Raw genomic sequence first — 72,089 nt, 5'->3', positions numbered from 1 at the left:
AAGCCTTACAAAATACCACTTCAACACTTTAGGTGCTACATGTTATTATTCACTCCAATAATAATAATAATAATAATAATAATAATAATAATGTACAGTATTTTATTTACATAGTGCTCTTCCCATGCTCAAAGTGCTTAACAAAATTTTCAGATGGGTATAAAAGTTATAATAGCACCAAAAAATATGAAATTAATAACACTGGAAACTAATATTAGACATTAACACCTTCTTCTTCTTGCAGTAAGTGTTTTCTTAAAAACATGTCTTCACTTGTGCTGTCATAATATACATTACTGCTTTACGTTAATACATAGTCCCTTTATTGTTTTGTCTGTGTTCCACAACAGTTTCCATGCTTTCTTAAAGATGATCAAACAAAAGGAAACACTGGAAAATGGAAGACTTCAGTATAAGCCTGGGGGTAATTTATCACTGATTGTCTTAGTACTCTAAGTCAGTGATTCCCAGCCTTTTTTCTGTGGCGGCACACTTTTTATAACCAAAAAAATCCCAAGGCACACCACTTTTCTACGAAACCACAGAAAAATGAAATCCCATACATGGGCTCAACTTTTTTTCAATGAGAAAATCCAAAAGATACATCAGCACCTTGGTCCAGATCCTTTCTGTATTTCTGCTGAACTACACTCACCTATTCACTCTTTCTCTTCTTTCCAGCTTCCCACTTCCTGTGAAATCTCAGATCTCATCTGCAAATCCAAGTCATCTACTTGTCAGCTGGACCCCCTGCCTACAGTTTTGGTTAAAGCCTGCCTCCCCTCTCTAGTCCCTCTTATTTCTGCCATCATTCACTCTTCTCTTACTACTGGTATTATTCCCTCATCTTTCAAAACTGCTGCTATAACCCCAATATTAAAAAAACCTGGTTGTGATCCTACTAATTTCAATAATTTTCCCCATTTCTAACTTGCCCTTTATCTTCAAAATTCTTGAAAAAATAGTAGCTATCCAACTTCACACCCACTTGTCTCACAATAATCTATATGAGAAGTTCCAGTCTGGTTTTCGCCCCCTTCATAGTACAGAAACAGCACTTGTTAAAATTACTAATGACCTCCTTATGGCTGCTGATTCTGGTCTAATCACTATTCTCATCCTTCTTGATCTGAGTGCGGCCTTTGATACTATTTGTCATACCACTCTCCTTAATAGATTATCTTTGATTGGCATTACTCACACTCCACTTGATTGGTTTAGATCTTACCTTTCAGGCCGCACTCAGTTCATACAGCTTAAAACTTTCACATCCCAACCCACCGCTGTTACTTCTGGTGTGCCCCAAGGCTCTGTCCTGGGGCCTCTTCTTTATTATTTACCTTCTTCCCTTGGCAATATTTTTCGCAAATATAACATTAATTTTCACTGTTATGCTGATGACACCCAGCTCTACCTTGCTGGTAAACCCACCTCCTCTTTTCCACCACCCTCACTTATTGATTGCATTTCTGAAATTAAATCCTGGTTCTCTTCAAATTTTCTTAAATTAAACAGTGACAAAACTGAGGTTCTCCTCATTGGTTCAAAATCATCATTATCCAAAACCAATAATTTTCTTTTATTATTGATAACTCTGTTGTTTCCCCATCATCTCAGGTCAAGAGTCTGGGTGTCATCCTCGACAGTACTCTATCTTTCCAATGTCACATTAATAACATCACACGGTCTGCTTACTTCCACTTACGTAATATTAATCGCATTCGTCCCTCCCTCACTCCTCATACTACTGCCATTCTTGTTCATAGTCTTGTCACTTCTCGGCTGGACTACTGCAATTCACTCCTCTTTGGTCTCCCTAATAAATCTCTTCACAAGCTTCAGTTAGTCCAGAATTCTGCAGCACGTATCATCACTGGAATCCCATCTTTTCACCATATTACTCCGGTCTTGCAGCAGCTTCATTGGCTCCCGATCAAGTTTCGTATTGATTTTAAGATTCTGCTACTAACTTTTAAGGCCATCCATAACCTCGCACCTCCATATCTGTCTGAACTTCTACATGTTGCCATTCCATCCCGTAACCTTAGATCCTCTTCCTCCACCCATCTGACCGTTCCTCCCTTCCATCTAACCACCATGGGGAGCAGAGCTTTCAGCCGTTCTGCTCCCAAGCACTGGAACTCATTACCTGCGGATCTCCGAAATATCAAATCATATTCATCTTTCAAATGTAAACTTAAAACACATTTGTTTAAAATGGCTTTTCTTCTTCCTCCTAATTATAGTGGTTTTGTTTGGTTTTAATTTTTAGATTTTCTGATGTTTTAAGTTGTTTATAATTGTGTTTTGTATTTATTTATTTATTTGTTTGTTCGGTGTCCTTGAGTTCTCTGAAAGGCGCCTTGTATAAATAAAAGGTATTATTATTATTATTAACTTTCCGAAGGGGCAGGGCTACTGGAGAATCCAGAAAAAAGCAGCTCCAAGATCAGTATTCGCAGACACAACTCTTAGTGAGCACTTGGTTGACACAGGGATAGATCAATGATCCATTTAGAGGACACTAAATGCCAGGTCCAGGAGGTTTGTGATCAGACTTCATGTGGACACATCTACCAGCTATTTCGTCCTTTTGCCTGCTCCTCTCTGCCTCACTCCACCGGCCAGGTGTCAAAGGCAGCTTTTAGGCCCATTATTCCCAATCTCTGTGAAACCATACTGCCAGGCAGAGGGACTCTAGCAGCCAGAAAAAGTGTCTGAGGTGCTCTCTAAGTGCTGTGTATACAAAACGGTAATAACAGAGCTGCTTTTATGCCAGCTTCTCCAGGAAGTCATGTCCTCCTTGACCAGGTTTTCACCACTTGAGAAGCATCTCCCTGTCATGTCCAAACACGATAATTTCTAAGGCACACCTGGGCAGCTCTCACAGTGCACCATTGTGCCACGGCACACCAGTTGAAAAACACTGCTCTACGTCTGCACTGGAAAGCTGATTCCAGAAGAAGTGTCTCTCTAAGTGCTGTGTATGCAAAATGGTAATAAAAGAGCTGCTTTCATGCCAGCTTCTATGCCAGTGCTTAAATATCCTGAAATACAGAAGTTGGGATGGTTACCATATAACTGAAAGAATCCACAAGTGAAGGCAGGCACCACTCCACAGAAAAAAACAAGCGGATGGTCCTGGTTGAAATGCAGCATATCAGTAAAAAATACATAACATATATTCCCGAAAATTAGATCTTTTTTTAAAAAAGTCTAATTACTCATAAATATGATATCAAACAATCGAAATGATTTCATTCTGCAAAGCAGATTCAAACCAATTGCCCCAGAAGTTACAATTTTAATTGAACTACAAATCAAAACAGAAACTCAGATCCATGATGAACAGAGCAATAAACAGTAGTCTATAAGTAAAAAATAAAGCATACAGCTATGAAAGAAAGAAAAAGTGCATAAAGTGAACATGGGCAGAGAGGAGCGGCAACAAGCGTGTACTAACATAACCTATCTGATTGTTTTTTGTTTGTGTTACAATGTAAGATATGACCAATAGATGCACTGTCTAAAGTATTACTGAATTATTTATGTCATATGCACTTATTTACAAAAAGGATACAAAGCACCTCCATAACCTTGGGCACAAACCCCAGCCCAAGTGCCTGGGTGGGTCTTGCTACTTGTTTTCTCCATGCCTGCCTGGATTTCCCTCTTTCTACATGCCTGAGGTTAAAAGTCGACTAATCTGAACTCATGTAGCGTGTGCGAGTGAATGTACCTGCGTCCCTGAATTGGATAAGTGACTAACAATAGTGAATAGAAGGACAGGCATAAAAAAAGCTCTGTAAAAAAGTCTTAAAATATTTTCAAATATAAATATTTAGTTAAGCAGATCGGTTTCTATTAGTAGAATATTACGGAACAGCAACATTTTCAGCTAGTAAAGGAAATTACATAGTTTCAAGATAATTGTTTACCTAAATAATCACTAGAATATAACTAAATAAATATTTCTCCATATGCTGTTAATGATATTAAATGTCCATGAGCATCACTCTTACAATCCCTTCTACATTAACAAACATCCGTCTATCCCCTCTCTCTGTCTACGTTTTCCATTGTAACCCTCAGCTACCAGGCACTTATTCTGGCAACATCAGAAGCAAGTAATAATAATAAGAAAAAGAAGAATTCTTTACACTTATATAGCACTTTCCTTACTAATCAAAGTGCTCTCCACGGATCCGGGACGTAAACCCATGATCTCCTTACTGAGCAGCATTAAGTCAGGAACCTGCTCTGCGCAGGGCAGTGTTCCACTATTTGATGTGCTCACACTCACACATAATTCAAGTGCTCACTGGCATGGAATTGGTGTCCCAGATTCAAAATTTATATTTGTTCAGTAGTTAATAACAACAAAACATACTATCATTGTTAAACCTTTTCTCTACATAGTCTATTGCTGGTACATCAGGTAAGTGGCCAGTTTACCTAATATAATCTGAAGGCCAATACATAACCCACTGTTTTATCATGAACATTGTCCACAAAAGGCACTGGCCTTCTACGTTCTTTTTTAATTGCTGAACAAGAAGAAATGCTCTTGTACTGCACCTTAACTTATTAACATTGTTTTACATGTACACCCCGCAACACTCACCCCAGAAGCTTCAGCAATGACAGGCTACATGCTGCTGGGATCACAGCTCACATTCTGCTCCCACTTTTCTAACACTCAAAGCACTTAACAAGGATGTCTCCACATTTCCTGGCAGGACATGAGCATTCGTGTTAGACAGGAGCGTCCCCTAACCCATTCGGCAATTGCAAGCGTCAGTAAACAACAAGGTCATTTCAATGAGTTAATAACAAACTTTTTTTAACTTAAACCTGCATATATTTATTTGGAAAGAAATCAGACATAACAAACAGTAAGAGTTAAAATGGGTGAAAAGATGGACCCTGAACGATCAGGCTTCATATTAGGTAGTTCCCCTTGAACATTTACAGAGTTTAGCGAGTGCTGCAAATGGCAAGAGACAGAAGAACAGATGAGCCTTTGCAGGTGGCAAGCTACAGAAGAAGAGCCAAGATTATTCCCAGGAGAATCGCTTCATGTCAGAAGAACGAAAAACAGAGCGATCCTAAAGAACTTAAAATACTTTCAAACTCTCTTTTATGCAGTGCCCTGGAGGCTGGTCATGTAAGATGTGCAGAAACAATGCAATAGTTACATTATGCTAAACCTTTAAGAGGTGATAACTTATGAATGATCAGGTTATTTGTATTAACATCACTGTGTAGCAAATATAATGATATACCGGAAAGGTTTCAGTTCCTTATCTAATATTTTCTATAAGCCTATACAGTACCCACTATGTTACCTTAAGCTTAAAACTCTTGCAAGCTGTTAATGCTGGCACTATATAAATGGATGCTTGAGGATGTTTTTGGTACTTGGATTAATTTCATCAGCCTATTTGTCATTCTTTATACATATATATCTCATCAGCTCTCAAACTACTTTCTCCCTGGAAAACACTCACCCCACCCATGCTAAATTCTTTTGCTTTTTCTTATAACATCTACACTAAAAGCTGCATCTTATTAAATAATCCTATATTCCTATACGAACACATCACACAGATTAAATATTATGAGTCTTATTTAACAAACAGTTATTCACCCTCTGATGAGACCAGAAAGATCGATTCAACAGTGAGGCCATGCTATTCATTGTCAAAAATACATTTTGCAACAAAGGTTTAATGTGAATATCTCTTTATGTATTATGGGACATTCTAATTTTCAAAAATGCACAAATCTGACTTTCAAATTGTATACTTTGACTAGGGGGTTCACTTCGTGTCTCTGTCGCTTGCGTTGTGAAGAGGGGGGCTGAGCACACCCCAAGGAGACGCGGTCACTCCTCTGAAACCCCCTCTTAAACGGTGATACAATGGGAAATAAATAGTTTTTTTTTTTACCTCCTCTTTGCTCGATCAGCTGCTGGCTTGCTGCAGCTGCCGTGCCTCATGATCTACATCTCGTGCGATGCTTCGAACATTTAAAAGCCTGTACAGCAGCTGTTCTACTCTTTGTCTTTTATTTCCGGCCCTGAGCGTGGTTTAATCTCTTGGCACAAAGTCTTGTCTCGTGGGACTTGAGTTCTTGATATTTTTTAGTTTATAATTTAAAAACGGAATAAGAATCTGAAAATCTAACATCACATTAAAGTCTGATAAATTCTGAAAAGAATGATACCAAAGATATATATGTAGGTTTTAAAATAAGCCTAATTTAATACATGACAAAAAACGTGACATAAAAAGTCACATAAAATCGTTGCACAAAATTGTTGCACTTTTAGGTTTAGGATTTTATATATAGAGAGTAGATTGATACACAATTAAGTAGGTACTTCAGCATATGTAAACTGTGAGCTAGTGTGAGTGTATGTATTAATGTGCTCTATATTACTGGGTGGCCTGTCCAGGAGTGGTTTCCATCTTGCCCCCAATATTAACAGGATAGACACTGGCACACCATGGCCCTGGAGTAGATAAGTGGGTTAGTAAATGAATGGTGAATATTCAGGAGTATAAAAATGGAAATTTTCTTTGTATAAATTAACCATTTGAACCTGGTCTCTATCATGTTCATTGGGACACATTCACTTTTTTTATATCCACTTGTCATGGCAAGAGTTGCAGCCGGCTGAAGCCTGTTTTGACAGCAATGCAGAGTTCTGTTCCAGAAAGAGAGATTAGTTAATCCTGTATCTCAAAATAAATTTGTGTAATTCTGCAACAGTGGATTAGCCAGTTCCAGAACACTGGATTTCAATTGGCTCAGGCGATCCTGGGTATGTTGATCTGGATTAACGTAGATTCACTGCAAAATTTACAAGCACTTGAGCAGTTGATTAACCAAGGACTACAAGTCTGTGAAACAGAGGGGACAACTTCATGCCAGCAGAGCAAGATGTGCATTACAATAATCAGCACATCTGATAAAAAAGAGCAACACAGCAGTAGCTGTCAAGGAATTTCACTGACAGAATGAATGTATAAAACAGTTAAACAGTGAAATCTGTGTAAACTTTGAATGATAAAGTGTTGCATAGTGGAAAATGCATACATGATGATATTATAGTACTTGAAACATTATATGCCCTCAAGAAAGCATTGTATTCAATTTTTGCAACATTAATGTTATCAAGAAAGTCTAAGACCCGAGGGAATAAGTGTTCAGCATTTATGGAATTGTCATTACTGTGAGAGGTGTGGCTTCATCGAACCCTGTACTGTCCAGGGATTACATCGAAAAGAAAGCAAAGGTTAATTACTGTTGTGTACAAATCTGGACTCACAGGTCCCACTCTTTGAATGGTGGCTTGCCATGTTCAATCATGAGATCCCAGATATTTCGCTTCAACATTGTTAATTATGTGCATATCATCTCATAATATCTTAAAAATGGATGAGAGCGCACATTGATATCTGTACTGAGTATTTGATATGCAGACGTGCACTTCATTCACAAAAGTCATCAGCCAAATGAACTACAATCTAATGCTGAAGTCATATTTTTGCCTTATTTTATTACAAAGCCATGAATTGAAACTTCATTAATAAGTGTATCAGGTATAGGTACTCGCTGAAGAGAGGAGTCTTCAGAAATGTTTCATTAAAGGGCTAAGGACTCTGCAGAGGGCATGAAGGTGGGCAGCTTGTTCCTCCAGCGAGTCTATTATCAGTTAAAATTGACCAGAAGTGCCACATTTGGCACCCGGCCGGGATGCCCCAACAATGGAAGGACCGGGGGAGAGAGCTTTTACAGGACATTTTCTCCCCTAGACCAATAGAGGGCAGCCCCCTTGGCTTATAGCAGGCCACAGGTTTGGAGCATGGAAGCTCAACCCTGCTGGGGCCCGTGGCCACCACCAGGGGGCACCTAGACATTTACTGGGCCTTGTTTGACAGCACTTCTGCCACACCAGGAAGTGCTGCCAGAAGAAGGTCGCTGGACACCTGGAGTTCTTCCAGGGTCCTATAAAAGGGACCAGTTGCCTCTACTCAATGGCCAGAGTCGGGAGGAAGAAGGACAAAGCATGTAAGGAGAACTAGATGCTAAAGCACTGTGCTTTGCTTGTTTGTACTTTATTTACTGTGATGTGGGGAATGGAGAAAGAGCGCCTCCTCACTTAAATTAAAAGTGTGCTTTGTGGTGAAACTTGTGTCTTGCCTGACTGTGTCGGGTTAGGGCGGCTGTATGAACCCTGGGCTTCACACACACGTGTTTAAATTCTATTGCTCTACCTGCAACTCTGTGGAATTCCTCTTTAATGATGGTTATTTCTGTCTGTTTTGGGAACACGGCCCATAAAGCTGCACTGTGACCATTTCACTGTGACCACTGTGACTCCAAGAAATATAAAACTGCTGAATTTTATTGTATCGTCTTCTGATGTCCATGGGATTGTAGTCTGTTTCCTGTATCTGAAGTTTGTGACAGGTGCCTTGGTTTTTGCTGACATTAAGGGAGATTATTGTTCTGCCACATTCGTGTCCGAATGCCTATATCCTCTCTGTAAGTCAAGCTATCATTCGAGTGATTAGGTCTATGATGGTGGTGTTATTAGCAAATTCAATGTCAGAATTTAAACTGTGTTTGGACATATAATCATAGGCAATCAAGTTGTACCCTGGGGGCTCGGCAAGCTACCCACTAGAGTGCCAATGTTGAGGAACAGCATAGATTGGATGCTGCCAAGCCACACAGCCTGTTAGGAAGATTGAACTGCAGGTTTAGAGGACACTAAATGCCAGGTCCAGGAGGTCTGTGATCAGACTTCATGGTACAAATGTGTTAAATCCTGAGCTGTGTCCTGGCATACAAGTTGTTATTATCCAGAGGAGGTTGTGTGACATAAAATATATCCTCTGTGCACCACGATTTGCAAACTGCAGGTGGTCCACACTGTCTGGAATACAACATTTTGTGTGTCCCAATACCAGACTCTCAAAGCACTTCACCACAATGGGAGTGAGTGCCACTGATCTGTAGTCATGGAGACAGTCCACTTTGGATTTCTTTGGCATGGGAATAATTCTTGTCTTTTTGAAGCCAGTGGGAAACAGAGATTGTCTTTGTGAGTCATTAAATTCTCATGAAATAAAGCAGCTAATTGGTTCCTACAGATTTTTAAAAATATGCCCTTGAAATTCCATCTTCTTCGATGTTGACTCATTTAAAAATACCTTCTTATGTCATCCTTAGAAAAAAGAAGGATGAATCATAGGGTGCTGTGGTCACTTGCATCACAGGAACTTGGTTTTTTAAATCAACGTGGTTACAAAATATTCATATGGCAGAGTAAGCATGTATGAAATTGGATGATAATTTATAATTAGTAAGCATCTTTATACCTTCCCACAATTTACATGAATCATAAGTAATGTCGAATAGAGTTACTAAGCTAATCCAGGAATGACATTTAGCAACTCTAATTGCATTCCTGAGCTCTTCTTGTATTTCTTGTATGCTTCCATATCACTGTCCTGAACTACAAGTCTCCAGTAAATTATGAATGTTGGTGATGATGGCAGTTTCTTATTAGGAAATAAGTAGATTTTCCAGTCAACCACACTTTTTTTGATAAATCTCATCCAGATCTAATAGGAAATTATCTGGAATGACCTGTGATGCTACATCAAAATATTATGTATGGTTTTGGTTATGGTTTTTGTCTGAGTAAATAGATTGAATAGCACTGAGGCATATTGGTTTAAGTGCCTTTAGACTTGTGTTTGATGTCTAGCCCAGTAATTACTTGCATGGAGTTTCTATGTTCCCCCTGTTTGTCTGGAATTTCTCCAATGAATTTAGATTCCTTCCAAATTTGAAAAATGTACATTTACTGATTTGGTGAACGCCTTTATCCAAAGCAACATTTATGATATAATCTATATAAATAATTCACTAAGGGCACGAGACAGAGAGCCACGCCCGTCAACTCACAAAGCCCCGCCCGACAACTCTAAGACCATGGGATACGCTCGACAGAGCTCCGCCTGCCAGCTCTAACCCTCCTCCTGCGTCATGGGATACGCATGACAGAGCCCTGCCCGCCAACTGTAACCCTCCTCCTGTGTCCACCATCGCTCTCGAGGCATGTGCACTGCCTGCTCATGTGCCTGCACGCAACAAGTCACCAAACACAGCCTCAGTCGCTTTCATCTGTGCTACAGTCCACATGAGAGAGACACACACACAGCTGCGCGAGAGAGAGGCACACACACACAGGCGCACGAGAGAGAGACACAAACACTCACACACAGACATACACACACAGGCACGCGAGAGAGAGACACACACACACACAGGTGCGCAAGAGAGAGACACACACACAGGCGCGAGAGAGAGGCACACACACACAGGCATGCGAGAGAGACACACACACACAGGCGCGTGAGAGAGAGAGAGACACACACACAGGCACGCGAGAGAGACACACACACACAAAGGCGCACGCATGCATTGTTGCAATATTACTTTTCTTGGTTGTTTATTAAATTACAGATTTTTCAAATGTTCATTTTTTTCCCTGTACTTAAAACTCATTAAAAAAAGTGTTTTTAGCAAGCGGTTCGTAGAACTATAGCGCGAACTCTTGCAGTGTTAGTTTTCTCTGTTGTTCAAGGTTTTCTCAGTGTTATTCAAAGTTTTTACATTTAGTTTACTATTACGCTGTGCACTCTATGGTTTAATTAACTATATTTGTGCTTAACAACTTAAACAAATATATATTTACATACAGTTCGTATGGTCTGGAACGGATTAATTGTATTTACATACCATCCTATGGGGGGAAATTACTTCAGTTCACGACCAAATCGGTTTACGGCGAGAGTTTAGGAATGCATATGGTCGGGAACTGAGGTTCCACTGTATATATAATCGACCAAGTCGCCCGACCATGGGGTACGCACGACAGAGCCCTGACCGCCCACTCTCACACTCCTCCCGCGTCCAGCCTCGAGAGCCACGCCCACCAACTCCAAGACCATTGGATACAACGACAACTCACAGAGCCACGCCCACCAACTCGGACGCGACGACACAGAAAAACCGGTGTCATTTATATTCATCTGTCGTAGAGGTCACATGCAGCTCCGACCCACGATGACTGTTCATAGAGGCATGTTTCTTGCGGAAGTGAATCGCCATATGCAGCGTGTAAAACTGTTTGCGAAGGGTATCCCATGGGATCCTTAAAACATTCCTTTACAACTGTGGTTAAAACACAATTAAGTGAGCAGTCTTTAAAATAAGAGTTTTCGGTTACGACGCACGACCGCGTGCACCACAGCAAACTGTTTTACATGCTACATACAGCAATTAGCATCCGCGACAAACATGCGTCTTCTTAGATGCTCCTGCACTTTGTACACACCCCCCTCCCACCTCGCTACCACCGTGGTCAGGTGTCTTGGTGGATTATAAACTGCTCAAAAAAATTAAAGGAACACTTTGAAAACACATCAGATCTCAATGGGAAAAAGAAATCCTCCTGGATATCTATACTGATATAGACTGGGTAATGTGTTAGGAACGAAAGGATACCACATCGTTTGATGGAAATGAAAATGATCAACCTACAGAGCCCTGAATTCAAAGACGCCCCAAAAATCAGAGTGAAAAAATTATGTGGCAGGCTAGTCCATTTTGCCAAAATTGAATTGCAGCAACTCAAAATTGTATGCAGCACTTTGTATGGCCCCTGTGTTCTTGTATACATGCCTGACAACATCGGTGCATGCTTCTAATGAGATGACAGATGCTGTTGTGGGGGATCTCCTCCCAGATCTGGACCAGGGCATCACTGAGCTTCTGGACAGTCTGAGGTGCAACCTGGTGGCATTGGATGGACCAAAACATAATGTCCCAGAGGTGTTCTATTGGATTTAGGTCAGGAAAGTGTGGTGGCCAGTCAATGGTATCAATTCCTTCATCCTCCAGGAACTGCCTGCATACTCTCACCACATGAGGCCAGGAATTGTCGTGCACCAGGAGCCACTGTACTAGCATAGGGTCTAACAATGGGTCCAAGGATTTCATCCTGATACCTAATGGCAGCCAAGGTGCCTTTGTCAAGCCTGTAGCGGTCTGTGTGACCCTCCATGGATATGCCTCCCCAGACAATCATTAACCCACCACCAAACTGCTCATGCTGAATGATGTTACAGGCAGCATAATGTTCTCCATGGCTTCTCCAGACCCTTTCACTTCTGTCATGTGCTCAAGGTGAACCTGCTCTCATCTGTAAAAGCACAGGGCACCAGTGGTGCATCTGCCAATTCTGGTATTCTATGGCGAATGCCAATCGAGCTGCATGCTGCTGGGCAGTGAGCTCAGGGCCCATTAGAGGACATGGGGCCCTTGGGTCACCCTCATGAAGTCTTTCTGGTTGTTTGGTCAGAGACATTCACACCAGTGGCCTGCTGGAGGTCATTTTGTAAGGCTCTGGCAGTGCTCATCCTGTTCCTCCTTGCCCAAAGGAGCAGATACTGGTCCTGCTGATGGGTTATGGACCTTCTATGGCCCTCTCCAGCTCTTCTAGAGTAACTGCTTGTCTCCTAGAATCTCCTCCATGCCCTTGAGACTGTGCAGGGAGACACAGCAAACCTTCTGGCAATGACACGTATTGATGTGCCATCCTGGAGAAGTTGGACTACCTGTGCAACCTCTGTAGGGTCCAGGTATCGCCTCATGCTACCAGTAGTGACACTGACTGTAGCGAAATGCAAAACTAGTGAAGAAACAGTCAGAAAAGATGAGGAGGGAAAAATGTCAGTGGCCTCCACCTGTTAAACCATTCCTGTTTTGGGGTCATCTCATTGTTGCCCCTCTAGTGCATCTGTTGTTAATTTCATTAACACCACAGCAGCTGGAACTGATTAACAACCCCTCTGCTACTTAACTGACCAGATTAATATCCCATAAGTTTCATTGACTTTATGCTATACTCTGATTAAAAAGTGTTCCTTTAATTCTTTTGAGCAGTATATATAGAAAGGCAGCCAAAGCCGCACAGAGCAATGAAAAGTCTACGTGAGTCACAGGTGCATCTGTACTGTGCAAAGATGACAATGACTCGAGCGACGAGTTGGAGGTGGGCACATGAGCAGGCAGTGTATACTGAATGAGAAATCAGCAGACTAGCATGACGGAGGGAGTGGAGTGGACCTCCTTCTCCTCTCCTCCCGTTCCACCCTCCGTGCCACACGGACGATTGTGTGTTGGTTCGTTCCGTGCATTGGTTAAAACCCAATGAAGGGGGCAGTCTTTAAAAACCAATAAGCCCTGTGCCTCTGTTTCATTACCGTCTCACCTGCTTCACCAATGCAGGCCCTGCAACAGTCGAGACACTCTCTCGGAAGCTGACCTTCACTGTGCCTGACCGATTCACACAGAGGCACCACATGACCAGGCGGTGTGTTTGCTTTGAGAACGAGGGTGGACGCGACAGGACTATCTAAGAAGAGGCATGTTTGTCACAGATGTAAATCGCTGTATGCAGCGTGTAAAACAATTTGTCGCGAATGTGAATCGCTGTATGCAGCGTGTAAAACGCTGTATTGTATGTTGCCCTCTCCAGAGTTGCATCTTTTCATTCACCTACAGTCATATACACAATGAAGTGAGCAGTCTTGAAAAAACGAGTTTTCGGTTACAACGCACGACCGCGTGCACCATAGCAAACTGTTTTACACGCTACATACAGCAATTCGCATCCGCAACAAACATGCGTCTTCTTAGATGCTCCTGCACTTTGTACACACCCCCTCCCACCTCGCTGCTACCGTGGTTGGGTGTCTTGGTGGATTATATATAGAAAGGCAGCTAAAACCGCACAGAGCAATGAAAAATCTACATGAGTCACAGGTGCATCTGGACTGTACAAAGACGACAACGACTCGAGTGACGAGTTGGAGGTGGGCACATGAGCAGGCAGTACATACTGGACGAGAAATCAGCAGACTAGCATGACAGAGGGAGCGGAGTGGATGTCTTTCTCCTCTCCTCCCGTTCCACCCTCTGAGCCTGAGCGCCGCACGGACAATTGTGTGTTGGTTCGTTCTGTGCATTTTTACAATGTTGCTTTTCTTGCTGATTTATTACATTACCGATTTTTCAAATGTTAATTTTCTCCCTGTGCTTAAAAATTATTAAAAAACCGGCCTGATTATGCGGCGTATGGTATGCCGCGGGTTGGCTAGTTGGTTATATTTCTTTAGGTTTTCCAGTTGGAGCAGAGGCGGGTCAAATGACTTGTTCATGGTAACACAGTAGTCAGTAGTGGGATTTGAATGCACAACCTCAATGTTTGAAGTCCAAAGCCTTAACCAGTGACTATATTAAGTCAATCAGCATTTCAAGTTTGATATGGTATGAGTTAATGTATTCATCAAAGGACTGGTATCTCATGCAGAACTGATTTTACATTGCAAACATCTCTCCCAATGACATTGTATTGAAACAAGAAGGTTCTAAAACAGACCAATGGATAAATTAGACAGGTATCACCTGTTATTGTAACATTAATTGTTCACTATAAAACAGATAGAATCATGAATAAATATCTCACAAACATAATTTTACATGGGGAAATCTGGTTCTGAAATGTAGCTCAAAGTAACCTGACCAGGAATTATAACTTTTATCTTGATAGGTGATGCAGATTTGATATGTTAAGCAGGACCAAACTGCTGTCCTCAACTAAACCTTTCTTATGTTCATAATTTAGAGTCACCATGGAACTTAACAAATTTGTACCACTGTCATTTTCAGTAAACATGGAAAGCAATTTACAGTCTTGTTGCATTAAGTATATTTACTGGACCTGTTGAGCAAGCAAACAATGAAGACCTACCATGTTACAATGCCACCTCTCAGTGTCTGTATTCCTGTTTGCTTCCTTTATGCTGTGCCTGTGCTCCATGTGGTTTTTGCATGATTTTCCATGATGTGTGTGGGTTAAATCCCAAAATTCAAAGATGCATGAATAAGTTGGCAAAATTGTCCTGCTGGGCATAAGCTCAATTTATTTTGCTTTTGTATAGTGCTCATGACTGAGTACAGGGTTAGGGTCCTTGCACAAATGTATGATTGTAATGCTCTTCTTCTTCTTCTTCATCTTTCAGTTACTCCTGTTAAGGGTCACTAAAGTGGATCACCTTTTTCCATATCTTCCTGTCTTCTGCATCATGCTTTTTACACCCACCACTTTTATGTCCTCTCTCACCACATCCACAAACATTCGCTTAGGCCTTCCTCTTTTCATCTTATATGGCAGCTCCATCCTTAACATCCTTCTCCTAATATACCCAGTATCTCTCCTCTGCACACATTCAAACCAACATAATCTCGCCTCTCTGAATTTGTCTCCCAACCACCCAACCTAAGCTAACCCTCTAATGTACTAATTTCTAATGCTGTCCATCCTCATCACATCCAATGCAAATCTTAACATCTTTAACTCTGCCACCTCCAGCTCTGTCTCCTGTTTTTAGTCAGTGCCACCATCTACAATCCATATAACATAGCTGGTCTCACTACCGTCCTGTAGACCTTCCCTTTCACTCTTGCTGACACCCATCTGTCACAAATTACTCCTGACACTCTTCTCCACCCACTTCACCCTGCCTTTTTCACCTCTCTTCCACACTCTCCATTACTCTGTACTGTTGATCCCAAGTATTTAAACTCACCCACCCTCACCAATGCTACTCCCTGCATCCTCACCATTCCTCTGACCTCCCTCTTATTCACACACGTATTCTGTCTTGTTCCTACTGACCTTCATTTCTCTAATCTCTAGAGCATATATCTGCCTCTCCATGGTCTTCTCACCTAGTTCCCCACTCTTGTTACAGATCACAATGTCATCCTCAAACATCATAGTCCATGGGGACTCCTGTCTAATCTTGTCTGTCAACATATCCATCACATTTTGTAAATAAGAAAGAGCTCAGAGCTGATGCCTGATGTAATCCCACCTCTACTTTCATTGCATCTGTCACTACTACCACAGACCACACTACACACGTCCCTCATACATATTCTGTACCACTCCTACATACAGTATTTCTCTGCTACTCCCGGCTTACTGTAACTCCTCTCTAGGCACGACATCATATTCTTTCATCAGGTCCACAAAGACACAATGCAATTCCTTCTGGGGTTCTCAATACTTCGCCATCAACACCCTCAGAGCAAACATTGCATCTCTGGTGCTCTTTCCCGGCAAGAAACCATACTGGTACTCACTAATCATCACCTCTCTTCTTAGCCTATTTTCCATTACACATTCCAATAAATTCATGCTTTGACTGATCAATTTTATCCCTCTGTAGTTACTACAGTTCTGCACATCTCCTTTATTATTAAAAATCGGTACCAGTATACTTCTCCACTCCTCAGGCATACTCTTACTTTCTCAAGATTACATTAAACAATCTGGTTAAAAACTCCACTGCCATCTCTCCTAAACACCTCCATGTTTCCACAGGTTTGTCATCTGGACTAACGGCAGTACCATTCTTCATCCTCTTCATGGATGTCCTTACTTCCTCCTCGCTAATCTGATTCACTATTTCCACATCATCCAACCTTCTCTCTCTCTTATTCTCTTCATTAGCCTTTCAAAGTACTCTTCCCATCTACTCAGCACACCCTCCTCGTTTGTGTGTATGTTTCCATCTTTATCCTTTATCACCCTAAGCTCCTCGCTGAACTCAACCTTACTGTCTTCCTTTTTCACCTTCCACCATTTGACCCTTGGCTCTGTCCTCACTCTCTTCCTATTCTTGATATCCAGCGTCATCCTATAGACCACCATCCTATGATGCCTAACTACGCTTTCTCCTGCCACCACTTTGAAGTCTCCAATCTCCTTCAGACTGACCCTTCTGCATGGGATATAATCTACCTGTGTACATCTTCCTCCGCTCTTGTATGTCACCCTGTGTTCATCCCTCTTCTTAAAATACGCATTCACAGCAGCCATGTCCATTCTTTTTGCAAAATCCACTACCATCTGACCTTCTGCATTTCTCTCCTTGACACCATACCTGCCCATCATCACCTCATCTCCTCTATTCCCTTTACCAACATGTACACTCTCCACCATTTCTTTGAACTCATTCCAGAAATCTTCTTTCTCATTATTGGACAACCAACTTGCAGGGTATATGCACTATCAACACTCATCATCACACCTTCAATTTCCAGCTTCGTAATCATCACTCTGTCTGACACTCTTTTCACCTCCAAAACATTTGACATACTGTTCCTTCTGGATAACCCCATCCAATTTCTCTACCCATCCACACCATGGTAGAACAATTTGATCCTGCCTTCAATCTGGTCTCTTGCACGCACAATATACCAACCTTCCTTCTCTCCATCATATCAGCTCTCTCCCTTTACTAGCCATACTTCCAGCATTCAAAGCTCCTAACCACACTTCCACTCTCTTTACCCTTCTCCCCCTGCATCCGGACATGTCTTTCCCCTTTTCTTCTCCTTCTTCAGCCAACAGTAGCCCAATTTCCACCAGCACTCTGTTGACTAACAGTACGGGTGGCAGCCATTGTGAACCCGGGCCTTAACCGATACCGTATGGAAATCTGTATTGTTGTCCGCATATTGATCTGGTAAAATTTTACACCGGATGCCCTTTCCCATTTATTCCAGTTAATGTATTGTGCCTTTTGTTACTTTCCTCTTCTGAAAAACTGGGTGAAGAAAGTGAATGAAATTCATTTTTACATCATTTTAATGCCCTGGACTATATAACCTACTATGTAAAACCTCTCAGTCCAGCCAAGAATTGAATCACTTGGACTGCTGAGATTGCCTGGGAAGTCACAGTTATTGTGATGCCCTCTGGTGCATTCTGTCTGATTATGAAAATTTCCTTAGTAACAAAGAATCAGACTAATTTTAACCCCAGTGTAACAGGCTCAGTATTTTAGGAGGCTGAATAAAGTGAAAACAATTAATGCACGCACTGGATCAATAAGCATAAAATAAAATAATGGTATCATTCACTTGTGAAATAAAACCCAAATACAAGTTTTTTCAAGTAAGACATAAACGAGAGAACACGCAAAAATGTTCTGAATGCCGTTAGTACTCTTTCCTGTGTTTGTTTAAAATTAGCTGCAAACTGATGACAGCGCAATGTTTACCGCGGATCGTTTTTCAAAACGTTGCCTCCCTGCCGCCAACTCATTCACATTTTGTCTCAGCTCCGCCCACTGACGATGACTTTGTTATGACGTTTGGTGACGTTAGCATCGGAATTCTTTCCGGGTTGAGGGAGGGACCCGAAGGGTTCTGTTGGAGCTATTTACTTATTTAATTTTTTCATCGCCCCTCAGTCTTATCTAGTTTTTTAGAAGCTTATTTTTGATCTGTGAGAAGAAGCCACTTAGGCCAAGCGGTTAGCCAGGTAAGAACAAAATGGACAGACTGGCGGGTTGTAGACGAGAAACTGAGCTGAATGCTAAATGTGCAGTAAATACAGTTAGGTGGTTTCGCGGCTGCATAAACAACAACAGCAGCAGCAGCAGCAGCAGCCGCACTGATGACATCTTCGCGACACTCCTCGTGTAATCAGTTGCTGGAAGTTTGCAGATATTGGTTTGGCGGTTACATAGATTAATTTTTATTTCGTTAAAGTAAAATAGTTTTAAATGTTTTTGTTGCTTTTTTCTCCTTTTATGTGCAGTCAGGTATTATATATTACATGATGCTTTGCTAAAAACTAAAGACTTCTAACTGCTGTGAATTAGATGTCTAAAAAGTTGAAACCTCCCACACACTGAAATACAGATAAAGGTGAATTAACGTTAATCATTAATTGATTAATCATTCTTCCAATTAACGTTTGTTACGGTGGATTATGACATTGGGATTGTAGTTCGTTATTTTATTCCGTCTGATCTAATAAACAAAAAACGTGAAAGTTTTAAAATTGGATTTGGGCTGTCTGAAATCTGTTCTAAAGCTTTTAATGTATGCGCACATGAGAATACATATTATGAAAAAAATTCAAAATGGGAAAACCATAAGACAATTTAACCACCTTTTCAGCTATGAACTTTAACAAGCATAGGAAGAAATATTTGCAAACTTACCGCATTGTTAAAATTTAAAGGCACAGCAATCAAGCAGGCAGAACAAGAAGCAAGATATAGTGGACATAAGTAAAAGGGCTGTGGGGGGAAAAAAAAAACAAAACTTTTTTTACGATTATACGACTTTCTAAAAACAGAATTACGGATTGGTGTTAAATTCCATGTTTAAAGAACTATTCTAAAATGGAAATTATTATTTTTTCATTGTACTATACATCTCGAAAATAATAATTCAATTTCAATATAGATTAATTAAGTTATTCCTGTTTATTAAATGTAATTAGTTCAGTCTGTTCCTTCTATGTATGAAGTAAGAAATGAGGTTATCTGTGACAATATTTTATCAAATGAGTATCTTGGATTCTTGCTTGCTCTTCTTATTATATTATTCAGAGTATTTTCTAGGATAAGCCACCACATATATCAGGCCCAGGCCAAGTCATGGGGCAGTTTTATGGGGTGTGTATATGTTTAAAGGAATTGTGTTTGTGTGAGATTGCGTTGGTTTGGACATGTGCAGAGAAGAGATGCTGGGTATATTGGGAGAAGGATGCTAAGGATAGAGCTGCCAGGGAAGAGAAAAAGAGGAAGGCCTAAGGGAAGGTTTATGGATGTGATGAGAGAGGACATGCAGGTGATGGGTGTAGAAGAACAAGATGCAGAGGACAGAAAGATATGGAAGAAGATGATCTGCTTTGGCAACCCGTAATGGGAGTAGCTGAAAGAAGATGATGATTATTGTTATTTTTGAAATACTGTATACCTGTTGCACATATTAAATGTGTTTACAGAGCCCAGGGCAAAGAAGGTGAGTGCAGTGGCACTCTGGTTACTATTTCTAAATTCCCACTGCAGAGTTTAGGTTTTGATTCCCAGGTTGAATGTGTGAATTTTGCACATTATCCGTGTGTTTGGGTAGGTATTGCATGGCTGCTTTACTTTCCGCTCTTGTTTCAAAGGTCTGTCTATTTGGTTGATTGGTAACTTTATTTTTTTTACTGAATGGACAAGCTCCAAAAAAGGAAATATACAGTTAGACCTTAAAAAGCTTTTTTAAAGTATTTACTGCTCTTTGTTTCTATTGGACCATTTGGTTGAGCAGTGATTAGTTGTGCTGCCTCACATCTCCATAGTTCAGAGTTCAGATCCATGGCTGGGTGTGGAGTTTTCGTACTCTTTCTCTGCCTTTGGGGAATATTTTTTCTGGTTCCCTTTAACATAACAAAATTAGTCCATAATGTTGGGGTTGAGTCTTGTCCCCCCCATGACTGTGATTTGGGAAACCAGGTTACAAAATTGGTGGAAGTTTTTTCAGGCATAATCATTATTGCTCGTGCTTTGGATCTCATACTACTAATAGTTAAACATCACTAGACATATTCTCATTTGAATACAGATGGTTTTCCGTTTTAAGTTTGAAAAATGTATATTGGCACTAGGGGGCTTGCCCCCTGCTCGCCAACCCCCCTTGCCTGCACTTTGTGCCAGCCACTTTGCGTCTCTGTCGTTCGTGTTGTGAAGAGGGGGGCTGAATGCACCCCAAGGAGATGAGGTCGCGCCTCCGAAACCCCCTCTTAAATGGTGATACAATGGGAAACACATAGTTTTTTTTTTTTACCTCCTTTTTGCTCGATCAGCTGCTGATTTGCTGCTGCCACCGTGCCACATGATCTGCATGTCATGCAGCACTTCGAACATTTAAAAGCCTGTACAGCAGCTGTCTTTGCCATCTACTCTTTGTCTTTTATTTCCGGCCCCGCATGTGGTTAAATCTCTTGGCACAATATCTCATCTTGCGGGACGCAAGTTCTTGATATTTTTTTAGTTTATAATTTGAAAACAGAATAAGAATCTGAAAATCTAACAAAATCACACTAAAGTTCGATAAATTCTGAAAAGAATGATACCAGACATATATGTGTGGGTTTTAAAATAAGCCAGATTTAACAAAAAAATGTTACATAAAATCGTTGCACAAAATCATTGCAGTCTTAGGCTTAGGATTTTATATATATATATATATATATATATATATATATATATAGAGTAAATGTATAATCTTCTAAAAGTGTTTTAGTAAATAAAAAAATACCCTTTAGTTCATGTTCAATATCTAATGTTCACTCATTATAGAACTCTCTCATAAGTCAAAGCGAACTTTGTTGTCATCTCAACCATATGCAAGTATACATATAGACGAAATTGCGAAGCTCAGGGTCCACAGTGTAACAACATGAAGTGCAAATAAAAAATTTAAAATTAAAAATAGAATTAAAATTAAAACACAAACAAGACAGGGCATTGTGCAAAGACAAGATTGATGCAGTGTATGGTATTATAAATATAGTCGATAAATATGTAATAAATAAATGATAGAGTGGCACGGTGGCGTAGTGGTAGCGCTGCTGCCTCGCAGTTAGGAGACCTGGGTTCGCTTCCCTGGTCCTTCCTGCGTGGAGTTTGCATGTTCTCCCCGTGTCTGCGTGGGTTTCCTCCCACAGTCCAAAGACATGCAGGTTAGGTGAATTGGCCCGTGGGTGTGTTTGTGTGTGTCCAGCGGTGGGTTGGCACCCTGCCCAGGATTGGTTCCTGCCTTGTGCCCTGTGTTGGCTGGGATTGGCTCCAGCAGACCCCCGTGACCCTGTGTTCGGATTCAGCGGGTTGGAAAATGGATGGATGGATAAATGATATATATAGATAATACAGAAATTATCAGTGTATGATGATAGTTGTTTAAGACGTGTAAACAATGACGTGTTCAGAATGTTTCAAAGAATTTTTAACATTTCTAGTAAAATGCCCCACAAACCTTAATTGGAAAAAGAAACAAGTCTGAAAATGGATGTACAGTATATTTTTTGTGTTTGTAAGCTTCTAAGTTAGTATTAAAATAAACTATACATTGAAGAGTAAAAGTTCTCAGCTTGGACTTTAGTATTGTTTGGTATATAATTGAGATAGGTGTTCATTATCTCTTATGTTTAATATGTTTCATTTTGTCCTGGGTAATTACTGCAATAATATATACCGCACAAATTCTATTATTGGACTAGGAAGCAATGTTTGGCTAATTCAGTCATACGTTTGTTTGATAGATTGATAGAATAAGCATATCTCCTGGCTTGCTCATTGATATTTAACTTTAAGAAGAGGTGAGAATAAAAAAAGCCATCACTTGCTGAGACATGTGGTTTCTATTGTTCCCCTGTCCATACTTTCAAAATGGCCGATGTACAGTATGCAAATCTAATCCTTTATGTGGAAACCCTACTTACGAAAGTGAAAATTTACAACAATAGCCTACTTTTCAGCTTCTTTGATCTAGCACTTCATTAGCTTTTGAAAAATAATGTTGAAAATTGGTAATTTACAAAAGTGTACACACTTCTGGCCATGCATCAAGACAAAATCTTTATTTGAGATGCCCAGATAAAAATGTCAAGGCTATTTATTAATGCAGTATTTGCATGTATTTGTAATTTTAAATAAAGATCACTGTGTTAATCTGAGTGGCAGTGTGTGAATGTGCTTTTTGTCAGACTAGAATGTATAAGATATGACCTATCATTCTGAAACTCGCTTGCCTAGCTTCTGGTTGTGGATGGCAAAACCGATCCCAGCAGCATCAGGCATGAGGCAAGTCATGTAGGGCTTATCCACCCACAGTCACAGGGAGTCAACTTTGAATTGTCCAGTTGACCTAACAAGCATGTGGAAGGGGAAAAAAGGTATAAAGAGATAAAATAAAAACACACAGACATGAGCTGTGATTGGGCAAGGAATTCAAACCCAGAGTGAAGAATGTGTAAAGTGTTTGTACTGATATGCTGTTCAAATATTTAAGATGTGGAAATTTTCAGATTTGGAATTTTTTACCAAAATATTTGGTTACTGTAGTGCTAAAAGTCACATTTTGTCAGATCTATTGAAATAAATTAAATGGACGATGGTGATTATTTACCTAATAACAACATGCTTTTAAGAAAGCTTGCCTGAAAGTGTCTGTTATTAATATTTTTAGCTAAGTCATGCAGTTAGTGATCGTCTCATTAGGGATATCTGTAATATGTGAAACTACAACAACAACATTTATTTATATAGCACGTTTTCATACAAATGTTGCACCTCAAAGTGCTTTACAAGATGAAGAAAGATAAAAGAAAAATAATAAAAATAAGATTTGGCTTTGCTAATTGATAAAGAATAAAGTACGGTCAGATGACCAGGAGGACCGAAAAAACGAAAAAAAAAACAAAAAAAAAACTCCAGGGGGCTGGAGGGGAAAAAACCCAAAATCTGCAGGGGTTCCAAGGCCTTGAGACCACCCAGCCCCCACTGGCCATTCTACCTAACATAAATGATCTCAATCAGTCCTCATAGTTTACAGGCTTCCCGTGGAAGTGGAAATTAGATGGTCATGTGGTCGTCTGGCCTTCAGTCCATTAATGCATAGTACCTTGATCAGGTGGTGAACTAAGAAAGAAGTTATTTAGTGTGATCTTGGCAAATAGAAAAAGGGGGAAATCAGTCTTTCTTCATTTGTTTCTCTTCCTTTCTTTCCCCTCTTTCTAGTGTATTGTTATAAAGAGACCAAATCGTATTTACAGATGGAGGGATGTGACTCAGGACTTCCTTCTGAGCCATCAGAGCCATCACAGAGAGGCAGTCTGTCCTCAGCTGGTGCTCGTGGTAAGTGATGTCACAGATAAGAAGATTTTGTATCTTCCATGGTTATTTACAGCATATGGTATAGTGTGCCTTATTATTGACAATAAAATGAAGGTCAAATTGAAAATATTGATAAACTTGTCTTGAATAATATACGTGTTTTTAAAAGTACTTATGTATTCAAGTATTTGAAAATTTAGAATTTAGCAATCACCCAAATCATATGCAGTGATCTGTGCTTTTTTATGTCAAGAAAAAAACCCACTTTCTATAAAAAAAAAACGGTGTTCACCGTTTGCCCTTGTTAGTTTATTATGAAATAAGCATGCTTAATGTTATTTTAGGCATCTTCCTCATCTGTTTTTCCTTTAAACTTCTATCTCAAGTGACCTTTTTATTGGAGGGAGTCCCACAGTTGCTATTAAGGGCACATTGAACTCAGGATATTTTCCTGCCTTCTGCACATGACTTTAACATTTTACTTACAATATTGAAAGTACAAAAAGGTGATGCAAAGTACAATTAAACCACATTTCCTCCATTTATGAGTATTTGACTGAATTAAATTTTACATTAACTGTGACATGTAACTACTCTATTATGGAAACAATCTTTCAGAGTTATTTTTGTGATCTTTATTTATCTTGCTAAATTATATTTCCTCTTTTGCCTAGCTTTAGAGGTTCTAATCTATCTTGTGAATGACACTGCAGTCCAGCTGATGGTAGATAACATGACATCTATTACGGCTCAAGATTTAGGACGAAGTGTCAGAGAAGCCTTGCAGCTTCCTGAAATTGCAGGAGATGTGTTTACCTTATGGATCGTCTCTCCCCTTCTTGGTATGATTTTATTTTTCTTCACACTGACTTTATAAACTTCTCGAGGGGGTACAATGAGCAAGGCAGTTGCTGACTAAAAGAATTATAATTCACCACTCTGATTCACATCAGAAAGGCTGTTCTGTATCAGTCTCTCACATGAATATTTAAATCTTTTAGTGGGACTACAGAGTGAGTGGGGGAAGCCTCTTTTAGCAATGAATATTCTGAATCACTGTTAGGCACTTACGTTTAAACAACAGTTGAGCTATTCCTTTGTGCAACTTGAAGTTGCATTAAGTTAACTCCCTTGTCCACTAATGCAAAAACTGTATGTACATCTTCTTGTGGGCAACTCCAGTGTAGGAGAAAGAACCCCCATCGTCCCGGTTGAAAAGTTTGGTTTCACAGCCACTGCTGTATGTGGAAGTGAGTCACACAACAGTTTGAGAATATTTCATAACCTCTTACAGAAGCAGAGAATGTGTGTCAGTCTTACCAGCCACTTGACTGGCATTGTACCCGATACCCACCCTTTGCCTCAGGGGTAGTGAGCAAACATACTGGGTCCATGCAGAATTTTCACTGTGCTCGACTTGGTTGTGTGGCTTACGTAATAACAACTAGGCATTCGTTGGCAAAGTATATCCTTAGCATTGGATCCAGGTTTCTCTTTTTTATTTAGGACTATCTATGATTGGTTTAAGTATGTACAGTATTAACCTTTTTTTGGTATGCAACATACAGAGCATACTGTATAACATTATTTGTGTATTAGATAAATTGTGAGTAGTTATGTTACTGACTATATCATTTAAATATTTTTAAAGATCTGTATTACAAACTAATTCTGCACCAAAATGTTTAATGAGTTTTATTTTTTTACTTTTTTTTTTTTTTTTACATTTTTTTTAAAAGAACTACAGCTTAAACCCAAACACCAGCCTTACAAATTGTGCCGACAGTGGCAGGATCTATTGTATAGATTTACTGACTCCTCAGATGATGACATTGCACATGGTAAGGATAATAGTTTCTGGCTTTTTCATTAGTATTGATTCTTTTGAAATATAAAGTATATTTATTCTTGGGAATATAGTTTAGGTCCTTTTTTGAAATAATTTTGTGTGATTCTTTGTAATACATCTTATTTACATAGATGGGGCTTTTTTGTTTTTATTTACAGATAAAATTTAAACTGCGGACAAATGAGTTTTTTTTCTGCTCTTTTAAATAATAATAATTTAATTAGGAACATCTGTCTAAATCTGAAACTAAATAGGTTAAGGTACCTTTATTGAGGTGTATGTGAATCCATGTAAAATACTAACTGTAGTGTTTTTCACAGTGTAATCCCAGGGCTCTAAGCATTCTTTACAGTGCAATGAAAATATTTGCTCCATTCTGATTTTCTGCATTTTTGCATATTTTTATAGTTATTGTCATAAGATTTTTAACTAACATATATTAGATCAAAAGAACCTTTAGTGAGTAATTAAAACAAAAATTGGGTTTTATTTACTTCCTTAATTAAAGCTAATTAGGCAACATCTGATGTCCCACGTGAAAAAGTAATTGCTCCCTTTGGATAAAATACTCAGTTATTTTAACTTTAGTAACAATAACTTAAAATAAAAACTTTCATTCCGTAACAATTTGCTTGTTCTCTCCATCTATGTGGGTTTCCTCCGGGTACTCCGGTTTTCTCCCACAGTCCAAAGACATGCAGGTTAGGTGCATTGGTGGTCCTAAATTGTTCCTAGTGTGTGCTTGGTGTGTGTGTGTGTGTGTGTGTATGCATGCCCTGCGCTGGGCTGGCGCCCTGCCCGGGGTTTGTTTCCTGCCTTGCGCCCTGCGTTGGCTGGGATTGGCTCCAGCAGACCCCCGTGACCCTGTAGTTAGGATATAGCGGGTTGGATAATGGATGGATGGATGGATTCCGTAACAGCCCTGTGAAGTAATTTTGGTCCATTCTTCTTTGCAGATTATGCTCAATTATACTGGTGGGTTTTGAACATACACTGCTCACTTAATCTTCAGTAACAGCATCTCAGTTATTGTTTGATTAGTACTTTTTATGTGAGAGAGGCACATTACTATATGCACTTGAGAGATTTGGACAGCTTTTTCCCTTTGCATAATATGACCCTGAGTGTTTTATAATGGAGTTCCACAGCCTTACAAATGACTTTGCAGTGTTTTGCTAAATGATATGTATGCTTCACGATTTTTTTTAAAGATTTCTTGAATTTTGTTTGATCACAACATGATGTGCCTATAGAAATTATGTGCTGATAACATCCCTCTGAGGACAAGAGCCAAAGTTAGTGAGAGCCACTGTATATTAGATAGTGTTGTACAGATTTTTTGTATTTTAGTCAGCATGACCAAGTCATTCCTTTAATCTGCGTCTTTTTTCCTTTAAGGCCATCCTTTTATATACTACTCAAAAATCCTGAAATGTATCACCAGTTAATTCTGAAAATTATGCAGCAATGCAGAAGAGTTTTCAAAGCACTTTAAGTAACTGTTTTTCAAGACCTAGGTTGACATTAGTTATCAATTACACATCCAAGTAAGTATTTAAAGAGGTGTACATACAGTAGTTTATAAGTTAACGGACTCATTACATTCCCCTAAATGTTACAAGATTGGAAAAAGATTGTATTGTTATATTAGAACCATATGAAGAGGGGGTAATTTCACTCCACACTCCATTGATTATTCTACCCCAAGTCTTTTCCCAGCGTTTTGCATCCATGATTAATTTACCTTTGGACAAACATTCACTGTGGTTGGCTGGCACCCTGCCCGGGATTTGTTCCTACCTTGTGCCCTGTGCTGGTTGGGATTGGCTCCAGCAGACCCCCGTGACCCTGTGTTAGGATATAGCAGGTTGGATGTTGGCTGACTGACTGACAAACATTCATTTGTGGAGAAGATGGTCTTCAGCTAACAGAAAGACACAGAGACATATGAATCACTATAAAGTATATTTAGTGACGTGAGTCACCTAGTAGAAAAACAAGGTCAGGTAAAAAAGAAAACAGTACCTCAACGAGGAAGGCTGCAGAACTGCTTAAAAGAGACTAACGAGAGAATTTGCTACAGCTTTTATCTAAAGCTGTTGTCTCTGATGCATAGGGTATATACTGGCAAACTGTTCTAGAATTTTAAGCTTAAAACAAAAATAAAATATTCATTAACATGGAGAAAAAAGGGAATAAAAATGTGCAGCACCAATAGCACAAATAAGCATTCCAATTGAGAATTAATTGTTCATTAAAGCTTGGAATGGAATCATTTTTTCCTCATGACCAAAAAACAGGTTTGGAAAATCACGCCTGCTGTTCTAAAACAACTACAGGTGGTGATTCATTAGCCAGGCCTTTTTTTCGAAAACTCTAAAATGGTGGTACTTAAATAAGCAAAGTAAAGCAACATGAATCTACATTGTAAAAGGCTATGCATTTTTTGGACCACACACAGGCTAATGGCTTCATTTCTTGCCAGGTATCCACCTGACTACATATCCATTGTTAATACCCACATGGTGAGTAGTTGTTTGTGGAACTGGTTGCATTGTGCTCATATGGAAACCTATGAGTCACTAGAGGCAGTTGTGAAGGAAAATTAAGTGATGCGAGTCAGATGGCTGAGGTAAGAAATACATGTTAGGATAACAAAATATTTTTAAACAATGGAACTAGAACTCTGAGCCTGGGACAATAAGACAGAAGTAAAATGAAGTAAATACAAAGGTCCAAAACATGAGATAATAATCACCAGCAATGCTGCAGGAATCTTTTTTTTTTTTTGTTATAATGTAATTGAAAGTAACTGGTAGGAGTTGGTTTTTACGTATAATATAGCAAAATGAGTTCCAATAGCCTCGGGTGACAGGACAATATCAATAAATAGTTATTAATGTCACAACAGACTTGGCAGTGGGTGTAGCTAAGGGTGAGGTAAGTATCTGCAAGTAACATGCCAGTGGCTGATGTTGGAAATCTATTTTTAAAATAATTGCTTTTTGTTCTTGGTTGAGTTTTTAATTAGATTTTTAGTCCGCAAATGGTCCATGAGGAATGTGCACATTCCACTTCTCTCTGTATAGATTTTTTTTTTCTGGGTACTCCATGATAACTCTAAACTGACATAGTGTGATTTTTTTTTTCTTTCTTTGTAAATTGATTGGTATTCTATCCAGAGTTGGTTACTGCCATGGGGACAAAGATTTCTCTTGCTCATTACACCCTTAACTGGATTAAAATGTTAGAAAATAGATGGAAGTTTGTTCAGGTATAATCATTGTTGGGTTATTAGGTTGATTGTTTTTTAGTTTGAAGATCCGGGGTAACACAGAATTATTTGTTTACAGACGCATTATAGGATATAGGGATTATTGGGTCATTATTGCCACAATGTACAGTGTACAATGAAATTCTTCTTTCTCTCTTTATTGTCATGATTAGTGTGTATAACTCCCTTAAAACTTTTGCCTTTGTTACCGGATTATACTTGCCAGTCAATTTTACCTTAACACCTTGAGGGTAACGTATGAAAACTGTTGGACTTGGTGCAACTGTAGCTCCAAGAGAAAATAAAGATTATAGACATTGTGAGGTTTGTGGAGAAGGGTCTGCTCCACCTGTGACCCTGATTGTATAAATGGGTATGGAAAATACATGAATGGATGGAGTTGCTGTATTTGGTTTTATTTTATTTTGACTGATGATTTCTTTTTTTTGTATTTCTTTTGCCTTTTTTACCAGATGAACCATGCTTACAATTAAGAAGAAATGTATTTTTCCCGAAAGCTAAGGAATTCTTGGTAAGCTGTTTGAAAAATGCAGAATTTCTTTAAGCTTAAGACCAGAAATTGTTTTTATAATATGTGCAATAACATTAAAATGTAATACATTTGTCTTTCAACTTGTGTACAAGAACTTCAAAAAGAGGAATACAATAAAATTCAGTTGCTGAATTAATAAAAAAATAGATTCTGCATGTTTTTTTTTTGTAAGGCTTAGGACCTTGATTATGCAGTAATTGCTCTTTCCTTCTTGGTATATACAGTCCACATGAAGGCTTCTGGTGTTCAGGATTCTAAGTTACAGACATCAACCAGAAACATAAAATATTTTGATAATAGTCTAAGCTATAGTCTAAGCTGGACTCTGCTGGAGCCAATCCCAGCCAACACAGGGCACAAGGCAGGAACCAATCCTGGGCAGGGTGCCAACCCACCGCAGGACACACACAAACACACCCACACACCAAACACACACTAGGGCCAATTTAGAATCGCCAATCCACCTAACCTGCATGTCTTTGGATTGTGGGAGGAAACCGGAGCGCCCGGAGGAAACCCACGCAGACACGGGAGAACATGCAAACTCCACGCAGGGAGGACCCGGGAAGCGAACCCGGGTCTCCTAACTGCGAGGCAGCAGCGCTACCACTGCGCCACCGTGCCACCCTCATCATTATACACTTGTTACATTTTCAGTACAACTTCCAAGGACTTTCTTGTTGCACGTCATTATTATGTCCTGTATAGAGTACAGTAAAATTCTTACTTACATGTGCTACTCAACATACAATATGTCCCCACTCTTAAGTGGCACAATCAACGAGTGTAACAAATTTATCTCTATACATCTGTCTTCCTCGCCTGAAAAATCTCAGAACACATTTGACATTAATAATGAAAGTTAAACCCAAAAGGCCATCAAAACATTTTATTTTAGGTATGTTTAAACTATTTTTTCTTATTTGCTCTGCATGCACTTTTATGAGCCATGAATACCTAGATAGATTTGGAGAGGCACAACATGCAAATTAGAAGACTATGAGAAAGCATCTGTAGTAACAGACCTTGTGTTAGGACCTTTCTGCTTATTTCATTCCAATGATGTGTAAAGATATAAACTAACAAAAATAAAGGTTTATTGGGGGGATCCACACCGTATATTGTCTGGATCGCTGCAAAAATAGAAAATTGATGTTAGCAATGCAGTAGTCTCTCAAGACTGAGCTAAAAATATGACTATTGAAGAGACGATTGGCAGGCTTATATAGTGGGGAGCAAGGAAGAGGCGGGTTGTCAGTACAAGGAAGGGAAGTGATGTCATCCAGGGGCGTGGTCCATTGCTGGGAAGAAAGTAAGACTTGTTTTACTTGTTCCTGCAAGGAAGGAGAAGAGGCATTAGTGCACATGACTAGCCATGTTCACTGGTTTTTTATATTAACTAGACTGTGCTGCTGTCCCCCATGCGCATGTGTGTGACACCTGATTTCTGCCTCTCATTTATCGACTAGAATTTAGCTCATCCCTTTTGTTTCCCTTTACATATTGCAATAGTTTCCTCTTCTGATCTTGTGGAGAACATAACAGTCTGAGCCAAACAGTTATTATTTTCATGTGACAAGATCAAAACAAAGTTCAAGATTCAAACTCAAAATAAACATTGCAAATGAGTCCTGAGGTGTATGGTTATGTTAAAACCCCTGCCCAACCACACCCCACGTTGTGTCGGAGTATATGATTACGGTATTTACATTAATCCTTATTTGTAAAATGTCAACCCAAATTTGATTTCATCTGGGCATGCCTACAATAATTTTACTGATCTTTTTTTTTTGGAGTTTTTTTTGGAGTTTTTTAATGTCAATTACAGACTTACCAGACTTTTTAATTTTTTTTAATCATTAATTTACATGAATTAGAAAAGCATAGTCATTATAACAGTTGCTTGTTAGACCTTTTTATGATACATCTTAATTGAGAAAAAAATGCAGATATATTTTTATTTAGACTTGTTGTTTTAAGGTTAAGTGGCTGATATCTGTAAAATTACAGTGTTTAATATTTTGTGTGAATAAACTAAGGCGAGAAATAAGAAAAAATGTCAAATGTACTATCACTTAGTTTGCCAAAAGAATCTTAAAACAGCTACTCTGCCTTCCAACTATCACAGCTCTATGGCAACTCAAACAATTTAGGAGTTACTCATGCAACTAACATTTGTTACAGTGACCTGGGTATTTGTAATGGAAAGCCATGTGTACTAAATGCGCAGAGTCATTTGTTTCCAGAAGCATTCGTGAGACATTTTTAGTTCTGAGAGATAGGTAGTTTATAGTGTTCATAGAGACAGGATAACACAAGTATCAAATATAGGAGTCATTATTTGGTTTGGCATTACTGCACTTTAATGGATGTGACATTTTTCATTAATGCATTCTTGATGACTCGAAATATTGTTTAGTGCTGTCTTAAACATTTGGAGGGTTTGAAGTAAAATATTAGCACTCTTGTTTGTTAAAAAAGCTGGTTCCTTTCAGCTGCGTATGCTCTGTAAGCAAAAATATAGAAATTGTTAATGCAGATTCTTATTTTATATTTTTTCTTCCTAATAAAGTCATGTTTGACTACATTTGTTTTGGATGGACAGACTTATGTTTATGACATTATATGTCTAATTGTCAGTTTTCTTGTACTTTTCAGATGGAGGATGAGAGCATCCTTCGACTGTTATATGAAGAGGCCAAAATGAATATCCTTGATGGGCGATACCCATGTGATATTGAAGATTGTGAGAGGTTAGGAGCCCTGTCCTGCAGAATAGAGCTGGGACAGTTCAGGCAACAGCAGTCTTGCACCGGCTTGCTTAGGTAATATTTTGCGCACTACTTTAATCTGATTAGTTGTTCATAGAGAACTATGATCCTGAATTGGACTAAGTAAGATTGAAAATGTGTAGATGGAATTACTTGATTCATTTGAAAAAGGGCAAAAAGGTATCTCATGATATGACCGAGATTTTTGACATTGTCAATCAAAAGAGTGTTAGTTTCACTTTTTAATGTGTACAAAGCCAAGGGAGACCTTCCATGACAAGACCCTGAAGGTTGCTGAGGGTTGTGTTGGTGTTCCCAGAATGAGATTTTCATCTTGCAGGGCAATCTGGATATCATTGAGAGTAGTCGCAGCTGAGAAGGATGGTTGCGAGAGCTCTGAGGGCAGATTAGGAGGCATTTGTTAGAGGAATCTGTGAACAAGTGACACACCATCTATAGCCTAGTGACAAATGTCCTGCTTTTAGAGAAATCAAAGCATTATGCACATTTGAATCTGTTCTTCAGAGAATCACAGTCAGGGCAGCTGATGGAGCGGTCCTTATGGATGACAATACAGTTGTGACCCGCTGGGCTGGCTACTTTGAGCAGCTGTTTAAAGCTGATCCTCCGGCTAGGACGTTGGATATCTCAGGGTCCACAGTTCTTGAGGCTGATCCTCCAATTAGCTGTGAATCACCCATTCTCACTGAGATTGCACAGGTGGTGAACAAGTTGAGGGTAGGGAAGGCTACAGGGATGTCTGGTATCTAGGGTGAACTTCTCCAGGCTGGTGGTAAGGCTGTTCTTCTGGCATTGCAAGCAATTGTTTCTTCCATTTGGGTGACTGGCGTCATCTCGACTGAAAGGAAAATGGGAATTATCATCCCTATCTGGAAAGGGAAGGGTGATCGCCTGGATTGCAGCAACTACAGGGGGATAACACTGCTCTCGGTACTGGGTATAAAATCCTTGCTAGGGTCATCCTCGATAGGATCTGCGATCAGTTGCTCACGTACCAGTGACTGGAGCAGTCTGGTTTTACACCTAAGAAGCCTACCATCGACTGCATCCTGGCACTGAGGGTTCTGTGGGGGGGCGGGGGTCATGAGGTTGCTGGAAAGGGGTGTGTGGCGCTCCTGATATCTATGCAAAACGTCAAAGGTCCAAGTCCTTTAAGTCCTGGTGCTTTCTGCCTTGCTATATGATTGTGAGACATAGATGCTATGCAGTGACCTGAGACGAAGACTGGACTCCTTTGGTACTGTGACTCTTCAGAGAATCCTAGGGTACTGCTAGTTTGACTTTGTGTCAAATGAGCAGTTGCTCATGGAGTCCTGAATGAGGCACATTACCTGCATTGGGAAGGAGCGTCAGTTACAGCACTATGGCCAAGTGGAGCGATTCCCCAAGGGTGATCCAGTTCGCAGGATCCTCCTTGTTGAAGACCAGAGTGGCTGGAGCAGGCCAAGGGGACTCCCTTGTAACACCTGGCTGCGGCAGCTAGAGCTTCATTTCTGGAGGGTGGGACTGGACCACATATCTGCCTTGGGGGTTGCCATCCTGGATCCTGAGCTGTTTTGTCGTGTGATGGGTGCGGCAACACACTGTACCAGTGCAAGCTCCCCAAGTTGATCTATACAAAGCCATGAATCAAAGAAATGCACCTCTTTTCTATTAAAGTAAATTGTACCAGTGAAACAGTGTCCTGGACCAGGATCAAATGTGCTACATGATACATCTGAACTTTCTTTGGATTTTGCTGATATAACCAGGGAGAAGCTGGACTCTTACCTTCCAAGTCACCTATGTCGTCGAGGCCATGGTAATTTCTTTTCTGCAATTCTGGGGAAAGGTGCTCGACAGCATAATCTTGAGCAAAGCTTGCTACAGGCCTATCAGAACATCACAGATCCCAGTGACTACACAGAGGATCAAAGGTTGAAGAAGCACTTACAGGATTACTTGCACTTATGCCATCAGTTGCCTTACTATGGGTAAGTCTTTGAATGAAACAGAGTTAATGTGATATTGAAGTTTACTCCTTCTTTTTGTTATAATGGAAGTAAAAGTTTATTGTAAATATATTTAAAAAAGTAATTTGATGCCAGAATTGCTTATTTGTTTTATTATATTTATTCAAGAAAGCTTACTTTTTGGGTGATCATTACCTTCAGAATGTTTATACCAATTTATACATTAATTTAAGTTATAATTATAAATTATCAAGTAGTTTTTGTTTTGTAGGTAACCTCTATAATTGTGTAATCAGTCATATGTAGGTTTAAATTTTGTAATGATTATGGAACAGGTGTCTGAAATGTGACTTGCTTTTTACCACAAAGATAAAAATAATTGGGCTTTTTATTAGTATACAGTAATCTTCCCATTTCAGTGTTTCAAAGTTTTCACTCTTAAACATAAAACATTTATGATAATACCTACTCGAGTAGCCTAAATGATTTTAGTTTACAAACGATAGTCTAACATCCTTTTAGCAGTTATTCATATCTCATGTTGTTAGAAAACCATAATCAAAAACTACAACACAAATTTAAAGTTCCACCAGCATGTTTTGAAAAGTATGTGGGTAGGTTTGTGATATCATTTGGGAAACAACAAGTGTCTGGTTTTTGAGATTTAACTAATCCAGTATTAACTAAAACAATATTAAGCATCTGTCTTTTTCATCTAATCAATCAATAAAATGTAAGTAGCACACTAGATAATCATTTGCTTCTCTGCAAATGCCAAACGTTCCTAGTAATAAGTATGGTGAAGAATATTTCTATATGCAATGGTGTATCTATTTTCATAGCACATTGCTAAGTGTGAAGACGTCAGCAGATATCAGTGTAATTTAAAACATACTCTGTTTGCTTTGTCATGTGTCTTTGCAACTTCCTATTTACTGTCGACTTTTCATATTTTAGTTAATATCCACCTTGCTTTTTATTGTTGTTTGTAGCCATTTCCAATTGATTAGCTTTTAGGATCTTCTTTCTTAGACCTTTGTTTACATTTAAAAAACAGTAATTGTTCATATCTAGGGGAGAGTTTTTGAAATTTGTAAATATTGTGCTACTTTATTTATTGACATGTTCAGGGTACCCTATTTGCATGCTTGTTGGCTTAAACAGTGGAAAGGGCACATCTTTACATGCACTAAAATAGCTTACCTGTTTTAAACAGATGATAAGTGGGTGGATTGTTAACTTTCCGTACTTTCAATTCTGATTCTTAATTTTTAATGTATAAAAAGTACATCTCTATATACCCATATTTTTGGCCATGTGCATCATCTTCCATGTTTTGTGACTTTATTTTTTGCAGATGTGCATTTTTTACTGGCGAGATTGATAAACCAGTTCAAGGTTTCCTGCAAAGAGGGGGTAGAAAGTCTGTTTTCATTGCCATTAGCCTGGAAGGTGTTTATGTCATTGATATCAAAGAAAAGGTAGATGATCTCTCCTCATTGTTGCTTTCAAGATGTTTGAAAAGCAAACTGAAGCAAAAGCCCCACTGATTGAAAACCCTACTTCTTTTCCCACTTCTATGTGTTGTCGAAGTGCTTTATCAGTCCTACACCTCCTCGCTAGCCAAAACCTTTTCCTTCAGATTTTCTTTTACTTTATCCAACTACCTCCTCTTTGGCCTCCTTCACTTTCTCTTTACATCTACTTCCATTTCCATCACTTTTCTTGCCCACATATTCATTGTTTCTTCTCATCACATGTCCATACCACTTTAACCTAATTTCCTGTACTTTCTTAGATATTGCTGCCATGTTTTGTTGCTGTGTCTCTTTTTTTTGGTTCTGTCCTTCTTTGTAACTCCATACATAACACCTTAACATTCTCATTTCTGCCACACTTAACTTCTTCTCCTGCACTCCTTTTACTGCCCATGTCTCAGCTCCATACATCATTGCTGGTCTTACCACCATCTTAAAACGTTACCATTATCCCTACTGTCATTTGTGGTATTCAAGTTTTATAACCTACCTCGCTACACTTGATGTTACTCTATTATTTTCGCCTTCTTTGTTAGTCACTTTAGACAATAGTGTCTGCTAAGGAAACAAATCTAAATGTAAAAAAATCTTTTTTTCAAAACTATAATTAAAAACTGAATAAAATGGATTAACATTTCCTGTAAAAGAATTAAACTCACCTCCGGCTATGCTTAAGAGAAGTCTTGCTTATTGCTATTTAGTCCGTTTTTTTATCTTCAAACAGTTAACAATAAAGTAGCCATTACTGTATATGCATGCTTTTTGGAGTGCTAGTACATTTTTACTATTGTTTTCACAGCATGTTCTTTTGGGTTTGCACTTTAATGAGCTCTCTTGGGACCACACATACCCTGAGGAAGAAGATGACACCCACATCTTGTGGCTAGAATTTGATGGGGAGGAAGCAGGAACACCTGTTAACAAACTTCTTAAGATTTACTCCAAACAGGTAAGTATCTTATTTGTGGTACTATTGGTAACTTATGGTGAGGAAGTCCGTTTATGGTCTGTATCTTTGAATGGATCTGGGAAAGTAATTTCAGCATTTTTTCCTGGGTATGTGCTAACATCATACCAAACTCAGAACAGATTTTAATTGGATGTTAAAATAATATTTACTTTGGAAGTGGCCAGTTAATAATACACATTTTAGGCTGATTCCAGTTATGTTTTATTTTATATAAAAAGTGGGATTTACTTAGCTAGAGGTCTTGCTTCCTACTTGAAAATAATAACATTGCAAATATTTAATTAAATCAGAATATATAATTGAATATGAACAAAAAAAATTATAGAGATATTGTGATAGTAGGAGGTTTGTGAATGGTTTCATGCTTGTTTTTGAGTATAGCTCCAGTCTGAAATGTGTTTTAAGGAAAAAAGTTTGCACTGTTCAGAAAAATTTAAACTATTAGGACTACACATTAAAAAAAGAAAATAGTCTAATCTTGCTATACCTTATGTGTGAAAGTGCTGCTATTTAAGAGAATAAAGAAAACTTTATTCAAGAAAGAGAGAGTACAAGGTGTTGCTGCCCATTGCAAGTCTCAGTGCATTTTGCAGTTTTTCTAACTTTTAGTAGAAGAGGTTGTCCAGTCATTTTTACATTGAGGCAGTGGTGATACAAAAGGCTACAGAATAAAGAGTGTAGTTTGTTCAGCAAGAGTTTAGCTGTTTGTAATGTTTTCCAATTAGAATTTCAAAGTAGTGTGGGAAGGGAGTGAAAGAAAAAAGATGCTGAGGCAGGCGTACAAAATTATTCACGTGCTACAGGAATTTTTGGAATTAACACATTGCTCTTTTTGTGTGAATTTCTGACCAGCATTTTGAAAACAATACAAGGTTGTTGTCTTGGGATGTTAGATTGGCACAAAAAATTTTTTTTTTCTTCCTGAAAATAGGAAGCAACTTAAACATATTTCACTACGTACAGTTGGACAACATATATGTTGGTTTTGGCTGGCCTGATTCTTTTCTTTGGTCTTGTAGCTCAAGAATGCAGCTGATGTTTCTAAAGCACAGTACTATCAGACACTAAGATATATGAGATACCATAATGAGAAACTTAACCTCAGTTGTAGTGCCAGAGAAAGTAAGACATTCTATACCAGCAAATGGGCACATACCAACAAATTATTTGAGCAGAGCTGTCGTAATATCTACAGTAACATTTTAATGACTAACCAAAGAAAACTAACATCAAACTAGGCAAACCTCCATTATTTTGACCAGCTTTATTTTTACCATGACGGAGAGTGTAAATTTGAACTTGAAATTGAATATAGAAGCAAACTTTGCCTATTCGGTTGTCAAGTTTGTATTAGGTGAGGTTTCTTCTCTATTTACCATATTTGCAGTTTTGATTCCATTTAATTAAAGTGGTGGCTCTGAGGCTAGCCTTTTTGAATCCCGTAAACATCACAAGTGACCCCGCTCCATTGGGCCCATGACAAAGGCCCTTAACCTGCAATTATTTCATCCTGGGTATGACGTTAACCTACATCCAGCCCTGCAAGCTGGTCCTCTAACTTGCAGGGAAAACACGGGGGTTAGAAGCAGGATTGTCATTCACGCTGTGTCCCAGTGTGGTGCTGAGGTGTCACCCGCTGCACTGGAGTCCCAATCCAGGTGGTCCATTGTGTGGTGGGTACGGAAACGCGCTATCAGCACATGCTCCCAACCTTAGTTAAAGTAATCTCCACACACTCTAGGGTAACTGACGCGCTAAGTATAATGCAAGTTACAATGCTAGCGAACTGTTGAGCTGTATGGAACATGCAGAAATGTAGAGCTTACGTTTATGCCTTATGCTATGTTTTCTGCTTCAAAAAGTAAGACTCTGCTTTAAAAAGTAAGACTTTTATTCACACCAAAAAGATAAATATGCAATTATAGCAAATTTGTCCTCAGCAGCATTTTCTCATTTTAGTGTTTTTTCTCATTTTTCTGGCAATAATATTATTAATAATAATAATAATAATAATACATTTTATTGATATACTCTATAATAGGTAGAAATGATTTTTAAATGTAGATTTCTGTGACCTGTATGGTAATAAAAGAATAGAGTAGGTAGAAAGTTCTTTAGTATCTGTTATGGCAAATACAAATTTATATATATATATATATATATATATATATATATATATAATGTATGTATGTATATGTATGTATATATGTTACTTGTGGTTTGGCAAGAACTGCAGCAGACTGATTGATTGATTGATTGATTGATTTAATCAGTTGATTGATTAATTTTTCTTGAGAAAGCGTCCAGTAGATGTGATATATGTGTACAATTCACTGTCAGGTATTAGTGCTGCTATTGTAAGATTTCTCAGCTCAATTTTTAATATAGATAACTTAATTGTATGGAATTGTATGTCACAATCATTTTCACACATCCAAGAAGCACATGAAAAACTGCTTTTCATTCTCCAGCCTAATCATAGAGTATGTGGTTGAGTGAACGAGTGCTTCTATACTGGCCCATTACAGATGAGTGTCCTGCAGTGAACGGGCTCCTATCTAGCCTCTGGTGTATGTGAGTTATAATAAAAATAAACAGATTAAAAAACGCGCTGATCCTTATTGCATCTGCTATTTTCCATCTTATATCAAATTTCTCATTTATAAATATTCAGCTTAATTTTTCCCATCCTTATAACTGTTCTTCATTGACATAATTTCAGATCTGCTTAAAACAAATCTTATCTGTGGCACAAAGAATGCCCAAAAATGTCCTTTTGTGTGTAGAAGACTGCTCAACAGGTGATAATCTATGTTTGCCCATATTTGGAAATAGTAAATGTTAACATTAAAAGAGTTGATTACCATTATGTTCCTATATAACCAAGCAAAAAAAGAAGAATTTTCTGTTGGTCAGTAGTAGATGTAATTGTCAGATCATCTATCAAATATGTTAGTGAAACTATTGAATCATACAAAAAAAAGTGGTGTCATGAATAACCTGAGCAGTTTTGTATTGTAGTACAGTATTTTACTTTTCCAATAAAGCTATTTATGTTTTTCAGGCAGAGCTAATGAGTGGGCTGATTGAGTACTGCTTGGAGCTCAGTTCTCTGGAGGTGGCAGAGCCTGAGACAGGTGATGCCTCAACCTCCAATAATTCATCACAACGGGTGGTAGAGAAGCGGGGGAAACTGAAACGGCAAAACAGCGTTGTATGTAGTCGGATCCAGAACCTTGCAACTATTAACTACGTTGATGATGGTAAAACATGTTTTTTACATTTAAATCTATTGCATATATAGAAAGTTTTTCTGAACTTGGAAATCATTATAATAAAAGTAAATTAGAAAGCTTACGAGGCTTGGAATTAAATACAGTTTTGCCAGGTTATCATCTTTCATTATAGCTAAAACATAAATACTAATTATGCTGTGTATCAGTGAATTGCACTGCTGGCCATTAAAATTGCAACACCAAGAAAAACAAGAGATGTATCAAAAGATATTAACATTGCAGACTACATTAGGTATGTGAGAAGAAATAAAGCTGGGTCACGCATGCAGAACACACAATGATCAGTACTTAGTGTATTCAGCACAATCGGAAATAATCATTTGTATGTGGTCCAGCATGGACAGGAATGGTTGCTGGATTTGTGTTTGTGGAATGGTATGCCATGCAGTCTCAATATGTGCTCAAACAGGTCTAGTGGTCTCCAGCATGCCAGGCACTCTCCGACTATTTCCGTGGCATGATCAATGCACACATCTACAGTCACACTCTTCAATATAATGATGGCAGTCCAACAAAAGCATTGTGGTCAGATAGTGGAACAGCAGTTTCAAACGCAAAGAATTTTTGAACGCCAACCGGGTTGTTCCCTTTATTTGTTGCCAGACGAAGGTAAAAGATTTCATAATGGAAAAAAGAAATTGTGTGACCTCATGCTACTCCCTGCTCTGGGGCTTTGCATAAACTGGACACAAGAAAGGTTCACTTCTTGGAGTGCTGTCTTGCAGCTTGCTCTGGCCTGGTAAGATGTGGCTTCCGGGGACAGCCAGTGTTTAAAGCGACCATATCGGTTGGGTGCAGGGTTAGAAGAAAGAAATGTTAAAGTTAGCGGTAGTTGCCCCTCTCCTCTAGGCTGGTTATTGCATATCTGTACTGAGCCAGTGAAGGAGTTCTCCGATGCACATGTGTAACAGCATGAACTTTATTTGTGGGGTAGAAAAATTTAATTTACTTCTATAGTGCATTTTCATACACATGATGTGGCTCAAATCACTTTATGGGATGTCGAAAGAAACACTTATTTAATAAAAAAAAAAAAAAGATCAAACTTGCATTAATGATTGTTGTAATGTTCAGGTATATATTTTATATATTCACATACATACAGTCACGTGAAAAAGTAAGTACACCCCATTAAATGCTTTTTCTTTTATAACATATTTGGACATATCAAGATTTAACCTCCATTTAGACAACATTTACATGATGCCTTTTTCTAACGTGAGTTACAATATTTATGATACAATTGGTTACATTTCTTTTGGTTTCCCAGTGGGAGTACAGTCAGGTCAAATGACTTGCTCATAGTTGCACAGTGTTAGTAGCAGAATTTGAACCCACAACCTCGGGGTTTGAAGTAGAAAGCCTTAACCAGTAAACCATACTGCCCACACTAGATACCCACACTATTTTTAAATAAAAGTAATGTAATTGGAGGGGAAAAAATAAAAATTGACTTTGCAATTATTTATTCAATGAAAAAATAGACAGATCTGCTACTTCCAATTGTTGAAAAATTAATTGCTGATATTATCCTTTTGGCAGAAGCAACCACATGTAGACATTTCCTATAACTATCTAGCAGTCTTTAACATTAACGGGAAAAAATGTTTTTCCATTCCTCAAAGCATAATTCTTTCAGCTGCGTGATGTTTGAGGGGTGTCTTGTGTGCCCTGCCCCTTTCAAGTCCCCCCATAGCATCTCTATGGAAGTCAGATCCAGGCTTTGAATTGTCCATTCCAGAACCCTCCATTTCTTTCTTCTCAGCCATTCCTTGGTGGATTTCCGGGTTGTTTTAAATCATTTTCATGTTTCAGAGTCCACTTTTCTGGTTGAGCTTCAATTTTCTGACAGATGGTTCTATGTTGTTCTCAAGTGCCAACTGACTGGTTCAGTGAAGAATTCATAGTGGATTCTGTGATGGTAAGCTGCCCAGGGCCTGATACAGTAAAGCAGTCCCAAACTGTAACATTTCCACCACCATGCTTTACAGCTGGTATAAGGTTCTTCTGGTCAAATGCGCTTTTTGGTTTTCTCCAAACATGTCTTGTGATACTGTGGACAAATAACTGTATCTTTGCCTTATCTGTCTACAGCACATTGTTCCAGAAGTCCTGATCTTTGCTTAGGTGTTCATGCTAAAACATTATTAGGCTTGCCCTAATGGTCCTTTTGGACAGCAAGTGTTCGTTTTTGGCACACCTTCCATGTAGATCTAATTTGTGGAGCCTCCTTCTAGTGGTAGACTCATGTGCCTTTGACATTAGCAATAACAAGAGCTTCCTGTAGGTTCTGTGCTAAAATTCTGCTGTTCATAGATACGTCTTTCAGCTTATTACGTTCTGCTTAAATTACTAGGGTGGCCTGGTTAAGTTGTTTAAAATCTGTAGGGTAAAATGATTTATTTATAATTGTTCATAGTGATCTTTTTTAATTCCCTTCCAAAACTCATAGGCACCTGACCTGGTGCACCTGACTCTAATTATAGGGAGCTGAGGCAGTGATAAATGTAGGGGTCTATTCACATTTTCCAAATGCAACATTTGCATTTATGCTTAATTAAAGGTATACAGTGGACAACAAAATAAATGTGGCATGATGTTTATTGATAAAGGTGATCTAATATAACAGATACTCTTTGCTTACTCATGGGGTATAACTTACTTTTTCTCATGATTTGTGTGTATTCTTTATAAAAAATATACAGCTTCACTTAACAACACAAGTGTCCTGGGCAACTGAGTGTACAGTATATGACGATTGTCAAAAAAATAACTGAATTCAAAAATAACAAACTTATCCTTTAATCAAAGCTGAATTACACAGTGCAAATGTTAATATGTTTAAAGAAAAGTCAGAACGGATATATTGGCTCATCTGAGATAAGGTAGATTTACAGTACTGTACTCTAATGTTTGGACTCAATGAAAATAATTTACTAACTTGTCGAAATGAGAGAAATTAAGAGTATTGCTCTTTTTAAGAACAAAAACTCCAATTTGGTACTGTCGTTGTATTCTATGATAGTTTTCTGTTTTGTATTACCTTGAAGCTTGATAAACATTATGCACTAAATGATTTGTATTGGCAGAAAAGGTGTCATTTATGTACTGACCTAGATTTCAACTGCTTTATCCTCTGATGTGGTTTGTTTCAATGTTAGATCATTTCAGGTATCTTTCCTCATCCTAGTTGTTTAGAATAAAAAATATACCTAATATATATACGTACATGGCCCTTCTTCCATTTAAGTATTGTTTAGTAGTTAACGCTTATGTTGGCAATTGTGCAGTTTGATTTATAAAGCTTTTCTTTCCCCACCCACAGGCAGAGAGATCAAGCGTGTGAAACCAAAGAGAGCAGCTTCCTTCTTCACCAGACAGGCACCTCCCAGCTCCTCGGCATACACAGCAGTCCAGGTGTCTGAGAGCCTGGAGCAGGGCTGAGGTTGTAAAGCTGCTCCGCTGTCCCACATCCCCTCCCCTATGTCTACAACTCTAAATTCCTGCTTCTGTGAGACCAAATGGACATTTGATAAAAGATAACAAGAATTACCAGGGTGGTAATGTAAGAGTTTGACGATGTGGACCAATATGCTACTTACTGGACAAGTGAGCCACATTCCAGTAGGATGCAGTACAGTAACTTTACATACTGTTAGATTTGCTGCTTACTTGACTACATATCTTTTTTTTTTTTTTTTGTTAAAAATATGTTTTGTTTATTTCCCTTGGAAACAGTTAACTTAAAATTATAGTGTTTAAAATGATTTTTTATACCATTAACTAGATGTTGACCTACTCTCAATATTTAATCTTTAATATACTTATGTATAAGCTTTAACTTGTTAGCCATGTCGGTTTTTGTATAAAGTGTAATAAGATTAGTTATATACTTGCCACCTAGATTGTCGGAATAGGTATGCTATAATATAGCTCCCAGAGCACATTCAGAAATACAGCATGCCTCCCTTAAGGGCGAGAGGCTTTACAGCCATTTAGAATATTGTGGTAAATAAGGAAAATGGAAAGGCAGCAACACTACAGACATAAGTAAAGTAGTTCAAAGTTCAACAAAAATGAATTTGAGTGAACAACAATCTGAAACAGTCTGTGGTATACCAAATTAAATGATAGTAGTCCTGTGCGTTAATATATATTTACTTTTTTACTTGTGCAATAAATGTGTGAATATTATGGTTTGTCAAAAGAGTAAGAAGATTCCTCCAGATAGTTTTGTGCTGTGGTTTTCCCCCTGCATAATAATGATGTGTGATATAACAGGAGGCTGAATATTTAGATTATAGTTACACATTTACGTATTTGCAACACAAACTTATTTAAGTGCACTGATATGTTTATGAATTTAATGGGCCTTAAAACTGGATTAGAGTAGTTTTTATTTTATTATCATTACATGCCACTTTTGCCTTTACTGGTTTCACCCATGTCCTTAACTACAAAACTCTCTTAGTATTGAATGAATCTGTTAAATCTGATTAAAAAAAATGTAAATAGCTTAAATATATCTATAGAAATGTTGAACTTTAGAGTGTAAACAAAAAGGTTGTTATATGGATTAACAAAGTCCTGCATCAATGTGACAGCCATTTTCTTCATCAGGTAAATTGTTGGATACAAGTTTTAACATTTTTGTTTTTCCAAAGAGTGAAATCGATTGTAGACTCAGATAAACTTAAAATTAAAATGGACTTGGGCATCCAGAATAAGCGTTTAATGGTCAAATTACTATTTATCATTAAAAACACTAAAACTATTATTTTGATAAATAAAATTGTTCCTAAGCTGCATTTTGTAACATAACTGCTTTACAGGCTTCTTTGTGATGTTGCTATATAACTTTGACTGAAGATGGAACAGGAATGACAGAGCAAAATCTCTGAAGTACCAAGATAGTTACTTAACTTAAATGTTTCTTTATTTTTTGTCAACATTTCACCTTGTAATGTCTTGGCAGGATTAAATTCTGAAATGCCAAAGCAACTGATGAAAGGTAATATGTTAAAAAAAAATCTCACATTTCAAAATATTGCCAAAATAAATATTTTTCTAAATCTGATGGCAAGGCATGCTGGGGCACGTTTTCAGAAGTTATTATTTTTGCCTTCTTGATTTTCGTCACCTTAAAAATTACTACTTGTGCATTAATTCAGCAACTCAGCATTTCAGATTACTAACAAGTAGATTAAGTTCAGCAAACACATAGTGGTGCAAATTATTATTTTTTTTTGTTTTGTTTTCTTTGGGAAGAAGTATTCTGAAAATCTCAGCAGTATCTTGTGATTATCAATTTGTTTAAACTATGTTATATGTAGAAAAAAATAGGCTATCTTTTTGTAGTAGAATGTAACATACACAATACACACAGAGAAAGGCTTTGAAAGAACTGGAGTTTATGTTAATTGGCGTTTTTGAAGTAGCCATTTAATATTTAGATACTGTATGCATATTGCCAGCTTTTTCTGAAGGAACTGTTCATATTGTATATAATGTGATACAAGTGTTAGAATTACCAATGCCTAGCATTTTTAGATAATTCTTTTAATAAGATCTATATTTTCTAAAGCCAAGTCAAAGTTCTGATAGACTTGCCTTACACTGATTAGAAAAAACATGAATTTAAGTACTGTAACTACTGCTGCTGTTATCTTATATCAGACAATCAGTGTTTCAGAATGCATACCATTTGTGTATCCCGAAAAGTCAGGTAAAGTGCAATTTGACTCTGGACTGTTTCCAGGCATGTCTTCTAGGAAAACTGTCACATTCCTACAGTTTCAGAGGTTTAGTTAACTGATTTGTTGACAATGGGTGATGGCTTCCATTAGCCCGTGATACAGTGCAACCAATTTCTGAAACTGGATGGGTGGGTGTAGGAGTACCAGTAATATCTGTCGTGACTCTGTGTACATAATTGTCAACTGCTTTTGTAATAATAAGGGCTTCCACTGTAACAAATTAAAGTGCTGTTGCTACGTTCATTCTCTGTTGTATTTCTTCACACTGGCATTGACGTCTTAACAATATTTGTAAAACTCTTATTGAAATACTGTATGGTATACAATTTTACTTTGATTTTCATCAGAAAGTATCAGAATGTAACTACATTTTAGCATATATATGTTGTTCCCAGCACTGTTTAACCTCTTTACCAAGAGAAAGTGTGGATTCATAAAGGTTAGAACATATGTTGTTTGCCATCTGCAAGCGGTTTAAAAAGTGAGGCTAAAAGGATTATTAATTACTATCTGGTATAAGTGTATAGTAAATGTAAACTTATGCATTATCAAAAGCTCATCTCATCAGCACACTGCAATAGAAAGTGTTGTTGGGCAGAACTGCTTTTCTTTCCTTAGTCACCCAAGACTCAGTTATTCACAGGGCAAAGTTCAGTCTATTATTAATTCTTCCACAATCCATGCCAGCTGCCACCCCTTCTAGCTATGACTGGAATTAATAGTTGCCAGTAAAACTGACCTTTGTGTTAGCTCTTGCTGCCGCTTTACGTCAAATCTGCTGTTGCTGCTTCTCCCTTGGCAGGTGCTCTTACTTTCTATACTTATCTGTTAAAAAGACCTTGGCTTGCAGACACTCAGTTTGTTACATCATTGACATAATTTATACGCCTATATGATGTATTTCTTACAGCAATAGATTACATGTCTGTTTATTTCATAATGAAAACAACAAGCAAATATTTCAACATTTACAAATATAAAATTGTAACAAGATATATTTTAACTTGCTTCATAACCAGTTAGGCTAAGTAAAATCATATTAAATTTAAATCAAATGTTATTTACTAATTATAAAAACTAATAATCAGGTGACTATAAACATATTTCAAGTTGCTGTATTTATCAAAAATGCTAAATTTAAGTGAATTTAAATTAATAATAACAAAGGTATAGCTATTCCAAAAACATCACATTCATTGGGCTCAGTGATTTATACTAGACAAGTTACAAATTGTATAAATACAAGTTTATTGGTGGAAACTGTACAGCACTATGGTCAATGTCTGTTGTTTAAATAAAATTTGCTTGACAAATATTTCAACATTACGTACTGTGTATCAGACTGGTATGGTGGTGTAAGAGTTCCATTCCTAGCCCAGTCACTGTCGGCGTGGACTTTCCAGTTTTCTGTTGTTATTGGGATTTGCTCTCCCCCACTCGTGTCCTCAATACAGATGTGCATGTTTCGTTGACCACATCTTTCTCTGTCATCACCTCAGCCTCTACCTCAGAGTCCAACTGACTGTACTGGAGTTTTTTTCTCGGGTTTTTCCACGTGGTTCAAGAATTGGAAGTACAACTGAACATCGGGTAAGCTTCTCTTGTGTTTTCTGATTACTAAACTGGAATTTACCAAGGAGAGTGGTGATGTGTTGAACGTTATAAGAGTTTCACTACTGTATACTAGGGATGCACCACATTTTTGGCTACTGAAAATATTAATTTGAAAATAGCAAAAAATAAAATGGTACATTCAGTTTTCAGTTGAATGAGCAAAAATGGCAGATTTTTTTGGCTGCACTTGGGATGATTTTTCCTTTGCTCTCCCACACTAGTTATAGAAGATGTATTCAGACTGTCTCCTGTGCTATAGGGAGTGAGTGATGCACCACATCACATTGCTTTGTGGGGTGTGGACACCATCTTTAGAGGATTGTACTGGTTTGTTTATAAGGATGAGTAATGCCATACTGCAAGGAACTGCAAAGTGAAAGCAAATGGAACATACCAGCTATTAACCGATTCATGACACAAACCAACAATATTTAGACGAGCTGAGCTTAGAGAACAAGCATTGGACAAAGCACTTTGACAAACTCACATTTGGTTACCATTTTATTAGTTTCTCTGGGTCAGACACGATTCTTAAATGAGAATACACATCTGGGTACAATCGTTAAAAAGTTTACACTTTGCTACACCAACTCCCAATTTACTGCGCTTCATCATTTTAAATGTTCAGTGTTGCAGGGAGGCAGCAAAAGAAACTGAACTACAGACTTGACAGTAAGAGAAAATAAAAAATTCAAATTGCTGTTATCAATTCAGGAGCTCGGTTGCACAAGGTAACTGAAGCGTAATGATTAATTTGAACATTTTAATGAGATGCACGTAGACCAATGCAGCTACTTAATCACACACATTTAAGAAGTACTTATGCTTGCTATGGTATCTTTCGGTCATTTTGACTATTGCATTACTATATGGCATAACAACAGCAAATAGAGTGTAGATTGTAGTCTGTGGGTATAGTACATGTTAAAACTCTTAACTGTTCAAGCATGTTTTACATTTCCAATTAAACAGCAACGTTAATTTACTTTAGTTATTTGTTTAGATGTGCAGTGAGATGTTGGATGCTGTTCAACCTCATCCATAGCTCTGCTAGAGTCATGTCAGTATTTGTTATGCAATTTTATTGATTTCAGAGTGTTGAGCGCTGACATTTGCATCTCCTGTCGCTCTTCATTATCATCTCTCTTAATGGCAGACCTTTTCACCTCCTTTTGATGAGCTGTGACACATTATTTACTTAAAATACATATTTTGCAATTCATATTTTCACGAATTTAGCTTCCAGTTCTTTCAACCTTATATCAACTCTGACACCATCATCATTAGCTGTGAGCTGCGGACAGCATAAACTACACCTGCGACAACATATTTTTTACTTTTATCACAAGTCCATTGATTTCTTTGAATGCTAGTGTATAATCTGATTTTACAGAATGGTTTTTGCCCATGCAACAGGTTATGTTTATTATTAACTGTTTAATGGGTCTTTTTAGAAGACTTTTTCTCTTTAGACAGTTGATTGTAATCCGAAGCTTGCTCTCTTTCTGATGATGTTCATAGGAGCACCACTGCTCTTTGCAGGTCAAAGCCCCCTCCCCTATTTGGAGCGCCACCTTCTTGATGCTTTGAATTGGTTTAGAAATGTGACACTCAATGAGCTGTCTACTTGTTCCCATAGTGAAGGATGGTTTCCACTGGCAATGTGGAAAGTGTTGCTGTTATTTGTGTGGAAAAGTAACACACATTGTTATAATATTCTAATAGATTCCTATATATATATCGTTTACCTTTCATCAATGACATTGTGATCTTAGTTGACTCTCCCCTTTGATCACCAAATTTCACTAGTAATCTTGATACTTCCTTATATTTAATAATCACAAGATCTGCCCTCTCTCATTATCTATGCCATTCATGTCCTTATTCCGTCTTCTGTTGTCTCTTTAACTTGGACTATTGAAATTCTCTCCTAGCAGCTGCTATCTGACCTCTTTGACTCATTCAGAAGTCTACTGCATGACCTGGTGTATTCTTTCCCACAGTTCTCCACTGCTTTGCTCTCACCACTGCCATCCTGTTACTGTGAGGATCAAGCTTCTGTCCTGACCAACATTCTTCTGCTCCTCAGTTTTTCAGTCTCGGGTCTTTCCAGATATCTCTCAATGAAGTCTTTGTTCTGCCTCTGCCTACCTACTAACTGTGTCTCCCCTCGCTAGATGTATTCTGTTTCACAGATAATGTTTCCAAGCTGTGGAATGAGCTTCCTGTGATCATAAGAAGTACTGTTCTGATGTTGTTAAAAATTTTAAAAATTATATACATTGTACTTCCAGATGAGCATTCATCAGTGGTCAGCTCTCATGCACACAGAGCCTGCTCCTATGATTAAAGAGAAAAACACACCAGGCGAGTGTTACATGGTGTATGTATGACTGCTTCTGACTCAATGAAATTATGTAAATAAAGGCTACGGCGGAAAAACACTGAAAAAGTTGTGTACTGTGATATGGCCTTAATTCTATACATGTATGTGTGTTGAGTTAATCCGTATCTCTAAATTAGTCCACTCTGAGTCGGTCAGTGTGTAAGTGGATAGGCATCCCATGCAGTGGTTGCTTTTCCAGCACACAAATTTAATTAATTGAGTTCAGTACGAGACTAAAATTAAGTCATTAAATTCAAGCATCTCTCAGGTTGTGGATAAGTACAATTATGAAATCCAGTAGTGGAGACTGACCTGAGATGTTTGCCAAATGCAAGAAGAGTAAACGGAGCATGGGATTGTGACAAGTTGAAAAACATCTTAATTGCTTTATGCTTCAATCTGTAGTGCTAGGATGTTGTGCCGTGTTAGTCATTATGAATGTAGTGAAAAGTCAAGCAAAATGACACCTTTTATTGGCTAACTAAAAACATTACAATATGCAAGCTTTCAAGGCAACTCTGGCCCCTTCTTCAGGCAAAATATAATCAAATTATTAGTATTAATACATTTTGCCCGAAGAAGGTGCCTGAGTTGCCTCAAAAACTTGCATATTGTAATCTTTTTAGTTAGCCAATAAAAGGTGTCATTTTGCTTCAATCTGCAAATGTTGAGGGAATTTGGGTTGTTGGGGATGGCAACCAGAGATTTTAGAGGCTGTTGCCACCACTAACTGCTGCCTGTCCACAGCTAAGACTTTGTGGCACTCTAACCTTTTTAAGAAATAACAGTCTTTGGTTGGTTTTCTTAAACATAACAAATGTGCTGATCTTGCATGTTTGCATGCTGGAAATGGTGGTGCCCAAGACTCTGAAATTCTCCACTACCTCTACATCTGGCTATTGATTTTTTAAAGCTGAAAGTATTTTTTAACCTTGCTTATAGTCTACCAACATTTTTTTTTCTTTATATTTTACAGATTATTTGACTAGACCTATTGATTTTAGCCCTTTTACTGAGATTTTTAAAACTCAAAAAAGCAGTTGAACAAATTAATAAAATCTATACAGAACCACCCTGCAACGGACTGGAGTTCAGGGGACTGTTACTGCCTTGCACCCTATGGTTGCTAGGATAGGACCCAGCTAAAGCATACCCCTGCTCAGGAGTAACTGGGATTAGAAGATGATATAGTATGGTACACAGAACCAATCACATACATTTTGTCAATTTATAATGTAGTAACATATCACACCACTAGAGGGCAGTACATGAACTCACTAAAGTTTCATTCCCTCTTTTGTTTTCCAAAACTGCTTGCTTCAACAGAATAGTATATAAAGCTCAAATTAGCTGCTAAGAAAAAAATAACAAAAATCAGCCTTAGGCGGAGCACCTCTCCATTGCTTACAGTTACTTATACAGGGCCTAAACGGAACAGTCTATCAATGCAATTTGCACAATTTAAAGAAGATGGAGGTCGCAATTGAGGAAGCAAACAGTATGAGAAATGTACAAAAAATATCACAGAGGTAATTGAATGCTCTGTTAACCTGTGTTACTGTGCTGCACACCAGCTTTGTTGTCCTTTATAATTAAGAACTAAATAAGAGTGTATAAAACTATTTTTTCACCATTTTTAAATGCCACATAATCTGCTGTGCCATGGAGAACAGAACCTTACCTAAAATAATGGAGCAAAAGGCAGGAACTGATCCTGGATAGGGCACCAGTCCATCTCAGGCCACTCTTCAGAAGTGTCTATAAGTACGCTAGGACATTTTAGGAATAATGAAGGCACTCTCTTTTCTTGTTTCACTCATTGCTAAATAATGAACACCGTGTATATTACTCAGGTAACTCAGTTCCTAACTGTATTCTGGCACTCTTGTTTCTGTGCTATGCTATCTGTCTTAAAGCCAGTGGCTAATCTTTTCCTGGCACTTAACATGTACTTTATAATAAATTCCTATTGTGACTTTACGTTCACAAAAGCTTAACTGTTTAAATGTTATTTTTGAAAATGATAGTCCAGTGACGTAACATGCTGATGGTTACATAACTGAATATTGCGGACTGAATCGACAAACTTGTGTTTTACAGTGCAAATGGTTACTACATCCAGAAATAATCTACCTTATCTACTTAATTCAGCACCTGTTCTTCTAAGAAATATTAGTTTACAACCATGTATTATTTTTGCACGGCCAGCCAACAAGCTATAGTTACTGTCAATGCATCAATTTATATTATTATTAGTAATAAAAGTCCTGTATAATATTGTCAGTTTACTTCAGATTATCACCATCGTAAGTCTTTTCAAACAGAATTAACAACCCAGAATCAAAGTAAGATGCTGGAGTTGTGAAAGGTGCCAAGGATAAGACACCACCTATGTGGCAAAAGACAGTGGAAAGTCCCAAAGGAAATCTGCAAACTGCCAGGACATCTGCCAGACCTTTTTTTTTTTGTTTTCAAATAATATTGTTGATTTTTTTTTTTTATATTTTATACTTATTCATGCTTTTCAAAGGGCATCTACATTTTGTGACTACGGATCTGTGTTGCTGGGCAACATGGTGCATATCTGTGTGCCGCTTGACATTGGGACAACATCAGTGTGCAATGTGAAGTGGCCGAACATTAAGTCATGTGTTATGACAAGTAGCAAAAATGAAAAAGAACTACAGCTGGGGAATATCTCTGGTTGAGAATTTAGTTTTGCTTTTTGTCTTTTAATTCTCTGTCCAAAATGAACACCATACAAACATTCCAACCTATATTGGAAAAAGGGAAAGTCTAGACACGATTATCAGGAATGATACCACGGGTCCAAAACATTCAGGGTCACCAAAAGGAGAGAAAAAAAATGGAAGCAGGGCAGAAGGTAGAGCAATGTGATATCTCTGCAGAGAAGTAAGACACAAATTCCCTTTTTCAGAGAATGTTAGAGGTCATGTCACATAGGTCCCAAAGGTCTCCAGGCCACTAGGTAGCCATACATGGCACTTAATCACGAATGCTGAGATTGTGCTGTTCATTTGTGGGAGAAACTTGGAAGGACTAGTAGGTACTTTCTTAACCAACTACTACAGACCAACAGGTAGTGTTCGCCTGGGAAAATCTGAGCTGTAGTCCCATTTTAAAGTTTGAGATTCCTCAAAGGTCCAGGGTCACTCAAGGGCAGCTACTGGGAATTTTAGCTTAGTGTCACTTTGCCTAAAATGGGATGCCTTTGATTCTGAAAGTTGTGCTATGGCCTGTTCCAGAATATCACTAGAGATGGGTGTAAAAGCCTCTCAAGTGTGGGGGAAATATGATACTAGCGGAGAGTGGGGGGGAAAAGAATTTGTGTTATAAAAAAAAGGTGAGGTTCATGAGAGTCAGAAAGAGAGAGAAGATAGGAGGGAGCCAAGGCTTTACCTGGGAGGAGGGCATGTGTGCATGCAAACCCATCTGATAAGAATGATAAAGAAACCCTCTGTTGCAAAGCCTAAAAAAAAGTGGGATTATTTTTTTTTCATTGTTTTCTCCTGTTATTAACCCCCTTTGTATTTTTTTTTTAATTCTATATTTAAGGACTCTTATCTTAATTATATATATCTTATGTAAATGTGCTTTATTTATTTTTATATATAATTTATGCATTATTGTTCTTATCTAATTTTAATTTGTCTTTCTTTGCATGTATCTACATTATTGACATCTTCTAGCCCTTCGAGTATATCCTTTGTATGAAAATGTGCGATACCATAGCTTTATATCTATAAATTACTTGGGGTGGTGATTACTATAAAAATGATGGAATGCAAAATGAAACCTTGCTTGTATCTGTCTGATTACAATCATCGTGGCAACAAATGGAAACAAGTAAAAAAAAAAAAAAACTACAAATGTTACTAAAAAGTGCATTGTGCTAAATACATTGTCTTAAATTTATTTAAGATCTAAAAAATATTAGTACATCAAAAGTTATGGAACCTAACCGATTAATTTCTTTTTCCATTGTTCACACATGCTGCATCCCAGTGAAGGTTGAAAGTACCTTTTAGATATTCCTTATTGCTATAAACAAAAAAAGAATCTGGCAAGCTGCTTTCAACAAAGAAGAGTCCATTTTAATCAGCCATATGTCTAACTGTAATTATCTGTTGTTGTTCTCTTTTAGACTAAATCAATTTATTTTCTTATTAGTTACAGAATTACATTGCTGAGAATTCATTTAGCACCTGGCAACATGTTAACAGTTCACAACCAATGATAATTCTGTACATGCAAATGCAGAGAAAGCAGACGCAGTGCTGTATTCTGACAGCTTGTAAATTTCCTAAGGGATGTTTACCAACCAATCAGAAAAGTCCTAGCACAATAAAGGCTGCCGATGTGAACTGGCAGCTTGAAGGAGGGGCTGAAACAGGGTGATTTCAGTCTTAAGCAGAACATTCTGGAAAATTCCAGCACAAAACAAAGGCAAAGCATGTCTGCCTCCTCTGAACTAAATTGTCAGATAACAATTCTAATGAATTGTTCTTCAAATGTCTACATTTGTAAATAAATCAAGTACTGTAAGTGAAATTAAATTTAAAAAACTAACTTTTTAAAATCTTTTTACAAAAGAAAATAATAATTTCAAAAGACACATACAATACTGTGTAATACCTCAACTAAAAAGTGTCCTTTTCATTGACTGAAAACATCAGAACTCTAGTACCTGATCTGCTATACAAGCCAAGCAACATGATCTCCTCAGTATTGGGCAAAAGTAAACAATTTTCTCCAGAGCTAGTTCCTAGATTGTAACCGTGCTATCGGGAAATGCTCAAGGCCCACGTTAACATAAATTAGATTCAGAGGATTTGATTATGTTATGTTGGTCTTCTAATCTTTGTTTTCTATTCTTTTACTGATTGACTTTCTTTTAGAAAACAATTTTACATAAATGTGCTGAGCATTTCTGGCCTCTTGATGTTAAAGCCATGTTTTCCCTCAAGTCCCACCTACCTTTTTCATTTCCAAATATTTATTTTAAGGTTGATGATCCAATCTAAATTAACCCAATGCAGTGTGTATGTGTATCCTATGATTTAATTCTGTTCAATATATTATCATTACACTGTACTGTACAAATTAATGTACTGAACTGTACTGATGCAGAAGTATCAAACATAAAGTACATGTTACATTCATATTGTGCTGAAAAGGCCAGTCAGTAAACATGGCAACTGCAAATATCAGTAAGTAGACAATAAACAAATCAAAAATGTGACTATATGTACATTAAAAGCTTAAAAACCTGGGAGAAAAATATGTTTGCAAATGTACTGGTATGGCATTGAATGTTATAACATTGCTTACTTGAATAAAGAGAGGCAGACAGTGGTTGCTACTGATTGGGGAGGTCTGAGATGATAGAAGACTGTCTTATTAGACATTATTTGCCATTAACCTCTTTTAGAAATTGTTCCACCTATAATGCCCAAACCTTGATACAACTAGCCAGATTCTATTAAGTGTGCATCTGTAGAAATTAGCAAGGATTTGTAGATGCAGAACTACAGATTGAACTTTCTCTGACCCCTCAAAAGGACAACATAATGCAGATCATTCTTAACAAAGTGCTGCCTATCCATATATCTAACAAGGCAAAAAATGTTGAGACACCAGCATTAGCTGCTTTGTTTTGTTGAAACTGAAAGATTTTTTCTTTGCACACCCTGATTTTTAACCCTACAGGCTATTTCCTTTTTTGTTGGTAATCACTCCTATTATTATTATGCAATCACCAGACTTTGTGGTGTAGTTTGCGTTGTACTTGGCAATATAATCCTAAGTAAACATGGAGTACACAAACCTGGTGTGCTTTGGTGCTCAAAGCGAGAGTTCTGTCCTGCCACCCTTCTCAGGTTTGATGAAATGTATCGACCTGATATATCGAGCCACAGCACTATATGTCACCACAGGTCTATGCCAGCAGTTTCAGGGCAGACGTGACGCATTTCTAGACTGGACAGCTTGATAATAAATGTAGGTCATCACAAATCAAACTGATTAACATCGTAACCACACCAAATCCTAACCTTAACACAGCTAACCCCTAACCTTAAACATCCTACACGCTAACCATACTATCCCCCAACCTCAGTATTCATCCTGTAATTACTGGCGTAGACCTATGGTGACGTATGGTGCTCTGGCTCTGCAGGTGGTTATTATTGGGTTTGAGTTCTGCCTTGCACAAGCTGCTCCTGGAATTGACTGTTTCCCCACCTTTTCATGGAGCTTTAGAAAATGGATGGAAAGAGCTTGAAAGCAACTACAGAATTCAGCAACACTTTGTTATATTTTCTGTTTCATTCAGACAGCATCTAGATAAATGTGAAACTAAACCCCCACCTTATGTGCCACATTTGATTCTGAGTAACAGAACTATGACTCTGAAAGTACAGCTGAACTTCCAGTGTCCTCTCTTTTCTACAGTACTGTATATGCCAGTTTTAACCTTTTTCATTTATTTAAGAAGCCACGGGTTGTACTAAAATTTCCAGTCTGTTTGATACTGGAAGCAAAAAGAAGGTAGGTACTTTTCTAATAAAACCACAAATACTGTTAAACAGATTTCAGAATGTTGTTATTCACTTTAAAAAAAAAAAAGCAAAGGAACCAAGGAGCTGTTAATGTTAAACGAGCACACCAAAGCAGAAACCATACTTAACGTTTTTATAGAAAGCTCTATGTATTATACAGTATATCTATAAAAATAACACAATGCATTAGATTATTAACAATAACCCTAAATAATGTAACCGAACGGATAGCTGTTTTATCAAATTATTAGTTATCCATAAAACATTACACATTTGCCGATTAACAAAAGTCAATAAACAGACATGCTATTGGTCACCCAATGATGATTTTGTCCACACAAAATTGTTGCAGAAAACAATTCATACGTTCCAATGTCGCAATGCGACGGGAAGTCGAAGTCACTTTGTGTTTGTCCGCCCTTCCACTCCCCCTCCCACCCGACGCAAACACAAGAGAGAATGCGCAACTCCCCCTCTCCTGCGACTGCAGCTTCTACGACTTTCTAGAAAAAGCACGAAAGTACAATAAAGATTTTTTTTCTTCCAGCGAAATAACATTTAATAGTCTAAACAAAGTCATTTAATAGTACAGATAAAGTACAACATATATAAACGTCTTTGATAAAAATACAAAAGATGAAAGCAAGAAAGCCCAAGTTTTTTTTGACAAAGGTATCTATCGATTAGAAAAGAACTCAAAATCCATTAGGGTCGGTAGATCAATATTGTATGTCTCGATTACCAGCTTCATTTACAGAATTAAATGAACGCGGCGTCATTTTGATAGGGATACAATTTCGTAGTATGCGTTAATTATACTTTTCCGAGGTGTTTTACTGTTACGATCTATGCGCTTTGTATCTTGAATTAATAACCTGCCATATATACAGTTTATCACCATTTTCAGTGTTTGTTGTGTACCTTGTGTTTTTGTCAGATGCACATGCAGTTAACTCAGTGTGTAAAAAATTGTTTAATATCAATGCGCCTTCTGTAATCTACTTTGTTAAAAAGGGTTACGGTTTGAAGCCAAACTGCCATTATGTAATAACAAACCAATGCCTTTAAACTATAATAAAACGTGTTTTTCTGCAGTCTCGTGCTAACAGTCACGTCCTCAGCAGCACCACTCCGTGCCCTGCCCCCTCTTTGGCCAGTACTCACTTTGTTCTTGTAAACAAATTCTTTCACGTGAGTTCCAGAAAGTTCCAGTCAACTTTTCACGCCCTCATCCTCGTCCTGCACAAACCGCATAGAACCGGTCTAACTTGACTGACTTGTATCAATCCGCTGATATGTAACTATAATACACATTTCTCCACAATAATAATAATAATACAGTTAATTTTTATATCAACAACAACATTTATTTATATAAGCACATTTTCATACAAAAAATGTAGCTCAAAGTGCTTTACAAAATGAACAATAGAAAAATAGAAGGCACAATAAAAAATAAACATAAATCAACATTAATTAACATAGAATAAGTAAGGTCCGATTGCCAGGGTGGACAGAAAAAACAAACAAAAAAAAAACTCCAGAGGCTGGAGAAAAAAATAAAATCTGTAGGGATTCCAGACCAAGAGACCATTGAGACATTCCCATTCTCAAGGCGCTTTTCAATTAAACTTTCTGAAATATACTACAGCTTATAAAAGTTAAGCATTTGAGTGGTTTAGTTATTGAAATTATACTTTCACATTGTATTATGATGCATCGGTCCAAATTAATTTAATGGATATAGATTTTAAAAACGTAAACGTTTCGTTTTATCTATTTTGATCACTTTAACCTAGAGATGAAACGCTATTTAAAAGCATGGCTAAACATAATTTAGACTGAGTTTCCTTTTACGTGATCTTGTAAACATTAATGTCGCGGGACTATTCTGTACGATTAGCGCGGAATAACTTGTGAAGCTGTGATGCGGTTGCCTACTGTATATAAGGAGGTGCAGCAATGCGGTATTGCTAAAACGGGAAGAAAAGATGATGAGATGACGCTTTGACAAGTCAGCAGCAGCAGCAGCAGCAATAGCAATAGCAATGAACACCGTCATCGTTTGTGTTTCTTCGGTCTGCGGCGACGTCAGCAACTGGCCGGGGCGATTTCAGTTGTCGTGGTCGGTAGGATGAAAATGGTATTTTGTTGAATACCAAGCAGTGTAAAGCTAAATGTTTGAGGGATGCATGCCGTTAATATAATGCTAGGGACTAGATGTTTAAACTGGGTGCATGGTTTGTTTTTGTGATTTAAAGTAATCGGACAGATCACTTGTAAAGTCGATTCAGAGTCTGCAGAAGTGCTGACGTTTAGTATTGTTGCACAATCATGCAATCGATATTTATTTTGCAGTAATATTATTTGAAAGAGAATGAGCATGGAGAAAAAAATTGGAGTTAAAGCGCATTAGTTTTGATTTAATAGGGCAGACGGACAAGCGGGGTATTTTGAATTTTAACTATTCGTTTACTTTATATGTAATGTCCTAAAATTATTTGGTATTGGATAAGGTATGGGTACAATAGTCTTTAGTTTTAATGACTCAAGGAGGGATGTTTGTATGTCTGACTACTTTGTTAAGTTTTAACACGAATTATATTTGGGTTCTTGGGTTTATTGTTTGGCAGACGCTCAAGGCAAAAATCAGTATTTTTTTAAGGAGTTACTGAATTTCAAAACTGATGAAGTATTCATTTATTTAAATTGTGCGGGAGGGAAGGGGATTACTTAATCAGAAATGTGAGTTCTTTTTCATAGGATGAGTGGATGGAAACATTTTGGAAGGTGTATAATCCTTGATGAAGACCTGCCTTTGGTAATGTAGGCTAGCTGTTACACCCAACGCAGTTTTCTTGCACATTTAACTTAATGGCTCACTTGAGCTGCCAGCGTAACATTGCTTTTGCTTTAACGTAAGAGGCTTAGCTAACTTGAATTGTAGGGGAGTACTGGAAATTATACCAGTTGTCAGTGTTAACTGAGAGTCCCGCTAAATTTAAAAGATAAATCTGAATTGATCCTGCTGCATGATTTACATAGATGTTCATTTTAATCCTTTCTTGCATGAATAGCAAGGTAATAATTGTGTGGGCTTCAAGGAATGTAAAATGTGTTCCTTGTAAAGTTGGTTTCCTATGAGATGAAGGGGGCAAATATATTGTAGTATTTAATGAGGTAACAATTAATGGAAGTTCAAGCTAGGGTTAAAGATACCATCTTGACATACTTGTTTATGCAACAAATTAAATCTCTGCTACTGGTGCGTCTGTGGCCAATAACTACTAGCGCATGACTCAAGATAGCGGGCATTTGACAGCGATTAATACATGATCAATTTTAAAGCCCTCTAGGCAAGCTTAAAAGTGGCAACCAATATTGCGTCCATGCATGAAAGGTTTAAAGTATTTTAGTATAGTTCAGATGTGCCAAACAACTGTGTGGGGAGTTTCAGTATGACAAATTTAACAAACTTGAAGAATCGGCATAATGCCAAATTTAACAAACAAATCAAATTAGTGAAGCAAATTGTTTTTTGAGGTGTGTTTGGGAGGGGGTTCTTTGAATTTTGTCCTTAGCATTTTTCAGATTTTTAAAGACCACAAAGAGTAAATGAGAAGTGAAACCTGAACAAGTGCGCTGAACTACAAAAGTGTCTACCATGATTAAATGGGAGCCGATCCTATGCTACATCGATGCAATTTTCAAGAGAGCCAATGAGAATTGCACCCCTTCTGATCATTGAGGAGTTGGTCCGTGTATTTTGAAACTTTCCTTGTGGTTTTTTAAAAACCACAAGGGTTTGAGTTGTTCTGATTTTATTGGAGTTTTTCGAACTGGAGATGAGCGCAGAGCACCTGTAGTTGGAGATCTTCTGTCGTAATTTTAATTGAGGGTTTAAACCACCAACTTTTGAAGCAAATTGAATAGATGTCCATTCTAATAAAAAAGCTGTATTGTTGCTGCAGAAGGCTGCAGCCCATCACCTCTAGAATAAAAGGATTTCAAGTTCTTCGCTTTTTTTTAAATCCAGAAGGAAAAGGATACATCGATTAGTTAAAAGTATTGAGTGGATTTTATGACAAGAAACGAATCATCTGAGTATGGACACAAACATTACTGAACGACTGTGCATTGAATTTTGATTTTTAAGCAGGTGTACTTCATGACACCACACTTTTCACAATAGGAAGTTCCAATGTAATCTAGGTCATTTTTTTTGTGAGAAATAATGCATTCATGTAGTAACAAGTCTGTAAGGTTTTTGTTTTTTATTTACAAGCTTAGTCTGTTCAGAGGAAGTTTGCACAGTTGGCAGTTTTTCTGCCCTTTACAGTAAAATGTAAGGACTGCAAGAAACTGATTCCTTTAAAATGTCCTTTTATGTGTAAGTTGTTATTTATTCAGTGTTTATTTTCATGTTAATGTGAAAAGAAGGAAAATCTTAACTACAAGGACAGCACAAAGAGTATAAATGTATGTTCAAGTTTCCATTTTATTTCCTTGATTTGTTTAGATTTTAAAATGTGACCACTTGAACTAGAGGCATGCCACCTCCATTTCTGAGGCATTTTATTTCTCAGTTTATCATACTTGGAATTTTAAAATTTAAATGATGCCTGTCAGTTTAGACATCATTAATTAAATGCAGCCAAATTACCAGCAATTTGAATACAAAATAAATCATTTGTATTGTAGCTTCAAGTAGTATTTTAATATAAGCAAGTCAAGTTGTATTAATTTCATGTTCAATTACATTTTTGCTGATGTTCAACTTCTCTAGTTTATCCATAATTTTCCAAAAGGACATACCTTGACATTATGGCCACAATTTATGTAATATCTTTATTGATGGACATTGCAAAAACAAAAACCTAAACTTCCTTGCATTAGTTTGGCATGTAATGTTTTGAAAATCTTCCAATTAAAATAAATTCTTAATGCACAAACCCTTCTTTAATTAAAAGTTTAGAAATATTTTAAAACACACTTGCCTTTATTGTGTCTTTTTTAAAGGGGTGGATTAATGTAGGGTTCTTTCCTCACAGTTTATCATCCACATTTGTGTGTGGATGAAGTGACATTTTGATAGATTGCAAAGAATCCCATCCAGTTTGGACCTGATTCAGAAGCAAAAAGACAGGTATAGTAAAAATGTTACATGTAAGTGTTCTTATCATAAAGGCCACATATTGTGCTTATTATAATGTTGGAAGTTCAATTGTTGACAATTTTATAAAATATTTTTCTGTAATTTATTATTATTCTGAAAAAGGGGGGCCTTTCAGTTGTCACACACCCTGTAGAAAAACTGTAGTGCTTCTGTGAGTACTGTCTAGGTTGTTTTTTTTTTACATTACTTCATTGGTGGTACTTTTGGCTATAAAATTTGTAGTACACTTAAAAAGTTAAAACATCAAGAAAGGTGCATGCGGAGGCAGATCTGAATCTTTACAGCTTTTCCATCGAGTTTTGTGTGTTTAGCCTCTCAGTGTGACCTGGAGTCTATTCTGTTAATAGTTGAGAATTAACTCAGTTGAGAATTCCTCACTTGAGGAAAATGAACTGTTAAATTTAAACCAGGACAACTTTTGCATTGAATTTTGCTTGCGTTAGTTTAGCCTCCCAATGTGACCTGGAGGCTGTTCTGTTAATACCTGTTGAACTAGATTGGGTATAATACTGGTTAGGCTCGCTTGTGGAAAATGAACCGTTAGATTGAAACCAGTGCCCATCTCGTCTTCATTTAATCCATCCATCCATCCATTATCCAACGCACTATATTCTAACAAAGGGTCACAGGGTCTACTGGAGCCGATCCCATTCAACACAGGGCAGACGCAAGGCAGAAAACAAACCCCGGGCAGGGTGCCAGCCCACTGCTGGGCACAGACACACACACCCACAGCACACATTAGGGACAATTTAGAATCGCCAGTGCACCTAACCTGCATGTCTTTGGACTCTGGGAGGAAACCGGAGTACCTGGAGAAAACCCATGCAGAAACAAACCCCGGGTCCCCTAACTGCGAGGCAGCAGCACTGTGCCGCACTTCATTTAATCAATGTGAAAAAAAAAAACCTGTATTTTAAATACTGCTTTGTAAGTGGCAAGCTTTTAAGAGCCATTTCTGCATAATCAGTTTAAGGCTTGATTTCAAATAGGAAATTGGGGCGTTTTATTCTGAACTATTTGTATGGTTCGGAACCTTTATTTTAGGAGTACAAAATATAAAAATGCATAGGATGTTGTAGTGAGTAATTTAATCTGCTGCATTGATTAAATATTTAGACATGCCTTAAGTAACTAGCATATGGTGACTTGTCCGTTTTTAGGGTGTGAGGTAATGAATTAATACAAATTGAAATTAGATATGGTTGACCTTCAGGTTGGTATTTTGAAAATTTCAAAATAATAAAGTGTTGCTGCAGTATTAGGTTTTGGAGCTTTTACACATAAAACCTGCATGATCACTTTCTGAAAGTAGTCTCAAGAGCTTATGAGAAGGAATCATTTTGACCAGCTAATATTGCAAGCTGGACATGATCTTAATTTTAGGACTATATGTATAGTCTACAATTTTTGTACAGTTGTACTCGGGATTGGGTGTAAAAATAGTTAATCAAGACCATTTTTTTTAAGCTAAGGTAAGCAATCAGATGCAAGAAAAACCTTGGTGGTCTAAAATAAATGCATAAATTAGAGTAATATACAGTTAAAACCTCACTACAAAAGTTAAGTGCATTGGAACAAACTATAATGATGCATGGTTGTTTTTTTTATTTTTTAGTTTTGTCTTAATCTTGGTCAAGGTTTTGGGGAGCAGCTTTTTAAATAGTACCTAAATAAGTCACAAGTGACCCATCAGTTACAGTAATGGAAATTTTAATTTTATGTCAAAACATGGTTGTATAATAGTATGAGCATTGGTGGTTGATGGAAACTAAACTTGAAAGAACTTAAAAAAACAACTGAGAAACACAAGTAGGGCACTGACCTTTTTTCAGGACTTTGATCTATCCATAGTTCATATGAAAGTGGGTTTAAAATGTCCAAGATGCATAAAAAATACAAAGCAAACACTTCAGTACAGGTTCGTATAAAAATGTAAAGCTCTAAAAGGTCTTGCTCCCAAATAATAAAATTTATTAGAAAATGGATAGTAAAGGTAATAAGTTTTATGTATTATGGTACACATGATGAATCAAGTGATTGTATACATTAAAGGTATGTGGTGTTAATTCCTAAGAGACACAATTCTCTCTTACAGGCAGTAGGAATGAAGTTCAGAAATTGGACTTCAGGTTGTAAACAATTACAAAGTATGTAGAAGTTTAAATAAAACAAAATTGCATGGGGTTTTATTTTTTTGGTGTACCTCATAGGTTATGAATAATGGATACTGACCGATGATTACTCTCATTATTTTAAAACAAGATTAATTAAGGGAGAAAAATCATAGGTGACTATTTATGTAGAATTCTGAAGGTTAGATTCTATCTAGATGCCTATGATTAAAGAGGTATTGTGTATAATCTGTTTTGTGCAGTGGGACATGTTTAATTTTAACATCTGCCTAATTCAGTAATCCATTTTGTGTTTACTTGCATTTCATCCTTGGTTGGGAGAATGGGTAAGGCAACCAATTAAGGTAAGAAAGACGGAACATTTCAAGTATGGTTGTTACTTTTAATCACTAAACTGCCAGAGTGGTTAGGAAGAGTGGTCACAAGTTGAGCACACACCATCATTTCACTGTGCATGTAACAATGACTATATACTACAGCAATGTGTATGGCAAGGTTATCAGTTAAATATTTTGTGAATTATGGGGAAGACAAACCTCTTCAAAGTATAATTTTGTGTTGTTGCTGTGCATTGATATAATTGTAGCTTAAAAGTGTGAACTTGTGAATTGTATGTTACTGTAAGGAATGAATATTTTAAAAAATCTTGAAGAGGATGTTAAAATCCTTTTTTGTTACCAATAAATTTTTTGAAAGCAAAATTAGAACCGTGCATAATTCTGGAAACGAGCAACACTTTTGATACAACTGTTAGAAAATTGCTGGGCAATAAGCAGTTTGTGGAAATGAAGCCCACTTTTTTATAAGCCTAAAGTCTTTCAACAGCAGATTGTGAATAAAATACAATACGCAGAACTGGAAATTTTAGAAATTTTGGGCACTGTAAATATTGGAAACTTAACGTCTTGAACAAATCACAGTAAAAATATATTGAATATCAGTAAATGTTTAAAGCCTGAATTAAGTTTGTTTGCACCTATTAATGTAGTTTACTTTCAGTAATGCATTGCATACTGGGTATGAAAACCTTTTAAGTCATTTGTATTGTATGGGGTAAAATACCAGGAATCAAGAACTGGTTGTGGACCATAAAAAAGCAGATGGTGTCATTTGAAGAATACTTTGTCACAAGGTGAAAAATGCAAGTGTCTACAGTAAATGAAGAAAACGGCTCAAATTGCAGCTCTGGGTCACATTTAGGGATATGTTGATTGATAGTAGTGTGGCAAGTTAATACTAAAATAGTGGAAAGTGGTTCATATATTTAAAGCCACAAGTGACAGGAAGAAGTAAAATTGAAACAAATGAAAATGCAAGGATTAGCACAATTTTGAGATTATTTTTATCTGTAATGTATAAAAACACTAAAATATTAGAAATTAGTTCTAACAATTTCAGAACTGAATTTAATTAACAATCTGTCAAGCTATCAGTTTCTTTCAGCTTTCTGTAAAATGAATGTCATTTTACAGTAAACCGTACAGTAAGTAAGGTTTTCCTCTAGTACCTTTTAGTGTTTGTAAAGAAGAGAATGTCGAGAAGTGATGTGCTAAAAAACGCACATTGATTTTGTTTGTCTTTAGAAAAAGAAAGGCTTTTGCTAATCGTGACAAAATGCTTTATTATAAGTTTTATGTGCTTCAAATGTCTTAAATTGAGAAACCACAAATGAACAAATACCACTGTTACTTCTTTTTTCCCCAGTTAATATTCTAAATGTGCAACTTAATATAGTTTTTTTCCCAGTTAATATTATAAATGTGCAACTTAATATGGCTCCTAAGTTTAGTGGGTTATGAAAAAGCCTGTTGTCTTTTTGTAATGGTTAATTTTCTAGCTTTGTACCCATTTCTTTAACAGTGCAATTAAGGTTAGATGTTTATCATCTATATAGTTCTCAATTCTGATGAGATCTAGCATTCCTGATAAAATAGTAACGGCCCCAGTAAGGACCTTTTGTAGTACTAGTGAAAAAGTTACCTTGCTTGCAATCACTTTCCTTGCATCAGCACTTGTTCACGCTGTTAAAACTTTCCCCACTAACCTTTTGAAATGTAATTTTAGATTCTAGAAATCAAAGATGCCGATTTTTTTTTTTTTTTACCCCATTTGAGCTCAATTGTAAAAACGGTCAATAAGGTAGTTGGTGTTAGCTTGCTGGTGTGTCCATTGACAGTTGAGACTATACACAACGTATGTCATTACAAAGACATGGATAGCATCTATTCTTGTCTCTTTTCTGCAGTGGAACACTGTGTAGTAGCCACTGTGTACCAGGTGTTAACATGGCTTTTGAAATGGCTGTTCATATACCTTGACATTCCTGCATCTATAATTGCTTTCCACTGATCATGCCAAATTGCAGAATTCGATAGAGGCCAACTCCTAGTATCATAATTTGTACCCTTAAAAATGTATAGAACTTTTTTATGTTGACCTTACACCCGAGTAACAAGGTCAAGGCTGGCCCACCTACTCTTAATTCCTTGTCTTTAAAGTTAGTTTAATGACACCATGGAGGTTCTAAAAATTGGTATTTTACATATCATAAACAAGTGTTAGGTTTGGTAGTTTCGGAAAACAATTGCAGTAATACACTAAAATAACTTGGGGAAAAAAAAAATAACCATGCCATAAAGGTGTAATTTAAACAGTTCTTTCAAAAATTTCAAATGCAAAGAAATACTACAGCTACAGCAGTGTGTTATAAATAGCACAGTGTACTGGGATTAAGTGCCAAAGAATATTGCACAGTGGTTAATATTTTGGGTATAGTGTGTGCCCAAATTGGAGATGGCAATGCAGTTTGAAGGCGTCAGCATTAATATTCGACAGTATCATAAGAGTAGAATTTTTGATCAAATTGTCTTGCATTTCTAGGTGAAATTATACAAATGATGGTGAATCAGCAATCCAGTTTTAGTGTTTTGTAGTTTTGAATACTTCACAAACTTTTTAAAGTTGGGTGATGTGCCGTTTTACCTATTCAGCCCTCTTGGCAGCTGTGGTGTAGGAACCACAAGAATATAGTACAGAAGATGTGCATACAATAACAAGGATAACCCATCTTCCTTGAAGCAGGATGTCCATGAGTTTCCTTTTGAATGTCTGCTTCTCCAAAGTAGTAAGACAATGGTCATGCCACTTTTTGATCATTGTCTATCTTGAGTACCATGACTTAATTTTTTTTTGTCTTTGTTTCCAACCCAGTGTCTCACATAGATTTACATCTTGAAAAAAACCTCACTATGTCGTGTTTTTAATTGCTAGGGTGCTATTTGTGTATAAAAGGTTTTCTAAGGATTACTGAAAGCCTCCAGCGGAAAAAGCATTTTATAAATAATACACTGTTGGTTGGGAGCCCTAATTCACCTTGCATGTCCCAAGTCTATAAAAATCTATAGTATTTAGATCTCTATAAAGTATGGCAACTAGAAATTCCAGTAAAATATTTGATTTTGGTAAAGACACTTGATGCCCTATTAACAATCGTGTGCTTGCTGGTATAGGCTCTAGCATCACCATGACCCTGTTCAGGACTAAGCAGGTTTGGAAATGTCTGCTTGACTGACAATACGTTATTCCAGTTTGTCTTATAGTTTACTAGTATGTACTACTCATATTTATGAATTTATAGTTATGTGTTGTCCCTACATGTTTGTGTCAAGGTCTATTTATAGGAGCCTGTTGTATTATATATTTCCATGTAACAAGTAACAAAATTATTGGCTGTTCTCTGAACATCCCCGAGTTTGTCTACTGACTGTTAGAAACAGCTTAAAAAAATTTACTAAATGGTCATGGGATGTTTTAAGTTTATAATTGTAAAAGGCGAGTGGTGGTTTTAAAATACAGTAACGAAATAACAATGGAAAGGGTAATGAATTAGTCTTGGTCTATTTTCCTGATATAAATTGTCCTTGATTTTTTTTAGTCTTTTAGAATTTTATCTTTTTCATAATTCACATGTCATGTTTTAGCAGTTGGTAATTTAAACGTGAATTGGTGGTTATATGGAATAGTTTTACAAATTTAAACTTCAGATGATTTCATTCAATAATTGACTATTTTGAACAAAAGTCATAGAATAAAGTCAGCACTTGGTTTACTGATCAGTTTTATATGTTGAATTGCTTTTTTTATATTTGGCAGAATGAGTAGGCAATGTAGGCAAAAGACTAGCATTTATGAAAAAAATTAGTTCCATTTTAAGCTTCATCCTTGTTACTTGTAATTTCTCTCACAAGGTAGGATTACATCCCCAAAACCTGACAAGCCTGTGTGACCAGTGCTACATCCTCTCTAGGTATTTCCATTTAATAATGTCGGCTACAAGTGCCAGAAATTGTCAAAAGTCTAATAAAGTATTGGTAAAAAAGTACTGACTTAGAACCTTGGAAGTGCTTTATACTGATGTGATTATAAGTGAAAACACCATAGAGACCCAGGAGAGATGATTGTACTGGTAGTAAACCAATCGTACAATGTCAAGTGTTCACTCCAAAGGGTATTCTGGCACTTGGTTACAAAGTATAATTTGACAGTTGACAATAAAATCCAGAGTACGTTTACATTAAAAGGATTCAAGGAAGAGAAAATCTCCAACTCCTTGGTATAGTTCACTGTTACAACTGTTTTTTTGTCTTAAGTTTTTTCCCATTGTAATATGTGGGGTCAATATATTGGACCAACTTTCTCTACTCTTGCATGTTGTTCACTTCTTGCCTGATGTCCCTTTCTCCCTTAGATCTACCTTCACACAGCCAACTGGTTTCTTTTGGTCGATGTCATCATCATCTCCTATGACTCTTCTCCCCACATTGTTAACCTCTCCTCATGACATTCTTATTTTAACCTGTTTTTTTTTAACATTTTCCCAGCATCAACTGTACCTCTGATTCTCTCATTCCTGGTCTTGTCTAGCTTTTGTTAACGCCACACGTCCATCCCAACATCCTCACTTCTGTAGAATCCAGTTTTCTATGCACTTTTTTTAACTGCTCATGTTTCTGAAACAGAACAGTGCTGGTCTGACCACTGTTTGTACATGTAGTGCATCAAATAATTCTGTAGTTGCACACCACTTCAGCCTGATTTCATTCTATGGTTTATTTCTAAATCTAGGTCTACATCCTTGGTTATGGTTGATATGGAATATTTGAATCTTTTCACAACTTTCTACCTATCTTTTTTCCATAAAGCATCTGTCCTCCTCTTGCTCATTTCCCCTGCTTTAATTGCATAATGTCAATCAGAACAAACTATGGCATGGGGCCTGATGCACTATTCCTTTAGCAATAACATCCATTGTAAAAATGTGGGCTTAATGATGACAGTGGTACTTGATATAACCCACCTTAACTGCAAATCCATCTTTTATTCATACACTACTTCTCACTTGTGTTCAGGAACCCTCATTCAGATCCTTAACTGTGTTTACATATCTGTTGCAACTTTTCCTGACATAAATAAATTCTAATTTGTCCTTATTGTTAAATATATACTTTATTAATCCCTTGTTAATGAATGAGGGGAAATTTGTCAACTGGGTCAACCATTGTGCAGTGCCACTGGAGCACGTTTCAGGTAGGGGCCTAGCTCAAGGGCCTTTCGGAGCGGGATTTGAACTATCCAGGAATATTTGAAAATCCAATAGTATCATCTTGGTGTTAGCTTAAAAGTTCTGACATACACCACTGTAAGTAATTTCAGAAATACAAATATTAATCTTGTCAAGGTATAGTCATAGAAGCCTATTGTATTTTGTATTTGCATGTAGCAAGTAACAAAATTATTGGCTGCTCCCTGAACAGCCCTAAGTTTGTCTACTGACTGTTAGAAACAGTTAAAAAAAATTTTACAACAAAGTGGTCATAGGATATTTCAAGTTTATAACTATAAAAGGCAAGTGCAGGTTTTAAAATACAGTAATGAAATAATTTGTAAAAGGCAAGTTTTAAAATACAGTAATGAAATAATGCAAAGGTTAATTAATTAGTCTTGGTCTATTTTCCTGATATAAATGGTCTTTGATTATGTAATTACTTGGTGACAAAAGTTTCATCCATCTAAAAGGAACATCCTTTTCTTTTAAGTCTTTTTAGAATTATATTTTGTTATTTTAATCATTTTTCATAATGCATGTGTCCTGTTTTAGCAGTTGGTAATTTTAATGTAAATTGGTGGTTATATGGAATCGAACATTTAGCTCAGACTAATTCAAAGCCCAAGTTTGGAAATTTGCAAAGTTTTACAAATTCAAACTTTCAAATGATTTCATTCAATAATTGAGAGATGATTATACTGGTAGCAAGCCAATTGTACAGTGTCAATGTTCACTCCAAGAGGGTGTTCTGGCACTTGGTTACAAAGGTCAAACAAGCCTCTGAACTCCTCGGGTCCTCAATCAGTGTTGTTAACAATGCAGCCCATGTATAAGTTGTCCTCAACAAGTGTGGTTTACAATGCAGCCCATGTATAAGTTTATCAAAACTCCATTTCTGACGATGCAGATTCAGTTTGTAATATAGCTTTTATTAATTTTATCACTGTCTTGTCTGAATCTGACTTGCAGAGGCAGTTTTTCACATAGTGCACTGAACAATTTCTGAAAGTCAAAAGATCTTCTAATCAAATGTGGTGTATTTGAAAGAATTTAAAGATCTATGCGAAAAATGTAAATTTGGATAAAATGTTGCATTGTATTTGTAGTAATTTTCCAATTTGAAATGGTTTGTACAGGAGAACGGGTAAATTGATTTGTTGCAAATCATGGTTGGGTATATACGATACATTTCTGTTGTCCTTCTGCTGTTAAGTGGTTTTATAAGATATCCAATTGCACCAGCTTGTAAAAAAGTGTCCCCAAGAAATTTAACTTGTGTTAAATGTTATTCACAAAATCTATAACATAAATGAAGCACACAGCCTTAAAAATTGCTTGTTCCTTTTACCCTTAACCTGTCTTAACTGTACTCTACCAAGTTCTTCCCAGCTTTTAATTTTACCTAGTGGTAATATGTACAGTGCTCTTCCCATTACTTGCCACAGCACTATGTTGGTCTTGTTATTATTTATTTGAGAAAAAAATTCCTGACTAAAGGTTTTGATTTGGACACTTGTCAAACTTATTTTCTAAGATCTGTTTGTTTCTATTGCTTGGTAAGCATGGAAGGTTTCAGAATGGTTGACTGGATGTTTCATTGTAAAAATTATTTTTATAGCACCTTTTAAAGAATTAAGTTAAATGACTTTGAACTGTGTGAACACATAAAATTATAGGTAACCACTTGGCAGATCAAACTGAAATCAACTTGTTAAAACAGAACCATGTAAAGTGCAGTGCAGTTTTGACATGGTGTAATGCATCAAAAGAATACTTAGTATCTCTGTGTGAATGCAGAGTAAAAAGGAAAGATTCAAGTCTTCATTGCGGATTATGAGAATTTGTTTATAAAGTGAAAAGTTCAGTTGTTATATGATTGAAAATGTAAGGTTCTCCCAAGTATTCAAGGTGCAGAAAGAGATTGATTTTTATTGTTGTGGCATATTTATTGCACAGCAATTGAAATAAAGTTTGTTTGTTATTCTCCATTAGTGGTGACTTGGCTTGAATTTTATGATGTGAACATATTTTTAATAAGTTGTTTTTTATGTGGTGAAAAGTAATGACGGTTGACAGTAAAAAGGTTTCAAGGAAGGAAAAATCTACAACTGTTTGGCATAGTTCACTGTTAGAACTGTTCATCGTGTAAAGTTTTTCGTTAGAACTGTTCATCGTGTAAAGTTTTTCTCCATTGTAATATGTGGGGTCAATATATTGGACCAACTTTCTCCACTCTTGTGTGTTGTTCAGTTTTTGCCTGATATCCCTTTCACCCTTAGATCTACCTTCACACAGCCAACTGTTTTCTTTTGGTCATCGTCATCTCCTATGACTCTTATCCCCACATTGTTAACCTCTCCTCATGACATTCTTATTTTAACCTGTTTTTTTTTAACATTTTCCCAGCATCAACTGTTCCTCTGATTCTTGCATTCCTGGTCTTGTCTAGCTTTTGTTACGCCACAAGTCCATCCCAACATCCTCACTTCTGTAGAGTCCAGTTTTCTTCTATGCACTTTTTAACTGCTCATGTTTCTGAAATGCAACAGTGCTGGTCTGACCACTGTTTTGTGCATGTCATGCATCAAATAATTCTGTAGTCGCACACCACTGCCTGATTTCATTCTGTTTTTTTTTTTCTAAATCTAGTTCTGCATCCTTGGTTATGGTTGATCTGGAATAATTTTTACTTTTTCACACTTTTAAACCTGTCTACCTATATTTTTTCCGTAAAGCCTGTCTTCCTATTGCTCATTTCCACTGCTCTAG

At 37.3% G+C, this 72,089-nt stretch overlaps 1 protein-coding gene across 1 annotated transcript; it reads left to right on the top strand.

Moving 5' to 3' along the window:
* Positions 1–18,335: 18,335 nt before the first annotated feature.
* frmd8 (FERM domain containing 8) lies at positions 18,336–46,066 on the top strand. Its single transcript, XM_039769326.1, has 11 exons — positions 18,336–18,487; positions 23,748–23,864; positions 24,518–24,685; positions 25,583–25,684; positions 29,440–29,498; positions 32,178–32,344; positions 34,063–34,284; positions 35,621–35,744; positions 36,601–36,750; positions 39,836–40,034; positions 43,393–46,066. The coding sequence occupies exons 2-11, from the start codon at positions 23,783–23,785 to the stop codon at positions 43,509–43,511; spliced, it is 1,392 nt and encodes a 463-aa protein (XP_039625260.1). The 5' UTR covers positions 18,336–18,487; positions 23,748–23,782; the 3' UTR covers positions 43,512–46,066.
* The last annotated feature ends 26,023 nt before the right edge of the window (positions 46,067–72,089 follow it).

The sequence above is a fragment of the Polypterus senegalus genome, chromosome 11, assembly GCF_016835505.1.
Source record: "Polypterus senegalus isolate Bchr_013 chromosome 11, ASM1683550v1, whole genome shotgun sequence".
Lineage (NCBI taxonomy): Eukaryota > Metazoa > Chordata > Cladistia > Polypteriformes > Polypteridae > Polypterus > Polypterus senegalus.
This window is presented reverse-complemented; position numbering and strand designations above follow the sequence as displayed.

Bases quoted from the DNA above. Each gene is read 5' to 3' on its own strand.
- frmd8 (XM_039769326.1), top strand. From the start codon at position 23,783: ATGGAGGGATGTGACTCAGGACTTCCTTCTGAGCCATCAGAGCCATCA. The intron at 24,686-25,582 runs GTATGATTTTAT...TTTTTTTAAAAG, and splicing joins GATCGTCTCTCCCCTTCTTG to AACTACAGCTTAAACCCAAA. The intron at 36,751-39,835 runs GTAAGTATCTTA...TATGTTTTTCAG, and splicing joins TTAAGATTTACTCCAAACAG to GCAGAGCTAATGAGTGGGCT.